Genomic DNA, 72089 nt, shown 5'->3' with positions numbered 1-72089 from the left:
AGACTCCCTCAGAAAGTGATGGACTCTCTTTCATTGGAGATTTTTAAGCAGAGGTTGGATGGCCATCTGTCATAGATGCTTTAGTTGAGTTTGTTGTTGCTGCTGTTTTGGCATTACCATATGATACGATACAATAATCTTTATTGTCATTGTCCCATACAGAACAATGAAACTGAAAATCTACACCAGACTTTCAGAAACCAGCAAGCCTGCTATCCCAGCTATCCCAGCCTGGTTAGCCCCCTAAAATCTCTGATACCCCATAATTAAATACAATATACTCCCACAGAGACTACCTTACACTGTGTTTAAAACCAAAATCGCATTTGAATAGAAACTGTTTCTCAGGCTGCTAGTCTTTATAACCCTGTACCTTCTTCCAGCAGGCAGAAGCTGAAAGAGACCATTTCTGGGGTGCGCATATCCTGCACTATCTCTGCAGCTTTCTTATGGCACCTGGAAGCATAGATTTGATCCAAGGTAGGGAGAGAGGTTTGGGTCTCTCCCAACTCTAAAATTCTATGATACTATATAGCACAATAAGGTCCCCGAAATGTTATTAATAAAAGGATCTAAGTATTTCAATAAATAATTGTATCAACCAACTTTTAATGCTTCTTACTTCTTCAGGTGGAGGATAGAGAGATATGTGTGTGTATATGTAAAAACTAGCCTACTGGACAAAGCTAAAATTTTCATTTGTTGCTGTCCCCACTGTTTCCCCTTTGGCTCCACCCACCATTAGATTCCTGCATTCCCGGGAGGTTGGACTAGATGACCCTTCCAACTCTACAGTTCTATGATTCTATGTCGTCCCCAGATGCTTACCCAGAAGGCAATGCAGTTCTCCTGTTTAGCATGTTGGCCAAACTTGCCAAAATGATTGCTGAGTTGTTGTGTTGTTGTTGTTGTTTTTAAAAAAGCAATAATAAAAAGTGTTTTTTTCAAGTTAAAAAACAACCACAACCTGGGGGCAGGAGGACCGTAGGGCAGAGCCAACCCCCCCCCAAAAAAAGAATAATAGAATGGAGCTCATGGCATCTGCTCATCTGAAACAGCCTGTTGCTTGTGAGTAAAGAGTCAGATGTTAGGGTGGCTAATATGGTTTGATGTTACGGGCTGTTTCTGGAGACCCCTTTAAAACGTGTGCTTTTAATCTGTTACTCCATTAAAAGCCCCCCTGGCACAATGCCAGCCATGTGCTGCCTCTAAGACACAGAGTCCCTGTGTGGAGAATGTGCTTGTTAAAAGGGCGAAATGAAATTTCATAGCACTCCTACAACCCCCTACCCCACCCTGCACCACTAAAAAAATATTCTGAAATGCCTTCATTAGCTCTCTAATTATATCAGCTGTTTCTATAATATAAAAACGTGTGGTTCTTTCTCCAATTTTCTAATGAACGTATTTGGCATTGGCAAGAACACACCTGGGAGGGAATATTTCAGAAGGAGGAGAAGAAAGGCATCATGCAAGGACGAAATTGTCATCTTAGTCACCATCTGTCTACTCTGCTCTCCATCTTTAAGGCTCTCCTCCTTTAAACACATGGAACTCATGAGAACAGTGAGAAATTGCCATGCCTAGTCCTGGCCTGGTGCCAGAGATGGAGTCCTTAGGTTATGCTCCTAACAAACTTGTGGAGTGAGCAGGGTCCCCTGGAAACATAGCAGAAGGTCCCCTTGAGGGTCCTCTTTTGTGGAGATTTGCTGAGGAACCCTTGGAGCTATTGAGAAAGATGGTGGAGCCACTCCCCTAGTCCTCACAGATGTGGGCAGCAAAGGTCCAGCAAAAAAGCAATGACACAGCACAAATGTACAGACTCGGGGTAATTGTGCATTGTGAAGAATAATGAGAGGCTCAGGGTACATTTGGGGCCTGGTCCTGAGGCTTCCTATCCCTGTAGTAATGGACGAGGTTCTCTGAGGAAATTCATTTGGGTCTGCTACAAAGGTTGATAACAGCCACGTATTGCTTTGCACCCCAAGGTCCCAAAGAACGAAAATGTGACCCACTTCTTCACTTTTTCTTCTGCTCCAGGCAGCAATGGGGTCAATGTGTGAGCTTCCCCTTTCCTTTTGATAGGATGCTGGTTTAAATTTTCTAGTCATCAAGGTAATCATTAACACTGCCTTGGAAAATCAGGGCAGACTGGTGGTGTTTTGGAACCCCGGCTGCCGATCTGCAGGCAAAATGCTCAACTGAGTCTTTTTCCGGATCCTCTCCCTTAAGCTCCTTTTCCTCTTTGGAAGCAAAAAAAGAAAAGAAAACTTTTCAGCCAAGGAAGCTGTGCCAGTACAATGTGTAAATTTTCAAAACACTGAACATGTGGTTTGAGTTTCAAAGGCCAGAAAAAATCATCAGCGCCATAAACTACCCTTGCTTTGGGCCAGCTAAGAGAACGATCCCTTTGTGAGTATATGCATTCAGATTTACCTATGTTCCCTCCGCTAAGTAGTCCCATTCCAAGGGGCCAAATTTGCAGGGCAGAAATGTGTCTGACTGATGTTTCATTGCGCTGGGTGCCCTGTGCTGAAAGGGATCGGGTTGAGGATGAGACTTGGGAAATACTGGACCTTTTCCTGCCTCTGGTGAGTCAATACAAAACCTCTACAAATTATCTCTCTGCAAAATGTTTTTACCTTGCTGAATCACATACACACGCATAAAGCACTGCATATTTGGGAGAAGCCACAAATGTGGGCATATAGGGTTATAGCCAACTAAGGGTTAGTATTGCATTAGTTTTCCTGGTTATATTTTTTTTCCGAGTGAATTTTTATTGTTTTCCTTACATATTCTTTTCCAACAAATTGTAATAGCACCATACATTCCCTTTGACTCTGCTGAGTCGTGACCCCCCTCCCTCCCCACAACTGGTATATTTATCCTCTTTCCATCACACACATCATTCTCATATTAGTACTATTATACATTGGAGGTGTTATGACACTAGTCTTGACCTCTTTACAATTCTTCTTTAAATATTCAATAAATTTACTCCAGTTATTTTGGTATCTTTGATCTCCCTGGTCCCGGATCCTCCCTGACAGTTTGGCAAGTTCTGCATATTCTGTCAACTTCGCCTGCCACTCCTGAATAGTTGGTATATCTTGTACTTTCCATCTTTGGGCCAGAAGGGTCCTCGCGGCAGCTGTAGCATACATGAACAAATTTTGATCTTCTATTTTAATTTCTATTCCTATTAAGCCTAATAGACACGCTTCCGGACTTTTGGGGAAAGTATATCTAATTTTTTTTTGAGTTCATTATAAATTGATTCCCAAAATTTTTTTGCCTTATCGCAGGTCCACCACATATGGAAATAGTCGCCATCTGCCTTTTTACATTTCCAACATTTTCTATCTTTTTTCCTATACATTTTAGCTATTTTTACTGGCGTCAAATGCCATCTATACATCATTTTTAGCAAGTTTTCCTTTAAAGCCATGCATCCTGTAAATCTCAAACCCTCCTTCCATAATCTTTTCCACACATCCAATTCAATGTTATGCCCAATATCAATTGCCCATTTTATCATTGATTCCTTTACTTCTTTGTCTTTTGTATACCATTCTAGCAATAAGCTATACATTCTTGATAAAATTTTATCTTTACAGTCTATTAACTCAATTTGGAATTTCGATTTTTTGTCTTCGAACCCATTTCTCTTTTTATCTTCCTTTAATAAGTCACTGATCTGGTGGTATTGCAGCCACCCTGTTAACATCTTTTCAATTTGGTCATATGGTTTGAGCTTTATCCCTTGGTCTGTTTTCCTAGTAATATCCTCATATGTTACTCTTTCCCCTTCCATGTTTACTTTTTTTGTTGTCAGCATCTCAATTGGTGATATAATAAGGCACATTCTGCACTAGCTACAATCTCTAGACCATCTTCAAGGGAAGCCCCACAGACACTGCATTATAGTAGCCCATGCTGAAGGTCACCAGAGCATGGACAACTGTGGCCAGGTTGTCATGGTCCAGGAACAGCCCAATTTGGTGAATCTGCCTAAGCTAGGCATAAGCGCTCCAAGCCACAAGCCATTTGAGTGGCAAGCTGGAATCTAGGAGTACTCCCAGACTATGAACCTTCTCCTTCAGAGGGAGTGCAACTCCTCCCAGAACATGTCATACACTTAATTCCCAGACAGGGGAACCACTTCCCCACAGCACTGGATGAACCTCAGAGTTACCTTCCAAATCCATGATTCTATAATCAGGATTCAGCCTCAGTTTATCAGCCCCCATCCAACCCAGCGCTTTCATAGCCTCTTCTCCTGATTCCAGTGGAATGGCAAGATAAAGCTTTGTGTCTTCAGCATACTGATGACACAGTTTTCCAAATCCCCAGATGATAGCTCCCACTGGTTTCACAGAGTTGTTGAGTAGTATAGGAGACAGAACAGACCCATTTCTAACAAGGGTGGGGAGAAGAATCAAGGACAAGTGCAAACTTTCATGTGGGGTTTAACCAGATTTGCAGCTACATAGAGTGTTTGTTGGTGGGAGTTTGGGTGGGTTGCTTTTCTTAATAGGCTGTGACCTGGAATCCATTTCCAGTTAAGTGTTAATGAGTAAAGGTTTCGCAAGCAATTAAATTAGCGTAAAGCACCATCCCTGAGAGGTACAAGGGTTTGTGTGAGTTTACAATAATAATAATAATATTTTTTTAAAAAAAATACCCATGATCACAGGCCCTGATGCCAAAACCCTCCCCATACTGGCTTCTCCTCAGATTCTGGACTCCCAAATTACCTAACCTTGGTTTGGAAGTGGAGCCAACGTCCAAGGGTTTCTCCATTGTCCTTCCTATGGAGCATAGAGCATCTTACTGTGTCTTTATGTCTTGATCAAGGGGCTGAAGTAACTCTCCTATGAAGCAAGATTACAGTGTTTGGGGCTCTTTACTTTAGGATGGAAATATGAATGAGGGATGTGTAGAGATGCACATAATGTTGCATGATGTGAAGAAAGTGGGCAGAAAGAAGTTTTTATCACAAAGCCAGATGGTGGGAGAAAAAAGGAAAAGCATCTTCACATTGTGCATAGATGAACAATGGAATTCGCTAGAACAAGATTTAGTGGCATCCAATGCTAGTCTGACTCAGAGTAAGTCCATTGAAGTTAATGAACACGACCGACTTGGACTCATTTATTCCAGTAGGTCTACTCTCCTGAGTAGGACTGAGTTGGGTACAAACTATGGTCACCAACTTAGTTTAGACAAATTAACGGACAATAAGGCTATCATGGAAGATATATGCATTACCTCTAGTATCACAGGTAACATGCCTTTGAATACCAGTCACTGAGTAACATTAGTGGGAGGGTTTTTTTGTCCCCATCTTCTACTTCTGGGCTTCTCAATGGTATTTGACGAGCCATTGTAGAAAAAAGGAGGCTGGACTAAATGAACCTTTGTTCTAACTCCTCCCTTTATCCCCCCATTATTGGTGGGCACCTACACATGGATGAAACACAGCGAAAAACCAATATTTTTGCGATTGCATGTGCAATTTTTCCAGATTGTGCTTATCTGGGTTCCTTCCCCCCCCCCATGCACTTTTTGCTTTACTGATGCACATATAGACCCAGAGAATTGCAGAGCTGGAAGAGAACCCAAGCATCATCTTGCCCAACCCCTTGCAATGCAGGAATCACAGCTAAATAACTAGCCACCCAATCTTGGTTTAAAAACGCCCAATGAGAGAGTCCAATACCTTCCAGGGTAGTCCGTTCTGCTGTTAAACAACTCTTACATAATGTTGATATATGCATGATCTAGCCAGTGTACTCAATTGGAGAAGGTTGGACCTAGAATGCCATGTACATGTCTGATGGCAGAATCCAGGGGGCAATGTGGATTCGCTGTTTCAGGACCACGGATAGCTCCAGCTGAGCAACTTGATCCAGCAAAGTTTGGGAGCAAGCAGACTGAGGCCACATTCACACTATTTTAAACAGCCACAATGTCTCCCAAAGAATTATGGGACCTGTAGTTGTGAAGAGTGCTGAAAGTTGTTAAGAGACCCCCCTATTCCCTTTGCCAGAGTTGTTTCACAGTCAATCTCTGTTCACAGGGAACTCTTGAGATTTGTAGCTCTGGGAGCGGAATGGGAGCTTCTTAACTCTCAGTACCCTGAACAAATTATGGACAGCTCCCAGAATTCTTTGTGGGAAGCCATGATTGTGTAAAAGTGGCATGACATCTATTTAAATGTATGGTGTGAATGTAAGCCTGAGCCTTTGTAACCCTCTGCCCTGGACTAGCTCTCACAAGCTCTACACCCTTATGGCTAACAGCAGATTCCTAAAGAGCCAATGCTCTTGACTGAAGACAGACCACCTCCATTCCATAGCCTGCCAGCTGTTGTGCTGCTGGACCAATGGTGTCTTGAGCAAGGCATTTGGATCCTCACTCTTAGGGGAAGGTGCTCATGAGCATCTGAGCTCTGCATGTACCAGTACAAGAGGTTCTTCTGGAGCTCATTTCCATCAGCCTTAGCCTCAGTGGTCTGGTCTCTAACATGGCACTCAGAGCCCTGCACCTGGTCTGGCTCCTTGGGATTGTGAGAAAAATACATTAACTCATAGCGCACTATTATCCATGCTGGCTGGGCTGATGGAGGCCAACAACATCTGGAGAGCTACTGGTTCTCCATCCTTGGTACAGAGGAACACAATAGTCATTTCTTCTTTTTTCAGATTACTTGGACATAAATACTGCTGAAACCATCAATTCAGGGGTCACCTCCCAATAATATCTGTGCATGACCTAGGTGTGAAGCATTCTGCAGAAGTAGGGTGTTTTGAAACTCATGTAGGTTCTTCCAATGTAGCTCAGTGCTGATGACGTTTGTGGGATTGTGGAGAGAGAGAGATTGAGAAAGAGAGGGAGAACCCCTGATGATTCAGAAACGTTAGCATCCTTCTGGGGGCTGCTCAATGATTTATAGTCCCTTTTATACACTGTTTTCATTAACTGGCAGTCCCATTTGGTACGTCTTTAAAAGCCCTGAAGTTGTAAGGGGGGGGGAGAATGCTTAACACTCTCAGCCAATCCAAACACCACGTTGCATGGTCAAAGGCGTAAAACACATTATTATATTTCACGATTCAACGTTATTAGGTATTGACCGAGTGATGCTTACATTTGTTCCTCAATGCCAAAAGCACGGGGAAGTTTTGAACGAAGGCTTCCAGGTGCCCTCTAAGAAATGGGTCAAGAGAATCCATAAATTCCCAGAACTGGCATGGTCATGCTGGAGAATCATAGAACAGCTGGCTTGAAAGCATCAGCAGATGATGAAGGTTCTCCTAGGGTGGTCACTTAGGCATCACAAGAAAAGGAGAAATACATCACACATCAAAAATAAAAGGTAAAAAGGAGGTTGCTAATCTCACAAGCAGGATCTGAACAGTCTCTTCTCCTGTGATTTCTAGCATCTGGTATCCAGAGTAGTCATCTTTGTTGTTGTTGTTTAGTCGTTTAGTCGTGTCCGACTCTTCGTGACCCCATGGACCAGAGCACGCCAGGCACTCCTGTCTTCCACTGCCTCCCGCAGTTTGGTCAGACTCATGTTTGTAGCTTCGAGAACACTGTCCAACCATCTTGTCCTCTGTCATCCCCTTCTCCTTGTGCCCTCAATCTTTCCCAGCATCAGGGTCTTTTCCAGGGAGTCTTCTCTTCTCATGAGGTGGCCAAAGTATTGGAGCCTCAGCTTCAGGATCTGTCCTTCCAGTGAGCACTCAGGGCTGATTTCCTTAAGAATGGATACGTTTGATCTTCTTGCAGTCCATGGGACTCTCAGGAGTCTCCTCCAGCACCATAATTCAAAACTAGCTAGTAGCCAATGCAAGCCTTCTCCTCCATTAATTTGTCTAATGCTCTTTTGAAGTCATCCAAGTTGGTGGCCATCACTGCCGCCTGTGGGAGCGAATCCCAGACTTTTACTATGTCCTTTCTTTTCTCTGCCCTGAATCTTCCATCAATCAGGTTCATTGGATGTCCATGAATTCGGTGTTATGAGACAGGGAGAAAAACTTCCCTCTATCCACTTTCTTCCTGCCTGCTTAATTTCATAAACTTCCATCATATCACCTCTTGCTTTCCTTTTCTCTAAACTGAAAAGACCCATCCAGACGTTGCAACCTTTCTTCATAAGGGAGTCACACTACCCTCAGGTTAATTATGGTTGCCTTTAGTTGAGCCTTTTCCAACTCTACAATATCCTCTTGGAGGTGAGTCAACCAGAACAGTATTCCAAATGCAGTTGCACCATGGATTTGAATGGGGGGGGGAATGGAATGAAAAATGAAAGCAGGTGCTGCTTGTCGGGACATAGAAAGGGATTAGAATAAAAAGAAGCAAATAAATCACATGAAAACAAGTGAACTGAGGAAGAGGGAAGGTGAAATGACCCTGTACAGAGCTTTTCGGGGAAATTGCAAATGAAGAATCCAAGGAAAACCAGAGGAAAAGGAGGAGGCAAACCAGTGAAATGAAAATAATTTGATTAAATATTGGTTTTGAATTATTAGGAAACAGAAGGTGTTTGGGAAAGATGCCAACCATTGCCCATTCACCTCAACGCCCTCTGCTTGCAGAAGAACGACCACTTTGAAAACAAATGTTTTGCTTCAACACCAGTGTGATTAGAAAGTCCTGGGGAAATAATTCCCAGCGATGAAAATTTAGGCTTGACGATCAAAATGGAAGTCCCCCCCCAGCTGCTCTCCCCCACTTGAGCTCAGGTCATTTCCCTAGTTAAAGTAAAGGGACCCCTGACCGTTAGGTCAAGTCGCGGACGACTCTGGGGTTGCGGCGCTCATCTCGCTTTACTGGCCGAGGGAGCCGGCGTTTGTCCACAGACAGTTTTTCCAGTTCATGTGGCCAGCATGACTAAGCCACTTCTGCTGAAAGAGGCAGAAGCACTATTTACCTTCCCGCTGGAGTGGTACCTATTTATCTACTTGCACTTTGGCGTGCTTTCGAACTGCTAGGTTGTCAGGAGCTGGGACCGAGCAACGGGAACTCACCCCCTCGCAGGGATTCAAACTGCCGACCTTCTGATCAGCAAGCCCAAGAGGCTCAGTGGTTTAGACCACAGCGCCACCTGCGTCCCACCTTCCCTAGTTAGCTCGGTTTAATTATTTATTTTAATGCAGCAGTCACTATTTCTTAAGTGGTAAATGATAGCATTTGGGGGGCACATGACCCTGGACTTTAGGAAGTCTCTGATCTAGTTTGAGATGCTTTGTTAATAGCATAATCCAACTCCAGCATGTGAAAACCTCACTGGGATCACCCTCAGCTGAAATCAGGCACACAGCACCAATCCGCACCTCTGCCATTTACACATCACCCAAAATTAGGAAATGCATCAGCCGGAATTTGCAAAATAACAACAACATCTACAACTACAACCGCAACATAATAGGGTCTGCATAAATTTTCCATGTCCATATTTTATACGTATAGATGCAAATTTAACAATGACTATGATTTAAACAGAAGTACCTCTCTCCACACTAAGAAAGACTGACCAGTTGGCTCAGTTTCCTGTCCAGTTGCTGCTAATTGTTGATGGGCAACTTCAAGGGCCTTCCTGCACTCCCTTCCTATGGATCTTTAGCTTTAAACAAGACATAGGGAGGATAGCCCTTCAGACAGAGGATTTTCCTCTGCAAAGTAAATCCACCAGAGGGGGTGAATTCTACTGATTTTGCACTTGAAGCCAAATTTATCAAATTCGCAGTTTCTGAAACAGCGTGAGAACCGAAACATTGCTGTCCTTCGAGATTTGCACTTACCTGAATTTTGCGGTGCAATTCTCCCACCAAACAATGTTTACAAAAATCCATATCTTAGGGTTTGGAAGTGTGCATAAAAATTATCATATCTGTGAAAATAATGTACCAAAAAAATGAATTATTGTACGGGAAAATGGACATCCAATGAAATTTGATTATTTACTTTTTGAATGGTTGATTACGAGGAATTCAAGGTGCCGTACATACCGTACTTTTCAGTGTATAACACGCCCTCTATTTTGGGGGGGCTCAAAATTAAGAAAATGGGAGGGGAGCTTTTCAGAGAGAAGATTGTACAGAGTTGTTGAGCTTTTTTTAGGAGGAAATGCAAAAAATGCAAAAAAATGCAAAGCCGCTCGCACGCATCGACAAAGCAACCTATCCTCTGTCCCACTGCCGAAAAAAGCAGGAAATTGCCCAACCAGTTGCCAAAGCAACAGCCAATCAACAACAGCTCTTGCAGCAGCCACCAATAACAACCTCCAACTCGAGGCAGCGACCAATCCCACGGCCCCAAAATGCACTACCCATGTATAAGACGGCCCCTAATTTTGAACATGCTTTTTGAATAAAAAAAATAGTCTTATACACGGAAAAGTATGGTAATTCTCCTCCTCCCTGTTTTATCCTCACAACAACCCTGTGAGGTTGGTTAAGGGTAAGAGTTTCAGTGACTGCCCCAAGGCCATCCAGTAAGTTTCACGGATTTGAACCCTGGTATCCCCACATCCTTGTCCGACACTATAACCACTACCAAGGGTGCATCGTTAAACTGGGTGCCTTGCTCCCATAGGAGCTAGTGACGGCCATGTTGGAAAAACGCCCAGGAAGGCCGCCACCTTCCCAGGACACCGAGGCATCTCTCCGGTAGTCACCCTCTGGCTGTAAATCTTCCTCAGTCCAGAGAAACCGGTAATTGTGGTTCGAGGACCCGACCCCCGCAATGTGAAATGAATACACAAGGACACGAAAGGCCAACTATCGCCCAGTCTCAAATCTGCCATTCTTGGGCAAGGTGATTGAGCGGGTGGTTGCTGAACAACTCCAAGCACGCCTGGAGGAAACGGACCATTTGGATCCCTTCCCATCGGGATTCAGGCCTCATCATGGGACTGAAACTGCCTTGGTTGCGCTGGTTGATGATCTCCGGCGGGCTAGGGACAAAGGTGAGAGCTGTTTTCTAGTTCTGCTGGATCTCTCAGCGGCCTTTGACACCATCGACCATAACATCCTTCTGGACCGTCTAGAGGGGCTGGGAGCTGGGGGCACTGTCATACAGTGGTTCCGCTCCTTCCTCCTGGGCCGTGTCCAGAAAGTGGTGGTGGGGGATGAGTGTTCAGACCCCTGGGCTCTCACTTGTGGGGTGCCTCAGGGTTCTGTCCTCTCCCCCATGCTTTTTAATATCTATATGAAGCCGCTGGGAGAGATCATCAGGGGGTTTGGACTGGGTGTTCATCAGTATGCAGATGACACCCAGCTCTACCTCTCCTTTAAATCAGAACCAGTGAAGGCGGTGAAGGTCCTGTGTGAGTGCCTGGAGGCGGTTGGAGGATGGATGGCGGTTAACAGATTGAGGTTGAATCCTGACAAGACAGAAGTACTGTTTTTGGGGGACAGGGAGCGGGTTGGTGTGGGGGATTCCCTGGTCTTGAATGGGGTAACTGTGCCCCTGAAGGACCAGGTGCGCAGCCTGGGAGTCATTTTGGACTCACAGCTGTCCATGGAGGCGCAGGTTAACTCTGTGTCCAGGGCAGCTGTCTACCAGCTCCACGTGGTACGCAGGCTAAGACCCTACCTGCCCGCGAACTGTCTCGCCAGAGTGGTGCATGCTCTAGTTATCTCACGCTTGGACTACTGCAACGCGCTCTACGTGGGGCTACCTTTGAAGGTGACCCGGAAACTGCAATTAATCCAGAATGCGGCAGCTAGACTGGTGACTGGGAGTGGCCGCCGGGACCACATAACACCGGTTCTGAGAGATCTGCATTGGCTCCCAGTACATTTCCGAGCACGATTCAAAGTGTTGGTGCTGACCTTTAAAGCCCTAAATGGCCTCGGTCCTGTATACCTGAAGGAGCGTCTCCACCCCCATCGTTCAGCCTGGACACTGAGATCCAGCGCCGAGGGCCTTCTGGCGGTTCCCTCATTGCGAGAAGTGAGGCTACAGGGAACCAGACAGAGGGCCTTCTCGGTAGTGGCGCCTGCCCTGTGGAACGCCCTCCCATCAGATGTCAAAGAGATAAATAATTACCTGTCATTCAGAAGACATCTTAAGGCAGCCCTGTTCAGGGAAGTTTTTAATATGTAACGCTGTACTGTTTTTAACACTGATTGGGAGTGGCTGGGGAAACTCAGCCAGATGGGCGGGGTATAAATAATAAATTATTATTATTATATTATTATAAGGTTAATGGGCAAGAAAAGGCCACAACTTTATTGATTACAGCAGTGAGAAAGGTATTGGCTTAGGCATTGGAAGTCTAAAACAAGGGGGGTTTATTCACCAGTAGGTGGAGCCTGTTGATGCTCATCCAACTATAGGCTCTCCCCTGATGTCACCGAGGGTCGTGCCATGGCCTCCCACCAAGCAGGCATCGGACAGAATACACAACCGCCAGATTCCTTTAATGGAATACCCAAAATATTGAAGGCATAGGCGATGGCCACACCTAGCTCTTCGACACCACAACACATTTTTTCCAATGCCTAACCTACCCACCAATACCAAGTAAGTTGTGATGATTGCTACTAGGTAGGCGAAAAAACCACAAAGCCTAGTGCCAAATGGAAAAATTCCTACCAGGCCCCCCAGACAACCAGGGCGACCAACCTAAGGTCCATAGCAAGGCCAAAGGAAAATTTAAGACCCTGAGCTAAAAGGGAGTGGAGGGTGGGTGACTCGCGACGGGACGAAGGAGAATGAGGCCGAGGAGGGGCTGGCGCCGCAGCATATAGGCTGCTAAACACGCCCCCTCGGAGGCACCTGGTTGGGTGCCTGCCGATGGGGGTGGGCGCCAGCCAGGTGAGTGGGGGAGGCGGAGCTCGGGCTCCCGCCCACAACCACTCCCCTCTCTTTCAGGGAGGAGAGTCTTAAGCGACCCCTCCCTCCTGAGAGGAGCACACTCATCTTCTGGCATCCCATTGTAGAAGAAAGAGACAATCAGTAGCTCTAAACTACTTTATTCAACAGTCTATATAGAGAGACTCCATCAGCGTGTCTGCTCTCTCTGAGCAGAAGAACACACTTCACACAGAAGTGAAAGTAACTTTTCACAGTACCGAGACTGTGCTGAGACTTCCTGTCTCACGCTCTCAGACACTCACATGACATAAACAACCATTGTGCTGCTCGCTGAGCAGCTGGTGAGATAAAAATCCTAACATCACTCCCCCATTTTTAGGTAACCTTAGCTGTGAAAGCAAGTGCAGCATCAAGAGACATAAACAAACAGTTGTTATACACATAGTAAACCCCTGTTGCCCACCTAGCAGTTCGAAAGCACACTTAAGTGCAAGTAGATAAATAGGTACCGCTTTATAGCGGGAAGGTAAACGGCGTTTCCTTGTGCTGTGCTGGTGCTGGCACGCCAGAGCAGCTTTGTCATGCTGGCCACGTGACCCGGAAGTGTCTCCGGACAGCGCTGGCCCCCCGCCTCTTAAGTGAGATGGGTGCACAACCCTAGAGTCGGACACGACTGGCCCATACGGGCAGGGGTACCTTTACCTTTAAACCCCTGTTGTACCAGTTCCACCTTTGGAACTACCTGCAACTGGACTGACCAGTTCAAACCTCTGGTTACCTGTCTTCCATGGGACTAGAGCTTCTGCTTTATCTTGGTCTGAGGAAACAGTGTTGACTCTTGCAACCTTCCATCTGGATGACTTTCAAAGAGGATTAGACCATTCGTGGAGGATAAGGCTAGCAGTGGCTATAAGCCACAGTGTCTGTATTCCACCTCCACTGTCAGAGGTAAGGTGCTTCTGAATAATAGGTGTTGGAAACTGTAGGAGGGGAAAGTGTTGCTGCCCTCAAGTCTTAAGTCTTCCTATGGGCATTTCATTGGCCACTGTGAGAACAGAATGCTATGCTAGCTGGAGCTAGCGGGATTTTTTCTTATGTACTTCCATATTTAATAAACAATGCTCTTTATGAATTTTGTATAATCATTTTTGAAAATAGATGTCTTTTTTAAAAAAGTGATATGGTATAAAGGGTGGTGGAGAACTGCCTTTTCAGATACTAAAATATAAACATGCCACTTGTGCAAGCTCCTTGTCTGAGCCTGAGCAGCTCTTTGGATCCCGGCCATTTTTTAAAGCGGTTCGTAAGCCTATAAAATGAATTCATTTACAGTGTTTTGCGCAAAAGCTTTGCATCGATGATTACCTACCGTGTACTGTGCCTTTAAGATCCTAATGGGCCCACTAAAAAGCAGGGGAGGGGAGGGGGAGAAATATCACAGCCACGACAATCCACTTGCAACTAGCAAGCTAGCAGGTTCTCATCTGACACCAGTAGGGAATCGAAGATATTTTATTATTTGAAAACACCATATAGGGGAAAAGCTCGCTTTGAATCTGTCATTACTCCTTGAACCACGCCTCCCCTGGGAGTTAATTATTTTCTTAAAATGCAACTTGTTCTGTTGGTTTAAAACATTCCAATGGTGTTCTCACTCTTTAAATCTTCTGTAAAGCTCTGGGTTTAAATCACTTGCAGATAAGAGTAATTCTATTAGAAATTTGGGGGGGGGGAGAAATATACCCATTTTTAAAAAGAGGGCAGAGGGGGAGAGGGCAGAGCAATGAAAAAGAAAAGGGGGGCATTGAAGGACATGGCTAGAGGGGTGTCAGGTGACCTCTCCCCTTTGGGACTGGGCATCCACTTGTGAATGGGAGAGAATGCAATGGAAATATCTGAATGCAACATTCAGCAGCCTGCAGCGAACTATCTCACTGGTGAAGGGAGGTTGTTGGTTTTTTTTGAGGGTACACCTCAAGCCTTTCTCATTGACTGTCAGAGCTCTCCCCACGCCACACCCCTCACTGGCCCTGGTTCGTACCCCAAATGTTTTTGCCTTGTTGGTTTGTGTCCTTGTACTCCGGCTGCTTTTACACCATCCATTTAAACCAGGGGTGTCCAACTTCCAAGAGACAGCGATCTACTCCCACTATAAATAAACTGGCAGTGATCTACCCATTGGATTGACCAGAGTTGTTGAGCTTTTTGGGGGAGGATGAGCCAAAGTTGGGGGGAGGGTGACCAGGGTCAACCGGGGACACCCCGCGATTGACCGGTAGGTCGTGATCGACCTGTTGGACACCCCTGATTTGAACCACGGAGCATCCCTCAAAGAACCTGAGAATTGTAGTTTACCCCTCACAGAGCTACACTTTCCATCACTCTTAACAAACTACAGTTCCCAGGATTCTTTGGGGGGGAGTCATGCACTTTATCGTGGGTGCCATCTTGAATAAATTATTGGGGAGGGCGGGCTCAGGTAAGCCCTGCCCTGCATAATTGATCACATGATGGCGTGCACCCACATCATTTGAATGGTCTATACCCATCAACTTTGGAGGGGGCTAGCTCCCTCACATATTTTATTGGAGGGGCGGGCGAAGGGACCTCGGACCCTGGGAATTGGCTCCTATACCATTTATGCCCACAGCTTCTGATAATGGTTGTCTGAACAGTGTATGCATGGAAACCAGCCTGCTATACAAATGTAAAATATGCATTCATTTTTTCGTCCACTTTTGCCTCTGGCTCTGTCCCACCGTTGATGTTGGGTCATCAGAGGGTTGCCGAGAAGGGAATGTGGCCCTCAGGATGGGAGGGGGAGGTTCCCCAGTGCTGGATAATACGGTGGTACCTCAGGTTACAGATGCTTCAGGTTACAGACGCTTCAGGTTACAGACTCCGCTAACCCAGAAATAGTACCTTGGGTTAAAAACTTTGCTTCAGGATGAGAACAGAAATCATGTGGTGGAGGCACGGCAGCAGTGGGAGTCCCCATTAGCTAAAGTGGTACTTCAGGTTAAGAACAGTTTCAGGTTAAGAATGGACCTCCAGAACAAATTAAGTTCTTAACCCGAGGTACCACTGTATGTTTCTATTGGCACAGCAGATGACTGATAGAAGACAAAGCTCTTCCCAGCATTTTCAGTGTTGGCAATAGACAAGACTTTGGGGCAGAAGTCCAGGGCCCTGCTCAGGAGAATGAACAGGGTGGCCCTCAAATGCAGCAGAGCTGGCTTGCCACATTTTGTCAAGGAATAGACCAGGGGCCAGAGCTTACCTTTGACGGATGGGTGAAGCTGCCATCTTGTCAGTCAACAGTCATTGCGACATCAGGTGATGACTTCAAAGGGGATCATCCTTAGGGGCGATCAGCTGGTGGACACTGAAAGTGAGCCCCTTTTAAGCCCCGTGCAGTACGGACTTGAATTGTGCCTATCAATTGGGATTGCAGAGGGGAAACGTGTGTTTGTGGTTATGGATTGATTGCAAACCATGCCTACAATCAGTCTTAAAAGGGTCTTGCTCCAGCCACCCATCTGCTGTCCAGAGTTGAGACTGGGTTCTGCTGAAGGAGCACCCTCAATGCCAATCAAATGACCGGTACTAACAGTGCACCTTGATAAGAGTTTTCACCCAGTGCCAATCAGCTGATGGTGCTGAGAGCATGTCCCAGTGGCTGCACTAAGGTGCTTCTGATGGGGAGTGCCTTAGTCCTGCTGATCCCAGCCATATCTTTACCTGTCCCACATCACATATGACTTCAGGTGAAAGGCAGGTATCTTTGGAGGCCTAACTGGGACCCCTGCAGGCCTAACAGGGACTTCTGTTGGACCTAACTCAGTCAGGAGGCCAGAGGTTCCTCGCCACTGGAATAGAAATTGCCATTTAAAGGGCATCCCCCTTATGTCAGACCATTAAGCTCTGAGGGTTGTATCCTATGCTCATCCTACTCTAAGTACCCCACTGGAGTTAATGGAGATGACTAACTTAGGCCCATTCATTTCAGTGGGCCTAATCTGAATAGAATATGTTGAATATAGCTTGACATCCAATAACCTTGTTTTTGTCCCCTAGTAAGTTTTATTTGGGACACGGGTGGCGCTGTGGTCTAAACCACTGAGCCTCTTGGGCTTGCCTATCAGAAGGTCAGCGGTTCGAATCCCTGCGACGGGGTGAGCTCCCGTTGCTTGGTCCCAGCTCCTGCCAACCTAGCAGTCCGAAAGCACGTCAAAGTGCAAGTAGATAAATAGGTACCGCTGCGGTGGGAAGGTAAATGGCATTTCCATGCGCTGCTCTGGTTTCACCAGAAGCAGCTTAGTCATGCTGGCCACATGACCTGGAAAAACTGTCTCTGGACAAAACGCCAGCTCCCTTGTCCTGTAAAGTGAGATGAGCGCTGCAACCCCAGAGTCGTCTGCGACTGGACTTAACTGTCAGGGGTCCTTTACCTTTAAGATTTATTAGTGCAAATATGGCTTTGAGTGTATGAAGGAAGGCACTCTACACATGCCCAGAGGCACCTGCTTCACATGTCCCTGGCATCTGAAAGAGGTTCCTTGGTGCTGAGCCACAGGGGCTGCAATTCTAAATATGCTTACTAGAGAGTAATATCCATTGAACACACTAACTTAATGTGCAGAAGATTGCACTGCTAGCTTCCCTCTCTCACATCAGATGTGCTGGAAGGTGAATGGGAGGGAGAACTCTCAATTTCCCAAAAGCATTTTGCTGCATTTCAAAGCATGCAATTCACCGGATGTGACTGCTCTCTGCTGTTCATGTGCTCTGCCAATAGGAGGCCCTGTTTCTACAGCTTCAGCTCAGCAAAAGAGCTGCGCATTTTAAAAACCGGCTTGGCCATATATTGATTTGCAATTCATCTTCCATGTGCTGCTTTTATTTTATTTTTTAAGCCAGGACCTTGGGATAAGACCCTCTCCTTTCTGTGTGCCAGGAGTGATACTGATGGAATGCTTAATAATATTGTCTAATTCTGGTGAAATATAGGGGGGATAGATATGTGATATATATTATATCTCAACACACACACACACACACACACACACACACACACACACACACTAGTCCATTAAGACAAACAAAGCTCTGCTTTCCCCCAACCTCAGTCTGCCCTCAGCCATCCCCCACCTGTCTGTCCTCCTTCTTGTAGTCTTACCAACACTCCACTGGGTGGATCATCTCTCTTTAATTCTTGCTCATTCAACAGGGTCTCTCCTACTCTCACTGCTCTTTTGACCACATTCTGTTCCATTCTGGTTAGCCACAGGTCCCCCACACCTTCACAGAAATGGATGGCATTTTACTACACCCTTCAATGCCTTGGTGGCTGTTTCAGCTCTCCTGTTGGAAGCCGTGTGCCTCAGAATGTCAGATGCTGGGAATCACAAGTGTGGAGGGTGCTGTTGTTGTTGGGCTTCCCACAGGTTGGCCACTGTGAGAACAGGATGCTGGGCTAGATGGCCACTGGAGGCAGTACGTTTCGGGATATGCTTTAGAGTAGGGTTTCCCAAACTTGGGTCTCCAGCTGTTTTTGGACTACAAATCCCATCAACCCCCAGTTTGGCTAGCTAAGAGTGATGGGAGCTGTAGTCCAAAAATGGTGGAGACTTAATTTTAGAAAACCGTGTTTTAGAAGATTGCTGTTGCACTCAAGCATGTTTGGCTTCCAAGGGCTGATCACTGTGAGGACAGGATCTGGGCTAGATGGGCCACTGGCCTGATCCTGCAGGGCTTTCCCTACATCCTTTTGCCCAAGTCCTCACTTACTGCTGGACTCTGTGCCCAATACATTTGCTTATTTGGGGGTTTTCCACCTTCCAACTGCTTTAGCTCTGAACCGAGAAAGCCCTCGAGTATGAGAAGGTGAAATAAAGTGGCATTCTTTGCTGCCTTCCTTTGCTGAGCTGGAACGCTTCAAACATCCCTATTTACACGAGGTGATCTAATAGCCATTGCACTTGGGCCATATTTACTTTGCAAGCCCAAAGGCTGCATTTATTTTTGAAGCTACCTTTCCACCCAAGCGCACTTGAGTACCAGCATTTGACTGGGACAAGACCAATCTCGTTTTTTATTTATTTGTTTGTTTAACTTTTTGGACCGCGTTTTAGGGAGAGTTCCAAAAAAATAAAGTCATGCTGCCTGTTTTTGTAAAGCATATTTTTATGTTATGCCTCCACTTTTGCCTGGTTTTTGGCAGTGGAAATCAGACTCAAGGAAGGGGGGGACCCATATTAATCAACATGCAAAGACTGTACTAATGTTTGCGTTTTCAAAACGGTCATTAGGAAAATATTCAACCACTTTCTGGGCAGAATTGGTGTACTCAGAAGTGCAATCCTTTAGTTACATACACAGAAACTGCAGGTAAAGCCCCAGGATGCCCATTCAGAGGCAGAAAATCTGGAGATGGGCTTTGCATGTTGAATAGCCCATGTTCAGCTTCTAGCATCTCCTGCCTCAAACCCCTGGAGGTGCCATGATAGACATTGGTAAAATTATGTGCAGCTTGGAGACAATAGATAGAGAAAACATTTTCTCCCTCTCGTAACTCACAGATGTCCAATGAAGCTGAATGTTGGAAGACTCAGGACAATGAAATATAGTAATAATAATAATAATTATTATTATTATTTTTAATACCCATCCATCTGGCTGGGTTTCCCCAGTCACTCTGGTCAGCTCCCAACAGAATATTAAAAACATCAAACATTAAAAACTTCCCTAAACAAGGTTGCCTTCAGATAGTTGTTTATTTCCTTGACATCTGGTGGGAGGCCTTACACAGGGCGGGTGCCACTACTGAGAAGGCCCTCTGCCTGGTTCTCTGTAACATCACTTCTCGCCGGGAGGGAAACACCAGAAGGCCCTCAGAGCTGGACCTCAGTGTCCGGGCTGAATGAAAGGGGAGGAGACACTCCTTCAAGTATACTGGGCTGAGGCCGTTTAGGGCTTTAAAGGTCAGCACCAACACTTTGAATTGTGCTCAGAAACATATTGGGAGCCAATGTAGGTCTTTCAGGACCGGTGTTATATGGTCTCGGCGGCCACTCCAGTCACCAGTCTAAGACATAGTTAAACTGTGGAACTCACTCCTGCAGGAGGCAGCGATTGCCACCAGTTTAGATGGCTTTAAAAGAGATTAGACAAATTCATGGAGGGCAAGGTTAGCCATGGCTGCTACTGAAGTGTTCACCTGTGTCCTGCTTCCCTGCTTCACACAGGCACCTGGTTAGCTGCTGTGAGAACTGGATGTTCAGCTAAAGATAGACCTTTGGTTTGATCAAATTGGTATCTTCTTACATCCCCCTCCTGAAATCTGGTGGAATGGAAGGTGTTCCACTAAGTTTCCAAATAGCTCAGAAGCTTGGTTGTCCCTTCAATGACAGGGAGGCGTTTTGTAATTCTGATCAACTAATTCTAGCTTTGTCCCCACCCTCCTCCCTGCTGAGTTCTACAAGCACAACACAGAGGCTATGGAGGGCGGAGACCTCTAGGTCTGGTTATAAAGAAGAAGGCAGGCAGGCAGGTGGGGTTGGGGTTGGTTGGGAGCAGATGGATGCTGGTGGAGCACTGCTCTACTGGCCCTAATGGAACAGCATCCACTGGATACATCTCCATGTACTTGGTGGTCATGGCGCTACTAGGTCTGTGGTTGAGTTCTCCTGACAGTAATCTCTCGCCATGTGTTATGCAATTCCATCCCATTTTATCAGAAAAGTCATGAACCCTCTGCCAGTTCATGCCGTATGTGTGCATGCATTTAATTAATTTACCTACCGTATTTATTTTGGCATTTGCATCCCACCTTCATAAGCGAAATCACGCTCAAAGAGTTCAGGTCACAGGGAAGCGTTAAACCTGGTTCCTTCTGGTTTTAAGCTCAGTTTTGTAGCCATGACAATAAATCCCCTCTCAAAATAGTCGTAATACACATCAGGATTAGAACCCACCATATCTGGATTGCACGACAGGTTTCTCAACCACCGTGCTACTATTGCAGTGAGGGAGGTTGCTGTTGAGCAATTGTATTTTGAAAGTGTCTGTGGATGAAGTGGTGCAGATATTAGATGGAAGGGAAAAAATCCTTCAGTATGCTGCCACTGCAACAGAAAATGCAAGAAAGGGGTGCATCTGTATACCATTTTTCAGCTTTGCCATCACCGGGTTTCTGATGCTGATTCCATCCATATGTCAGCGGCTTGTTTTGTCATAGCTGTGCAAGGCTTCCCGTCCAGTTCTTACTGTAATTAAGTTTGGTACCCGTTAAATCCTGATGGATGCCCCAGCGTGCCTCTCGTCAAAGGCCAAGAGAGCGTGCAGGCTGCGTTTCTCAAACACATGGTCCCGGTTAACAGTTTTTCATTGACTATGAATCTATTAAAAAAAAATACATATGGGACCAAGGTATATGGCTTAATCCTGTCTCCGCGCCTCCTTCTTCAGTCTAATTGGGGTGCAAAACATTTTAATAGACACCGTGGAGTCTGTTTAACTACACCCTGTCAGAACAATGCCCTATTCACATCCCAAACAGAACACTAGTGATCGGGCTAATATCTTGAAACTCAAAAACAAGTTTTAATTGGAACAGATGCTGCAAAGACCAGCGCACGAGTGATCAAAACCAGGACTGGCCCATTGATTCATTTTTAATAGCAGCTTTCGTTTTTTATTAGAGGGGGGATGCAGAATTCGGTAACATGATGCAAACAGTCAGGAACAATACTCTGAGAAAAAGCACCTGATTTAAAACCAGGTTCTCTGTCAAATACTGTTTCGGGCAGGATTATAATGTTCCCCATTGTCCTTGCCCCACCAAGCTGCTTGTTATGTTTCATTGATGTTTATGCCCCGTATTCTCCAGGTAACTTTTACTTTGCGTTTTTGATGAGCTCTGAGTTGCCTTGATATCCTGTTTGCTTGTCTGTTCTGGAGCCGAGGTCAGACATCTTCTTGATACAACCCAGCTTGTGCATAGCTGTCAACTTTTCCCTTTTCTTGCGAGGAATCCTATTTGGAATAAGGGAATTTCCCTTAAAAAAAAGGGAAACGTTGACAGCTATGAGCCTGTGGGGTCTGAAGACTCAGTTGGGATTGGGAGGGGGGGCGGAGAAATTGTGTTTTGTTTGCATTTTGATGAGAAAGTACTCCATTAACACTGGCTAAGCCAATACTCCAACCAAAACACTTTTATTTCTTAGAAATTTGCCCTTCTCCAAATTTTGCAGAGAGCTACTCCAGCTACAAAAATGCATGTATCAAGGGAAATAGCATACAAAATCACCCCACTGCTATTCCCAGAGACAGATGCAGACAGAAGCTGCAGATCTATTCAAGGTCCATTCCAGCCTTTTTCATTCTGCCTATGCCTCTCTATGTCTGCTTTCCTTGATCCTCATTAGGGTTTGCCTGGGCACATCTGGCACACCCCCTGCACAAACCTATGGGAAAGACCCCAAAAGTGGCGACTCTCACAGGATAGCAAGGGGATATTTGGGATCTAGCTCTTTCCAAGCCTTTAATGCAACACAGAAGAGTTGTTAGAGGCCAAACCAAACATGGTCATTTTGACAAGGTACAGCTCCCCATATATCAGCTATGTAAACAGAAGTGACGTTAATGTTAGGCCTCCAGCCACTCACACTTACTTACGGCCAGGCAATGTCATGGGTAGTTGAAGCCTTGGCAATGCATTCAATGATTTGGTTATTCGACAGTGTCCTCGTTCGATTTTTCTTCTTGTAAGTGACAGGTGTAAGCATGTAACACTATGCCGGTTCTGTTGGAATTTTATCAATGTTATCTTACAATAAAATTAAAAAACATATGACGGGGGGATTAGACAAATTTATGGAGGATACGGCTATCAATGGCTACAAGCCATGATGGCTCTGCTTTGCTTCTATGGTCAGAGGCAATAATGCTTCTGAAAGCCAGTTGCTGGAAAATGGAGGAGAGGGAAGGGCTTTTTCTTCTTTTGTCCTGCTTGTGGGTTTCTCATAGGCATCTGGTCGGCTACTGTGAGAACCATTGGCCTGATCCAGCAGGCTCTTTTATGCATTGGATTTCTATTTTACTTGCACTTATTTATATTTTAAAAATGGCCTGCTAAATTCTTGCTCTAATCTTGCCCCTATTTTGTGGCATTTTGGTTCGTTCTAAATAAAGGCTGGCTCTTTTGCCTAGTGCACCATCCAAAATAAATCTCCAGGGTTTTTTTTCCAGTATAAAGACTCTGTACTTCTGCTCTCTGCCTAACCGAGAATCTGTTTTAATGTCATTTGTAATATTGATTATTGTTTCTTGAGAAAATGTCCCTAGAGTGAAGTTATGTGATGATGGCATAGCATCATTTTGATGGGGCTAACTGTGGGGAAAGGGGGGGAGAATACTGCCTCACACCCCCACACCCCCACATTGGCTGTAGCCACACTGTGCAGTATACACACTAAACTGGGGTAAAATCCCATTGAACTTAGTGGGGTTGCATCTGAGGGGTTTGCACTGCAATCCAATTCCTGAATTTTTGCCTGTGGGGTGAAATGAATCCCCGCACACACATCTTTTCATTGCAGTTTGAGGTAGGCAACCCAGCTGAAGATTGTCACCCCAATAGATGCTTCTACTCTTCCCTTTGATGTGGTTAAATAATGGGTTTTCCATTCTGCCATTTCTATGCTTTCCTTGTCAAATTATTTCATTCTAGCTTTTTGTGTAAGCTAGATGCTGTGTCCTCTGATTACAAGATAGGGTAACCCAACACCTGCGGGACAGCAAATTAAGTTATCTGATAATCACAAGCAACACAACAGCTGACTTTTCTTTTAACATTCCCTTTATGTGATCAAGAGAACACTTCCATAGCATAGCAGTTAAGGCTCTTGCAGGGGTGAGATGGGTGAATGACGCTAATCTATCTCAAAATATTTTAATTATGGCGTTTGGTACACCGCATATGGGATGCATTGAAAAATGCATTAGCAGGGAAATCTATTTAAATGCAAGTATTACTGTAAAATATAACATGGTATTAGTCTGCTTGACTCTAATAGCCTGAAGTTCATACTTGATAGTAGCAATTTGCAGTTGCCTCATTGTGCTGAAACTCATCCTTGATGAAGACCCAGGTATGATTGATACTTTTATAATGTTTTGCAGAGACTCTAGACCAGGGGTCAACAATTTTTTCCAGCAGGGGGCCAGTCCACTGTCCCTCAGACCTTGTGGGGGGCAGGACTATATATTTTGGGGGGTGAATAAACGAATTCTTATGCCCCACAAACAGTGGCGTAGCGTGGGGGTGCAGGGGGGGCCGGCTGCACCGGGCACAACATCTGGGGGTTAGGGTTAGGGGGCGCAAATCCACGGGTTAGGGGGCGCAAATTACTTGCCTTGCCCCGGGTGCTGACAACCCACGCTACGCCACTGCCCACAAATAACCCACAGATGCATTTTAAATAAAAGCACACATTCTACTCATGTAAAAACAGGCTGATTCCTGGACAATCCACAGGCCAGATTTAAAAGTTGATTGGGCCAGATCTGGCCCCCGGGCCTTAGTATGCCTACCCATGCTCTAGGCCAAGCCCATATAGCAAAGTTGGGCAACCCTTTTCAGTCTGTAGATTGCAGCCAGTGGCACGGCAAGGTCAGGTGGTACCTGGTGAAGAAAATTTCTTCTCACACACCCCCCCACACACATTGAAATCTAGTTGGACTCCCAAGAGAAGGATGGACCAAAGTTGTTGAGCTTTTTTTACGGGAGCCTTGGCCAACCCTCCAGGGTTTGGGTCCTGGATTGAGAGACCTTATACTTCTCTCCTTCCCTCCACCCTCTGCATGTTTGCTCACCTGCCTCCTTCCCGTCCTCTTCCTGCCTGCCTGCATGCCTCCTCCAGCAGCCTGGGAGTGCAGGGCTGTCAAGACAAAGTGGCAAAAATCGGTGCGACTACCCCCCTCACCCTGACGGCTTGGGCTAGGCGGGATTAATGGGCAGGCGGTGCACCAAATGTCACCCCCTCGGTGATGACACCTGGGGTGGCCCGCCCCCACCGCCCCCACCTTGCTCTGCCCCTGATTGCATCCTATTGTGGACAACACTTGCCAGGAGCAAAAATGGGCAAGGCAAGATATGTGACTCTTACCTTTGTACAGTACAGGTAGGTGGCAAAATGTGAATCAGCATTTAAAATAACTTGGGTGTGGTTTGGACCTCAATTTGGCACCTTAGAAAAGATAAAGATTGGGTGCAAAGCACTTCAGAGGCTCTCTGATTTGACTTTGTGTCCAAATCCTAACCCTGATTCTGTAAAAATGAAGATTTGTACTTCCCCTGTGGGGGTATTTTAAATATGGCTTTAACTTTCTTTTTATTGACAGAATTGGATGAAATTGACAGGCACATTAGCATTTCTTCAGTGGAGAAATTATGGACAAATTAGAAGCAGTGATCTTTTTTGTACTGAATGCATATATACACACACATACATACACACACATATATACATATACACACACATATTTGTGAGAGATTTTAAATGGCAGCTAGACCTAACTGCTGCACATGAAGAAAGTTTAATGGAGGTTTTTGATGCATGGAGGTTTGCCAAGGAGGCGGCGTCCTGCTCAAGATTGCCTGCATTGCTCCTTATTCCCTTTATGGTACCAGGTATGCCTTCCTGCAAGCAGCTGTGAATTTGGGGTTCACTGCAGCCTTCAATGCACTTACGGGAAGCCCCAGGAGGGGCCCCAGAAATGGTTGTTTGCAGAGAAATATCTCCAAATAACTTGGACATTAAAGAGCAAATATTGCTATTATTGTCATTATGGTCATTTCCTATTGCCTTTCCAAAGCACTTAAAAGTATTTGAATAACAATGTCTCCATCCCTGTGGCAGATGCAGTGAGGAAGGGAAGGCTGGTGGTTTTGGGAGGAGGAAGAAACCATATCAAAAGAGCCGCTGGGGGTGCCAAAATCACTTGGCAAGCTCATTAGAGGGGGAACAAAATATAACATTACATTTCGAAATGGGAATCTCCATGTGGGCAAAGTCGGATGAAGGCCTCCGAACACAGAAGGCGCAGGAGCTTTTTCATTTATGCAAAGCGCCACCATTGCGGAGCGTGAGGCTTTCCCGGTTGTTTACCCAAATGAGCCCACCAATCTAGCAAAGTGTGTTTGCTTTCAGAGGCCAGTTTGGCCTCCCTGCATTTATACCACGCCTGGTATACTCTTTGTGCTGCCCCAGAGCTTGGTGGGTGATGTTGCCAGCCTTAATGGCCGCTCTGTAGCATTGTGCAATGGGGGCACCATCTATTTGCTTTGTTTGCTCAATCTCCTCCCCACCCTTTCCCGGCAGGTGTTTCAGCCCTTACTCTGGAATCACAATGACAGCTTTAATTACTAACATTTCTTGGCCAGCAATTCCACCTCTGTTGGCGCTTGGAGCAGCAGGGATCGTTGCAACTGAAAAAGCTTGAGTGGTTCGCCCTACTGAGAGACGACTGTCGTCAGATGATCCGCTGTGAACAGCCAATCCCTTCTGGTGTTTCAGTGCTCTGCCCAGAACAGTCACCTCACTTGGCCTAAGGATGACTTCAGAATCTGTAGTTGCATCAAAGATCTGGATAGTACTTGCCTCCTTTAAAAACAATAAAAGGGGGCAGGGAATGCCTCTTGAAATATCATTGACTCAGCACAAGGGTTTCCATTGCAGTGGCGGTTTTTTTCATTGATGTTGGGCCTGTGGCCGCCATTTTGAATCAAGATGGCAGACTGGAAAACCACTTTGGCATGACTTTGCCCATTTTTTGGCACAGGTTTGGCTACCTCTCAAGAAAGTGTTACCAAACTTAGCACAAATGTTCAGGGGGCAGGGTCTATGTCAGTGTTGGTGTGATGGGTCCAAAACACAGAAATTACACTATCCTTTTTTAAAAAAACAACAACACTTTTTTGTGTCTACAAATTCCCAGGCACTCCCCACTAGAAAATACTAAATTAAAATCGTTTGGAACAGACCCAGGGTGTGTGTGTGTGTGTGTGTGTGAGAGAGAGAGAGAGAGAGAGAGAGAGAGAGCGCCACACACAGAGGGACACTAAGAATTTAATAATATAAAGCAGACTACGGCTGAATAAAATTACTTGAGACAGTCTAAATAAAACAGACTTCACTGAACAAAAAGCAAGCGCTTCAGACCAGAGCTATTGCAAAGGGGGGATTTACTGACTCTAAGAAGGAGTAACTGAGCAACACTTCGATACCCAGATTCAAAAATTCAAACAGCAATATTAAATCAAAAGATAGTAATTGGGAAGACAGAGTAGGGAACGGAATGGAATGGTATGCTGACTCAAGAATGAAACAGCAAGATTGATTTATTATTATTTTTAAGGGGCTGAATGACAAAGAACTGTGTGGATTTGGAAGGGAAGGGGGAGTAAAGTGACTGGACGGGACTTGGAAAGCCACAGAAATGCCTCCTACTGTTTCACCAGAACTTTTAAAATGACATTATTGCTTCTCGGAGAACTTGTGAAAGAGCATATGAAACCAAGGCTATTTATTCACAGCAGCAGCAACACCACACACACACAAACACACACACACACCCCGCACACCAAAGCACTGATATTAGAGATCCCTGGTAAAACCAGTCACATGGATTACAAATTGGACTTACCAATCACAATGGAGCTCTACCCATCCCTGCTCTCTCCCCCCACCCCAATCACCAGTGCTTGCTTTACCAATTACCCCACCCTGGCAGGCATTTAGCCTTTGAATTGCCAAGGGGCCACAAATTATATTATTATTATTATTATTATTATTATTATTATTATTCATTCAATTTATAGGTAAAGGTAAAGGTAACCCTGCCCGTGCGGGCCAGTCTTGCCAGACTCTAGGGTTGTGCGCCCATCTCACTCAAGAGGCCATGGGCCAGCGCTGTCCGGAGACACTTCCGGGTCACGTGGCCAGCATGACAAGATGCATCTGGCGAGCCAGCGCAGCACACGGAACGCCGTTTACCTTCCCGCTGGCAAGCGGTCCCTATTTATCTACTTGCACCCGAGGGTGCTTTCGAACTGCTAGGTTGGCAGGCGCTGGGACCGAGCGACGGGAGCGCACCCCGCCATGGGGATTCGAACCGCCGACCTTTCGATCGGCAAGTCCTAGGCGCTGAGGCTTTAACCCACAGCGCCACCCAATTCAATTTATACACCGCCCTATACCCAGAGGTCTCACAAAGCACTTTGGGTAGTCCCGCTTCAATCCAGGGCACCTTGTAGGGATCTCACCTCTTCTCAGATGGGTCCACCATCCCTTCAAAGCACCTTGCTTCATCTTGAGATTTGGGGTGCATCTGAACCCATGGCACAACCCAGTAGCGAGTGTATGCTGGCCCCAGCTGATCCCCACCCAATTGTTCAGGTTTGGCTGCAGATCTCTGTTTGTTCAATAAACAAAGCGGGGACCCTAGTTCACCCCATCTCCCATGTCTCTCCTTCTAATTTTGGGTTGTGGTTGCCACCTGCTGCCCTTGTGCCTTCAAGGAAGACATTCTCTCTATCTTCTTTTCCTTGATTTCTTCTACCACGCTTTAGTCCCAGAAATCTTCTGCATTTCCTTTTGCTTGTTGCCTGCTTGCTCTTCAATCTCAGTTCCCCTTTGCTCTTTGGGAATGCCTGGGTATCTCAGAGAGGGGAATAGGCCAAGGAGACTGTCGGTGGCTTTCAAGCCATGCTTCCAGATCCAAGAGTTCTAGGCTATTGTCTTAACACTTCCCTAATTCATGCTTCACATCTCCAGGCTCCTTGGATGCTGCTTAGAGATATCAGGTTCCTGTTTATATAACACAGCCTTATCCTGTATGCTCCAGGCAAGCCAAAAATCCGAGCAAGGAAGAATCCTGACGGTTTTGTCTTTCATTTGGCTGATGGGCTTTAAATATTTAGAAAAGCAAAAGTAAACATCTTCAAAAGGCTCCATGCACTCACTCCTGATGTTCAAAACGGTTGAGATTTATAAACTCGGCAGCGGTGGGGTGGGAAAGGTCCCACTTTCTTGAGGACATTGGGCTGATACGGCAGAATTTCCACCCCAGAATATGTGTCTGTGGATCCTCCTCTTGCCTGGATTTGCTGGTGAAGCTCCCTGGAGTGGTTTTTCTTTCATTAGTAAACTTTTCTTAACCTCTCCAGCTGTTAATGAGCTGCCTTGCAAAATAAGTGGAGGGTGCCAGCTTGGCAGAGACTGTGCAGCAATGTTTGCTTAGGATGGCTTAGGAGGACCAAGAAGCCTTGCCCAGGGCAGACTTTTGACCTATTCACTGGCAGTAACCCAGCCACTGCATGTAAGTCATCCAAGACAAGGTAGCCAGATTAATCGTGATGCGAAGTAGGCTGCAGAAGGCTCCCAATAACAGCCCTTCCACCATGTTTCTTGTTAAGCTATATTTTGAGCTTTCTGGAGATGCAAAACTACGTCAGGGTTTTGAGGGAAGCAAAAGGTCTCCATGTCTTCTGCATATCCCTAGGAACCCACCCATCAAAAATATTGATGCCAACTTGGAGAGGCTTCTGTAGATTGTTAGGGGAGTGAATATATATTTTAGTGGTGCTGGATTTTCTTATTGGGTCGTTCATCAGAGTCCTACTCCTGCCCCCCATTCCGTGATCCATGAGGAAGCTCCCTTGTGGCTCGTCAGAATGTTCATCCATTTCAGTATTTCCTACTCTGACTGGCAGCAACTCTCCATGGTCTCAGGCTGAGTTCTTTTTCATCACCTGAGGGCTATAGCCAATGTTATATGCAGGACCATAGTTTCATCGCTCCTGCTCTAAATCTTCATAGCCGTCGTTTAAACCTTCGGAACAAGCATGGTGTAGTGGTTAGAACAGGCTCCCTCAATCTCGGCCCTCCAGATGTTTTTGGCCTACAACTACCATGATCCCTATCTAGCAGGACCAGTGGTCAGGGATGATGGGAATTGTAGTCTCAAAACATCTGGAGGGCCGAGGTTGAGGAAGTCTGGGTTAGCACCTGGGAGACCAGGGTTCAAATCACCACTTACTCATGGAACTTGCTCTGTGACCTTGGGCCAGCCACTGCCTCTCAGACTAGCCTACCACACAGGGTTGTTGTGAGAATGAAGGAGCAGCAGAACCATATATGCCACCTTGAGCTTTTTGGAGAAATGAGCCTTGTTGGAATAGTACACCCCATCATCCCCTCATTCTTCTTAACAAGGCACCTCCAGTCTTTCTCACTTTCCCTACCCTCTTTCTTCTCTGCCATTGTCTCTTTCCTTCCTTCTTTTTCTTGGTTAGGAAAAAAAATGGGGGGAGTACAGAGGAGGGAGGTTGTGCTTGCCATATCTGCAGTGGGAGGGGAAACACACAGACCCTCCAAAGAAGCTATAAAAATCAATATATCTTAATGGAATATAAAAGGGGGTGAATAAGGTAAGCTCTTTTCTTTTTCATTTCTAACTCCCCAAAATGAAAAAAAAAGATGGAGGGGAATAAGAGAGAGAGACAGAGAATATAGAGAACAAATTATAAACTGCACAAACAGGATGACGGGGGGTGGGGCGCGAGCAAAATCTCCGGCATTGTCCTTTTAAGGGAAACTTAAATTACTGAATTTGGTAACTTGGAAATCCCTCGGGGATGTTAAGACATGGCCTTCTACTTTTTAAACCCATTACATCTATCTGGTATCTCTGGAGGGAGCCCAGTTTTAATAGTATCATCTGAAATGTAATGAACCCTTTGGTCATGATGAACAACCAGGAAGGTACAGGCCCCCAAGGAGTTCAGATTTAATTCCAAACAATCTGAAAAGAGGCACTTACATCCGCATATATTATTTCCTACTCTGGGAAAATAGTTGGGGCTTTTCTCTTTTTTTTTAAGAGGCATATGTCTTGGAAACTGAATACCTAATGTATATACATACACGCCTGGCTGGGAAAGGAAAATCCACATATTTAACATGCTGGATGCAAACACTGAGCTATTTAGAGAATCTGCGGCTCAGCCACCTCTCCCTGCTCAGCTGTATCTGCTGCTATGATTGTAAGGTGCTTGGAGCATAGATCTTACCTGTGGTGTTTTATGATGTTCCAACAGAAACAAAGAGAGAAACAACATCCCCTTTTCTTGGAGTAGTTGACAAGTGGCATGTGCAACAAAATGTTGCAGGGGATCCTCACTTTCTAGCAATGGCACTCTCGCTCAGGGTTCTGGCCAGTCATCCAGCCAGGCCCTCCTTGAGAGCACTCCATTTGATTTGATTTCATTTATTTATTCCATAAGAGTTATACTCTATAGCACTTGATTTTTTTAAAACAACAACAACCTGAATGTGACTTACCGAAAGATTAAACAATAAAATGATAAGCAAAATGATCAACAGCAATCTATTGATATATACATGATTGCAAATTATTGCCCACTCTTCGCCATAAGGTACTGAGACAGGCTAGAAGAATTTAAAATACTGTATTTTTCGCTCTATAGGACGCACCCGGCCCATAGGATGCACCTAGAGGGGGAGAACAAGAAAAAAAAATCTCCCCCTCTCTGCTTAGCACCCCTTCAACAAAGTGGCAGGAGAAATGGAGCCCCTTCCATTTCTCCTCCCGCATCACTGAAGGGGCACTACGCAGCTCTCCCTCTCTGCTGAAGCCAGGAGAGTCTTGCTCTCCTGACTTCAGCAAAAGGAACCCAAAGCCTCCAGAGTGCAGTGGGAACTCACGCTGTGCTCCGAAGGCTTCAGGCAGCTATCCCTGAAGCCTGGAGAGCCAGAGGAGTCGGTGCGCACCGACCCCTCTCGCTCTCCAGGCTTCAGCAAAAGCAACACAAAGCCTCCAGAGCGCAGAGGGAGCACTCCCTCTGCACTTCGGAGGCTTCACATTGCTATCGCTGAAGCTAAGGAGCCTGCATTCGCTCCAGAGGATGCACACACATTTCCCTTTAATTTTTGGAGGGGGGGTGCATCCTACAGAGCGAAAAATATGGAACATTATCGAAACAGTCTAAAAGAATCCACCATCATAATAATGGTGTGGGTCCCGAGAACACATATCTCAGGTGTCGAAGGTAACGATGCACCTTTGAGGGAAGGAAATGCTATAATTTAGGGGCTGTCACAGAGAATACCCTTTCCTGGGCCATGACCACCCCCAAACATCTGAGGGGGGTGGAACTACTAAGGCCCATCTAGTCCAGTGTCAAAGACCCTGGTGTTGGGAAATATTGAGGGCACAAGGAGAAGAGGACGACAGAGGACAAGATGGTTGGACAGTGTTCTCGAAGCTACCAGCATGAGTTTGACGAAACTGCAGGAGGCAGTGGAAGACAGGAGTGCCTGGCGTGCTCTGGTCCATGGGGTCACAAAGAGTCGGACACGACTAAACGACTAAACAACAAGTCCAGCGTCCTGTTCTCACAGTGACCAACCAGGGGCCCCATGGGAAACTCTCAAGCACAACCTGAGTGAAACACAAATTCTCCCTGCTTATGATTCCCAGAAACACGCAACAGTAGGGTTGCCATATTTAAAAAAGTAAAATTCCCCAACACCCACAAAGTTGTTTTGTCATTGTGTTGCCCAGCGCCGGATTTAGGTTTGATGAGGCCCTAAGCTACTGGAGGTAATGGGGCCCTTTATATGTCCAGCTGTCCTTTGTCAACAACAAATTGTCGCTGTTTTTTGTGCTGAATATATGCTATATGGTAATTTATGAACCTAATAGGTATCTAAAGCCATTTGCACATGTTGTCATGCAACCAGTCCATGCAGAATTTAGGCACCCTATATATAGAAATGAGCAAACCAGTGATATTAGGGAGCAGGCTAGCAGGAGGGGCCCATTACTTACATCATAGGAGCCTACACAACACAAAACACTGTTGCTGTATGTAGGCTTTATTTTATTTGTTTTTTATCTAATATTATGGAAATGTACATCCAGTTTTTTTTCCTTTAAATTTTTTTGGGACCCCCAAGAGAGACGTATTATTCTATTACAGTCAAACCTCTGTTTCCGAACATCTCTGTTATCGTATGTTTCTGCTTCCGAACACCAAAAACCCAGAAGTAAACGCTCCAGTTTTCTAACGTTTTTCGGAAACCGAGCATCTGACACAGCTTCCACTTGAGTGCAGGAAGCTCTTACAACTGTAGCTGTCAAGTGTCCCTTATTTGAAGGGACAGTCCCTTATTCCAGCGCCATGTCCCGCTGCTGTCCCTTATTGATGGATGTCCCTTAAATGTCCCTTAAATGATGTCCCTTAAATTTCAAAGGAAGCAGCTCCTCTCCCTCCCTCCCTGCCGGCCAGGGAGGAGGGAGGCTCCAACTGTGTTGCTTGGCTGTGTTGCTCACCCAATAAGAAGTCTAAGAACGACTGGGGGGTGGAGCTTGCATGCCTTGTGTGTGGCTAGTTAATGCAAGCTGAGGAGGTTTTTGAATGCTGGATGCCATTTTGTTGCACGTGCTGCTGCAAACTTTGCAGTGCAAAACCAGGCCGGGGAGCCATCTTAAGTTGAGGCTGCATAGGCCTTGTGGTGCATGTGATTCAGATTCTATACAGTTGAACCTCTGGTTACAAAGTTGTTTGGACAGTGTTCTCGAAGCTACCAGCATGAGTTTGACCAGACTGCAGGAGGACAGGAAGACTGGAGTGCCTGGAACAGGTGAGGCTGCAGGTCCCTTATTTTGGCTGCTGGTCCCTTATTTTCAAATCTGTAAGTTGACAGCTATGCTTACAACCAATCAGAAGCCGTGCCTCTGTTGTCGAACGTTTCAGAAATCAAATGGTCTTCCGGAACGGATTACATTCGACAACCGAGGTTTTACTGTATTATTATTATTATTATTATTATTATTATTATTATTATTATTCCCTGCCCATCTGACTGGGTTGCCCCAACCACTCTGGGCAGCTTCCAACATTTATAAAAACATAATTAAACATTTTAAAAGCTTCTCTATACAGGGCTGCCTTCAGATGTCTTTTAAATGCTGTATAATTATTTTTCTCCTTGGCTGGGGGGGTTCGCATAACTCCATACCCTCCAACATTTATCCAATGAAAATAGAGATGTCCTAAGGAAAAGCAGGACATTTCAGGATCAAATCAGAAACAGGGACAACTTCTGTAAATCCAGGATTGTCCCTGGAAAATAGGGACACTTGGAGGGGCTGAGCCTCCACTGCACATTTTTCTGCAGCTGCTAAAAAGCATTTTTGTTTAGACAAGCCTACCCAGATGTTGAGAAAGAGGATGCAAGTTTTAATCTGTTTTTAGCCTATTATGATTTTTTACTTTTTGAACGTCTCAAATTATTGTTACCAATTTATGGAACCCATAGCCTTCCAGATGCTGCTTGACTACAACTCCCATAATCCCTCAGCATTGATTATGCTGGCTGGGGCTGATGGGAATTAGAGTTCAGCAACTTGTAAAGGGTAAAAGGTAAAGGACCCCTGGACAGTTAAGTCCAGTCAAAGGTGACTATGGAGGTGCGGCGCTCATCTTGCTTTCAGGCCGAGGGAGCTGGCGTTTGTCCACAGACAGCTTTCTAGGTCATGTGGCCAGCATGACTAAAGTGCTACTGGTGCAACGGAACACCGTGGCAGAAACCAGAGCACACGGAAACGCTGTTTACCTTCCTGCCACAGTGGTACCTGTGGCATGCTTTCAAACTGCCAGGTTGGCAGGAGCTGGGACAGAGCACTGGCGGAGGAACAGGGAGCGGGGGAGCACACCACCCCTGGCACCATCGGGGAAGGGGGTACAATCGCTGCTGGTCTCCCCCCCGACACATGTCGCACCCCCCCCCCACCGTGCAGGGCACCACGTCCCCACAGGCGGTGCACCATGCCCCCACGCACCATGAGCCCACAAGCGGCATGCCATGCCCCTGGGATGCACGCCAGCACCGCCCCCAGCTGATCTCCGCCCCTGATGCTGGAGCATGCAGCTTCTCCACTGGGACAGAGCAATGGGAGCTCACCCTGTCACTGGGATTCGAACTGCCACCTTTCCGATCGGCAAGTCCAAGAGGCTCAGTGGTTTAGACCACAGCGCCACCAGCAACTGGAGGGCTATAGACTCCCCATCACCAATTTTGTGAATTGCTGCTTTTTAAGAACGGTGCTATTTCATGGGTTCTTTTTATCAGAGAGCTGGTGTGTTGTGTCATAGCTAGAGTTTCAATCTAGGACCTGAAGACTCAGGTTCAAATCCCCACTCAGCCAACTGGGTGATCTTTAGCCAGTCACTGCTTCTTCACCCAGCCTAGCTCACAGGGCTGTTGTGAGGATAAAGTCGAGAGAGGAAAATCCATGCATGCCACCTTGAGCTCCTTGGGGGATAGGTAGGACACAAATGTAATAAATGAAATAAATAATTTGGCTTCTGCTGTACACTGCCCTGTGGCTTATGCCAACGGCAACATAGAAATAACCAAATTAAATTAAAATGAATAAATCAACCATTATCCTTCCTGAAAGCCAGTTCCACAGGACCACCAATCTCATTCCAGTTCTTGAAAAATCCACCTTTTCTTTTCCCCTTCTACGTGGCTTTTAAAATGTCCTGGCTTTTTTTAACTTGAAAACTCACTGGAGTTTGGTGCCGGGGAAGCCTAATGGGTCTTGTTCAGCAGTGGAATCAAATGGAGGAGAAAGTGGTTTGTGTGTGTTGAAAGAAAGAGAGAGGTCAATAAACACAGAAAGCTATGTAGAGTACCTGAAGTGGAAACTGTGTGTTCAGCCATTTTCAAATAAAGCAGGCAAAGAATGCCCTATAAATAGCTTATTAAACTATTTATGATTTGTGCCTCCTCACGGGGGGGGGGGGGAGATCAGCATCTGTGGGAAGCCATTCACAGGTGTTTGGGCTGAAATTCCAGCAATCTTGCCCTCGCTATAAAATAAAAACCCTACCCCGTTCTTCACAGTTTTCCAGAATCCTGCTTCTTGAGCCAAGTTCTTTGTCACCATCTGTCGTGGGAAGGCTGAAGCCCTCTAGAGAGGTTGTTTGACTGCCATTTGGTCTGTGAGAATGAGCATGAAGCTTTTCTGTATTTTTGGAGTAGGTGGACATCCTAAAAGATGTAAGAAGGGCGCCCCTGGATCAGGCCAGTGACCCACCTAGTCCAGCATCCTGTTCTCACAGGGTCCAGTGAGATGCCTCTGGGAAATCTCCATGTAGGGCTTAGGCATAAGAGCACTCGCCCCTCCTGTAGTTTCCCAAAAGTGCCATTCAGAGACATTCTGCCTAAGAGAGCGCCAGTAGAAAATAGTCATCATGGAGAGGAACTGCTGGGAGTTCTCTTTTTCTTTTTCTTGAAATCATTTTTATTTCATTTTACAAATATAAAGTTCTAACAATGCAATCACACACACCAACAGTTAAAAGATTCCCTCGAATCTCTGGAATTCCCACCTTCCCCTCCATGGGTCCTTTGGTTAAACTTTTTCTACTGCGTCTTTTTCAATAATCCACATTTTATATACTGTATTTTTCCATGTATAACATGCCCCCATGTCTAAGGCTATGTCGGGGGACTCAAAATTAAGAAAATGGGGGGAGATTGCCCCCATGTATAAGACTACCCCCCCTTTTTAACATTATTTTTTAGTAAAAAAAACCCCTAGTCTTATACATGGAAAAGTATGGTAATTCCAATATCTCCATGGTGCTTGCTACATTACAAGTGTTAATGCAATCCTGCTAGTGTTTTCATCTGCTTACAGTGGTCTCCAAGATATAATTTTCCCCCATTCTTTGTTGAAGTTTTGGTCTTCTTGGTTTCTGAACTTTCCGGTCAATTTTGCCATTTCGGCATAGTCTATCAGTTTAATTTGCCATTCTTCTCTGGTAGGGACTTTATTTTCTTTCCATCTCTGGGCTAACAGCATCCGTGCGGCTGTTGTTGCGTGCATAAAAAGTATTTTCTGCTGCCTTGGAATATTGGCACCTGGGAGTTTTCTCCTCCTTTGTTCTCCCTGCTTTGCACATTGCCCAATGTGCTGTCATGTGACTATTCTGGTTCATGTAAAACACTTCTCTGAGGGCAAAAAACCCTTATGGATATATTATTCATCTTGGCCCCACACTTCCATCTCCAACCACACCCATATAATTCACAACACAAAAAAGCCAATCATTACATCAATACAATAACACCTCAATATCAGATCTTTTCAAAACATAAGTGGTCTCCAAGGTTAAGCTTACTCAGAGTAGACCCACTGAAATTAATGGAACTGGCTAACTTTTATCTGTTCATTTCAGTGGGCCTACTCAGAATAAAAGTTATAGCCCAGTACGACAAATAAATCATTTTTTATAATATAAACATCACAACATTTTAAATCATTGTAAAATAAACTGCAAATCATTAAAAGCATTCCCATCAACCATAGCAAGCATTACCAATACAATCACATATTAACATTAATAAAACCAACAGCCACTGCACAACGGCACCATGCAAAGTTGTATAAAAATAGCAAAGTATATAAGATTTATCGAGGCTAAGAGTTAAAGAGGGCACAATTCCTAGCAGCTTGATCGTATATTATAAAATGCATCTCAATTAATAAATCTATGTTATAAAGTAAAGGGGTTAAGGGTTCTAAGTCCTACCCTGAGTAGACCCACTGAAATTAATGAAGCTACATTAGTCATATCCTTTAAGTTCAGTTGGTCCACTAGGGAGTAGGACTAACTTTGGATGCAATCCTAAAACTTGAATCACAGAATCATACAATTGTCAAGTTGGAAGGAGCCCTGCGGATCATCTAATCCAATCCACTGCAATGCAGGAATATGCAGGTGTCCCATCCAGGGATCGAACCTGCAACCTTGGCATTATCAGCAACACGCTCTAACCAACTGAGCTATCCAGGCTAAGTGTACCCATTGCACAGAGTTGCTGTTTAGTTCTGCCTGAAGCAGGGATCACCCTCTAGCTGCTGCTAGACTCCAACTCCCATCAGCCCCAGACAGCATGGCCAATGGTCAGGAATGATGGGAGCTGGAATCCCACAACATCTGGAGGGCCACAGATTCCCCATTCCTGGCTCAGAGCAAAATATTGTAGCGAGGAGAGGTTTCCTAGGGAGAAACATCTGAAAAGCTAATAGATTCCCCACCCCCCAGTAAGGCTAATAAACATTTCTTGAGGGGGGGGAGCTATAACATTCCTGGAGGCAACAAGAGCTCCAGTGCCCATTATTGCCATACTAAGGTTCTTTCTTTCTTTTTTTCCTTGCGACACAAAACCCCCTTTGCACCTACAAGTCCTCCGCTCACGTTTCGAAGTGCCTCTTTATCTTGAATCTTTCAGCTCGGATCTGCTTCTGATTCATAACCACCTTTAATTAGGTGCTGGCACCTTTGCCATGCTGGCTGCAAGGGAGAGTAATTAAATTTAATGGAAGCCACCCTCGCTTTGAAGCTGGCCATAACTTAAGGCTATCGGGAGAAGCAATTAAAATGCAACTGCTGCAGGTCTCTCTACCCATTAACCGCACACACAGGTGACTACACACACACACACACACACACACACAGAGAGAGAGAGAGAGAGAGAGAGATGTATATTTCAGTCAAACTCAATAACTTTCTATAATGCACTCAAATTATATATGTTGTTAATTGTTACTGAAACTTCTCTCCCACTGTTCTTTTAAAAAAGCAAAAAGGCAAGGGGCCTTAAAACATAACACCACCTCAAAATAACAACACTATCCAGAATCACCACAGCTCAAATGGCAGGCAGCTAGATCCCATGGATGCTTACTCAGAAGGAGGTCCCCCTTTGTTCCCTGTAACATTGAACTCGGTGGCACTGCGTAGGACTGTGTTGTGTGAGGTTCAGAGTCAGAGACAGTTACTTGCATCACAAGTACGTCCAAACCGAAACCTGGAGAGGCTCCATTGATGCAGGCATCAATCCCCTGGCATCACTAGATAGGCTTGGCAAAGGATCCTTTCTGAGTCCTCTGCCAATCCAGTGTCGATAATAGTGACCTTGGTAGACAAGCTTGTCTGATTTGGTACAAAGCAATCCCAATCACCCACCAACTCCATATTTTCTGTTCGTCTTGGACCACATTCCCCACTAACCTATGATCCTGATTTTATAGATGGTTAGGAACAGCCTACTGGGACACGGGTGGTGCTGTGGGTTAAACCACAGAGCCTAGGACTTGCCGATCAGAAGGTCGGCGGTTCGAATCCCCGCAACAGGGTGAGCTCCCGTTGTTCGGTCCCTGCTCCTGCCAACCAAGCAGTTGGAAAACACGTCAAAGTGCAAGTAGATAAATAGGTACCGCTCTGGTGGGAAGGTAAATGGCGTTTCCATGCGCTGCTCTGCTTCGCCAGAAGCGGCTTAGTCATGCTGGCCACATGACCCAGAAGCTGTACGCCGGCTCCCTCGGCCAATAAAGCAAGATGAGCGCTGCAACCCCAGAGTCATCCGCGACTGGACCTAATGGTCAGGGGTCTCTTTACCTTTACCTTACTAGGAACAGCCTCTATTGAGATATCATCTATTGTCAAATAATCCTTCCACTATGCAGGTATTCCAGGTTAAAAAAAGAGAGAGTTGGAATTAGTAACCTGAAAACATCCATCAGGATGGCTAGATCAGCTTCGCCTTGTATAGTTTGGCTAAAGCAACAGCCTTGCCTACCAGAGTGGCGGTTGTATATGACATCACTATTCTAGAACCTCCATTCTTGAACATTCTGTTTGGCCTCCAATCCCACCCTGCCTCACCAGACCAGCTTCTCCATGCCAGCTGCGTAGAGAACCGTCCAAAGAATGTCTGATCCCAAGCTTCTAGACATCCCAGCTGTGATCTTTGACAATGGGTCTGGATTATGCAAGGCTGGCATTGCTGGGGACAGTGCCCCAAGGGTGGTCATCACAGCAATTGTTGGCCGCTCCAAAGCCAAAGCCACAATGCTTGGTGCTGGCCAGAAGGAATTTTACATTGGAGAAGAAGCTCAGTGCAAAAGGGGCGTCTTGTCACTGAATTACCCCATTGACCATGGCATCGTGACATCTTGGGACGACATGGAGAGGATATGGAGGCATGTCTACGAGTGTGAACTGAGGATCAAATCCAGCGACAGACCAGTGCTCTTGACCGAAGCCCCGCTGAATCCTCTCCAGAACCGGGAGAGAATGACGGAGATCATGTTTGAAAATTTCAAGGTGCCTGCTATGTACGTTGCTGTCCAGGCTACTTTGGCACTCTATGCATCAGCACGGACCACAGGGATAGTCATAGACAGTGGGGATGGTGTCACTCACACAGTCCCCATCTACGAAGGCTACTGCTTGCCACATGCTGTCTCCAGGTTGGACGTCGCTGGGCGGGACATCACTGAGTACTTCATGAGGCTCCTTCTGGAGAGCGGGCTTTCCTTTGTCAGCACAGCAGAAAGGGAAATCGTGAAAGACATCAAGGAGAAGCTCTGCTACGTGGCTTTAGATCCCATCCAAGAAATGAAAGCTAAGCCAGAATACCTTCTCAGAGAGTATAAACTACCAGATGGCAATATCATCAGGATCGGAAGCCAACTCTTCCGAGCCCCTGAAGCCCTTTTCGCGCCAGCTAACATTGGTGTCGATGCTCCCGGAGTCCACAAAATGGCTTTCAACAGCATCATGAAATGCGACATTGATGTCCGCAGAGATCTATATGGGAACATTCTCCTCTCGGGTGGCTCCACCTTGTTTTATGGCTTGGATGAGCGTATCCTGAAGGAAATGCAGCTTCAAGTGCCGATCGGGATATCGGTAAGGATCATTGCCCCGCCAGAGAGGAAGTACTGCGTGTGGATCGGGGCCTCCATCTTGACTTGCTTGACATCTTTCAGACAAATGTGGGTCACCCTCAACGATTACAAAGACTTTGGCCCAGGCGTCGTTCACCGGAAATGTTTTTAAGACTGACGGCCTTCACCTGTGATCTTGCTAGAACAAAAGGAGCTCAAGAAAGGCCACAAACAGGTGCACTTCCCAAATATTTTCGTTTTTTAGAAAGAGATTCAGCTGTTGTCTCTTTGGATTTATTGGCTGGCCAAAATTTAAAAGAAAATAAAAAGAGAAACACACATTTGGATCATAGTCGCTTTTCATTGTTATCATTCTGTGTGTTCTGTGGTCTAATGCAGGGGTCAGCAAACTTTTCCAGCAGGGGGCCAGTCCACTGCCCCTCAGACCTTGTGTGAGACCGGACTATATTTTGTTATTGGGGGGGGGGGTGATGCAAGAGTACCATGAGCCCCAGCGGCTAATTACCTGTGTCTTGCGAGCAGCAGGGGCTAGCGGCGGTGGCGGCATCAGAGGGATGATGAGTGGTGTGTGAGAGGCCTCCAGGGAGGGGCTGCTTAAAATGGTGGCCACTCAAGTGCTGCTGCTGCTGGCACCAACAAAGCCCAACCCTCTTCCGCCTCTAGGCAGGGCAGGGAGAAGCCAGGAGGAAGAAGGAGGAGGCGGTGTTGTGTAAGGTAGAGGGAAAGAACGTGCATGCTGGCAATCCACATGGCAATTCCTGAACCATCCGCAAGCTGGATCCAGAAAGCAATTGGGCCAGATCTAGCCCACGGGCCTTAGTTTGCTGACCCATGGTCTATTGGCTAAGATATGACTGAAAATAAGGGAGGGTGGCAGGCACTGGAAGGGGACCAAATTCAAAGAAATGTTTGTGGTCTATTTGTAAGAATCTGCCTTCTATCAAGTGAGACCATTGGTGCATCTTGCTCAGTATCTTCTACAAAGCCTGGCAGTGGCTTTCTAGGGTGTAGATGAGGAACATTCCCAGCCCAACCTGCCAAAGGTTTTAATGTGTAAAGCAGATTAGTACGTAAGGCTAGTTGCAGCTTACAGGAATCAGCAGGTTCATGAGAGGTGAAACCCGTTACTAAGTGCAAGCTAAGATGTTGATCCCACAAGTAATACCCACCCTACTGCATCTTCTTTTTGAAGCACGGAGTGGGCACAGCTCTTTGTGTGGCAAGTTGACTGGAGTTCCCGGACTGGGCAAGCAAACAGGCAGTCCTCTTTGTGTTTGAATAGGTGGCTTTGGCGCATGGTGGCATCTTTGTGTCCATGACAAGGGAGACAGAGTCTCAGACAGCTCAGTATCAGACTCACTTTCAACTATCTCTCCTAACCATCTCCTGAATGCTAAGAGGAGATGCTGATGGTGGCTCATGGGCAAGAGGCAACAGATTGGGTATATCAGGAGGGAAGGAATGGGACATTCCTCTGTTATCCCACTTTGGCCTTCGCTGGGGTCCAGATCTCCACTCCCTAACCTGCTTGGTCCTTCTCCTTGGTATCAGGCACCTCCTGTGGCTCTAATTTGACAGCCTTCAACTCACTGGGACCTTCCCCTGGGCCTTCCAGCACTAACTCTGTATGTGCCTCCCACACCTCATCTGGATCTAACCACCCACTCTACAACACTTCCACAGACACGTGGCATCAAGAGGACATCACACACACTGGTCTGAGCTCCCTTTGAAGATGGGTGAGATAAACCAGTAATGGGAAATTACACATTCCAGTAATCCATGGACAACAATTGCAGGGTGCTCTTTTAGATTTATCCCTGCTCTCCTGATATTCTCTTACTCCAGCTGGCATCGCCTGAAAATCTGCTACTTCCCTTGTTCTCCATTACCCACCCCTAAGATGCACATTGTTTCTTCTTCTTTACCTGTCCTCAACCTCCCACTTAATCATGGGAAAGAGCAGTGCCCCCCAATATATCAGATGTTTTAGAACACAACTCCCATCACCCCTGTGCAACTCTCATCAGTCATGCCCACTGGCCATACTTGCTGCAGTGATGGGTATTGTAGTCCAACACATCTGGAAGGTGCTGTGTCATAGGAAGGCTGGGCCAGATGTTCTAACCCTCTTCCTCTTTCATTCTTTTCCATGGCAAGCCCTGGGGCTGGGTTGGGGCTGGAGGATGGAAGTTCATCCAGGGCCCCATGATGCTGCAGCACTGCCCACTTCCTTGCCTCTCCTAGTTCTCACCTCTGGCCTCATGAGTCTGAGAGTCAGGTTGTTCCCGATAAGCATTTATTTGGACTCTGTAGAAACTTGCAGCACATCATCGTCCTACCTGCACACAGAAAGCCTTATCTGTTTGGGGAAAGTGGGGGGTTTGTGCTCTTTCAGCTTCTTCCATTTCCAGCTGCTGGATTTCTGGCTGATGAATTTGTGCTTCATCAGACATGACACAGTATGGTGTGGATGCATCTTAATTATACACAAGTAAAAGTGCTCTTTTGATGCCATTCCCCTTCCTTGGGTTATAGTCTAGGCACTCAGGAGACCAAACTTGCCTCCTTGCACATGGAGAAAGTCCTCATTATTGTAATATGCATTAAAAATGTTTCCAAACTCATGAAGAGACTGATTAAACACCAAATGAATCAATCTAACTACATGCCTGAAAATTAAAGAAAGATTTTTTAAAGCATCATCATCAAATTGATAGCTAAACTAATAAGAGCAATTACGCAACTGTGCACATAGAGGTTTTATCAATCTTCTGGTTTCCTAGAGACCACTAGACAATAACAGTGAGCAAACAATCACTAGCTGCCTTGCCCATTGTTATGTAAACCAGTTGTCACTGATCTTAGTGGAGGGCTTTGCACCTTTTAGTGCTGACGCACTGTTTCAAGAATGAAGTTTGTTTCTCCCTCTTGAGATGCCAAGAACATGTGCCGTTGAACCTTCGACGCCATAAAGTGTTTGTGGTGCCATCTTCTCGGAAGCTAGTTTGAAATGGTCCACGAGAATGAGAAAAGTAAGTCCCGAGTCTTCAACAGCCAAGCTGTGATTATTGACAATGGATCTGGACTGTGCAAGGCTGGGGTCTCGGGAGAAGTTGGCCCGCGGCATGTCATCGCTTCCGTCCTTGGGTGCCCCAAAAGCAAATTATCGCTCTCCAAAACCAGGCAAAAGGAATGCTATGTAGGCGATGAGGCCCAAGACAGGCGAGAAGTGTTGTCGTTGAGATATCCTATCGAGAGCGGCATCATTACTTCATGGGATGACATGGAGAAGATCTGGAAGCACATCTATGACAAAGGGTTGGGAATCAAAGCGTTTGAGAGGCCTTTGCTAATGACAGAATCACCTCTAAATCCCAAGGAAGATCGAGCCAAACTCACTCAGCTGATGTTTGAACACTTCAAGGTGCCTGCCTTTTACCTCTCTGTCCAGGCCATACTATCTCTCTATGCTTCAGCCCGCTATACTGGTATAGTGATGGACAGCGGTTTTGGGGTCACCCACGCAGTGCCAGTTTATGAGGGATATTGTTTGCCCCACGCCGTCACCAGGTTGGATATTGGTGGCAGAGACATCACTGAGTACTTGAGGGAATTACTTCTGGAAAACAGGCAATACTTCAGAAATTTCCCCGAAGGGAACAACATTGTGGAAGACATCAAAGTGAAGTTGTGCTTCGTAGCCCTGGATGCCCACCATGAGCAGAACAAGAGGTCTGAGGACTACCCAAAGGAGTATGAACTTCCTGATGGCAACAGGATCAAAATTGGCGACGCTCTCTTCCTAGCTCCAGAGATCCTTTTCACACCCAGCAACATTAAGAGAAGTGGGCAAGGCCTCCACAAAATGATTGCCAAGAGCATCAAAAAATGTGACCCCACTATCCGCAGCATGCTCTATAGCAACGTGTTGCTCTCAGGAGGTTCCTCGCTCTTTCCAGGGTTAGACGAGAGGGTCTTTAAAGGGCTCGAAGCTCAAGTCCCTCAAGGGGTTCCCATAAAGGTCATAGCACCCCCAGATCGGTGGTTCTCAACATGGATCGGGGCCTCCATCATTACATCCCTGAGCAGCTTCAAGCAAATGTGGGTCACTGCTTCTGACTACAGAGAGTTTGGACCAAATGTTGTCCAGAGAAGGTGCTATTAAGGAGGACTTGGGATTTTGCATCACATACTATACCTGTAAACAACCATCAACAGCTACAGCTACTTTAAAACAATGCATTCACCTCTTTCAGAGGATGGAATAAAAATGCCTTTGCAGGTTCTAACAAGTCACATGAGGTTTGTGTCGATCATTTCCTTGCCCAGTTGCCTTAAATATGGCTTGATTCTTCGTGGTCCTACCAGGGATGGGGTAGAAATTCATTCAGTCCACATTCTGCTGTGGACCTACCTAATTTGCTCACCTTGAATCCAATACGCAAACTATAATGCAGCTCTCCTTTGAAATCCTCATTTCTTGGACCGTTGTGTTGCATTCTCGAACTCAAAAAAGGTATGCAAAAAGAATATTAGGAAAATGTGATACAGAAAAATGTATATATTACTGAAACAGCATGTGAAGATGCATTGTGTTAAAGGACATTGCTTCCAAAAGATGATTATTATTTATTAAATGTATTAGTCTTTCTTTTTCTTTTTGCCATGGCAACTCAAAGCAACTTACAATATTTTAAGCAAAAAATAAACTCAAACATACATTAAAAATGGTGTTAAAAATCTAAATGAAAGTACTTTTTAAAAAAAATAGATTAAAACATCCCACCCACCCAAGAAAGTCATAGATAATTTGCCTGGTGCCTAAAGCGTTGTAATGATGGCAACCAGGTAAGCCTCTCTGGGGCGAGCATTCCACAAACAGGGAGCCACCACTGAAAAGGCCCGTTTTCGTGTTGCCACCCTCCACACCTCTTGCACATTTATTAGGAGAAAAGCATGCAGAAATGAGCATTTGGGGTGAACTTGTTCTTCATTTTTTAAAAAGCAAAGTGTTGTAGGAATATGTCAAACTGAACAAAAGAATGGGGAAATGAAAAACTGATAGAATCTCCCACCCCTAAGACCTTGAGTGGTCTGGGAATCTGACCTTGGAATGTAGTGATCATTCTTCCCTACTGCTCCCAGGAAAAAGTTTGGGTTCCTCTGCCCTTTGAATATCTCAAAAAGGCAGCCATATTAATGTTTGGGAAAGGAGAACTGACTTGTGCGTGTGGCCCTGAACTGCAGCACAATGGTGGAGAACCTGTGAACCCTCCAGATGTTGTTGCCCTCCATCTCCCAGCAGCCCTAGCTAGCATAGCACATGGTCATGAGCTATGGGATTTGGAGTCCAACCACATCTGGAGGACTGCAGGTTCTCCATCCCCGATGTGCCATTATATCTGAACGAGACCAGTGTAGTTGGGTTGTATCCAATGTTAGTCGTACTCCAATTTAACTGATAGGTTTTTATAGACATGGACAACTTAGGTTCATTAATTACAATGGACTCATTCTTAGCTTTGTATCTTGCTTCAAAAGACAAGAGTCATGATATCATTATAATGAGACTTAACTGGCGTACTAGGTGTGGAGAACTTAAGACTAAGGGCCAAACACAGCCCTCTAGGCCCCTCAGACCTCTTGTCTTCAGAACTCTCACTAGGCCACACACCCTTCTCCCCAGGCCACACCCCTTCATTGGTCCTGTTTCACACCCTGTGTGTTTTGAATGGCTGGAAAATGTCGTTGAGGTCTGATAATGTATTGTCTGGACAGAGGCATGTGTGACTGTGTGTAGAAACTAGCCTGTACAAAGGTAAAATTGGATTTGTGGCTCTCCCAATTTTGACTCTGGCCCCACCCACCTCTTGCATGTGATCACCTCCCAAAGGTTGCACAGAAGTCCTGGGGCTCAAAAATGTTCGCTACTCCTAATACCATAAGTTTATCTGACCATAATATACATATCCTCTGGGAAAACATTGAACCAGTTGCCCTTCATTTACAAATGAAATAAATGTTAGCTACATCTAACAAGGAGTCTGAATCATCACACTGATTTTATGGGTTTGTTTTGACCTTTAAAGTTGGTAGTAGCCAACTAAGTTCTAATCAGAGTAAATGTCTTGAAATTGATGAACCCATATCATGGCTTTTGATTTCAATGGGTCTACCCTGAGTGGGATGAGCACTGGACACAACCCAAAAGGACATTTTCTTTATAATGCCTTTGCTTTGTAGGGCGAAATATAACTCTTCCACTGATGTGCCATTTCACTGCCCCTTTTTGACATCACGATGCATTTCTGATGTCACCTTAATGACCACCTCCATGTGGGCTGAACAGTAAAGGCAAGAATGCAAACAACTGTGTTGTGTTAGTGAGAGCTTTCCAAGCTGGTGTGGGAATTTCACAAGGGGTAAGACAATGGTTCAGCCTCCATTCTTAACTGGGCATTTGTGAACAGAAAATCCTTCCTGATATTCCAGGCTGTCTGGGAGGCAGAGACACCATGGTTCCCCATGTCCATGGTGCTCTGAACCTTCCTTCTTGAGACGGGAATTGAAAAACAGCTGTTCATCAACTCTGAACACCCATTTCTGATGCTCTTTGTCATCCAAAACCATCTTACAGTTTCTTGGAGGAGAATCTGTTTCCCGAAGCATATGCAACATGTTTGTATATTTAAAAAGCCACTAAAGGAACAGGAAAGGGGGGAAAGTTCCCTTTTTGTGACACTTAGAGATCTAGAATATTGATGGCCCAGTGTTCCATCCACAAAGAAAGACAGTAAAGTGGTTGAAAATCCTGCTCCTTCATCTTTGGGCATGTCTCACCACGCAAAGGCAGATCTTCCAGCCGTCATTATTGACAATGGGTCTGGGCTATGTAAGGCAGGGCTCTCTGGAGAGCAGGCACCAAGAACGGTTGTTGCTACAGTAGTCGGCTACCCCAAGTCGCAAGCGATCATGTTTGGTCCTGTCCAGAGGGAGTCTTATGTTGGCAAAGAAGCCCAAGCCAAGAGAGGTATCTTGTCTTTTAAATACCCTGTGGAACATGGAATAGTAACATCCTGGGATGACATGGAGAAGATCTGGAGGTACATCTACAGACGCGGGCTCAGAATAAGAGCCCACGAGAGACCCGTGCTGGTGACAGAGGCCCCCCTGAACCCAGTGCCAAACAGAGAAAAAATGACAGAAATCATGTTTGAGAACTTCCATGTACCTGCCATGTTTGTGGGCCTGCAAGCTTTGATGGCCCTCTATGCCTCCGCTCGCACAACAGGTTTAGTCTTAGATAGTGGAGATGGCGTCACTCTGACTGTCCCCGTCTACAAAGGCCATTGTCTGCTTCATGCCATTTCCAGGATGAATTTTGCCGGCCGGGATATCACCAGGTACCTGACGACGCTTCTCTTAGAGAGTGGCCACAGCTTCTTGAGCTCTGCCGAGAAGGAAATAGTGAAGGACATCAAGGAGAACCTATGCTACGTAGCTTTAGATCCTGACTATCAAAAAGGCAAAACCTTGGTTCATAAATATATCCTCCCAGATGGAAACCCTGTTCAAATTGGAGACCAGCTCTTCAGAGCTCCAGAGTCCCTCTTTAAGCCAGCAGATGCAGGACTTTCAGCACCAGGAATTCACCAAATGATCTTGGACAGCATTTCCAACTGCGATGGGAGCATCCACCAGAGCATCTGGAGGAACGTGATCATGGCGGGTGGGTCCACACTCTTCTCTGGCCTAAGGGAACGGCTTCTGAAGGAGCTTCGAGCACTTGCACCCAAAGGCATGCCGGTGAAGGTGGAAGCACCCGCAGACAGGATGCACTCTGTTTGGATTGGAGCGTCAGTGCTTACCAGCTTGGCTTCTTTTAGAGACATGTGGGTGACCCAGCAGGAGTACAAGGAGGTTGGCCCGACTGTATTGCAGAAGAAATGCTTCTGAGATGAATTAATGGCCAACTAGAAAAGGAGGGGGAAAACGACACACACACACACAACCAACAACCAAAAAGAAAAATAGTCAATCGGAACAGCTGGGGAGTGGCTAGTAAAACTTTTCACAAAGGATCAATGTGTTGCAGTTTTATATAGCATGGTAAGAAAAGGTCCCTTGTGTGTTTGCTTAAAGAAAGACCCCTTGTTTGGTATATTTTTGACGACCCTGTTAAGTTGTTTTATATAAGCTGGGGAGGAGGGGAGTGTATTTAAAATGGCTAGAATGGCAAAATTGTTTGTTTGCCAGACTTTTAAACCCCAGAGAGTCAACCACCTTAGATTCTACAGTATGCCCACAGGGCCTTGGTTCTTTGCCATTCGCCATAAATATCCAGAGAATATAAAATGAACCAATAATGCAGAATGGGGTTACGCTGAGCTTTGCCCCAAACATAAAGAGAGAGCGATTTGAATAGTATTGGAGAGCATTGCAGTGCCTGGTGTGAGCGACCCCCCCTGCCGCCGCCCAAGCCTGTCGATTCAGAGCAGTGATGAAGAAACCTTTACAGCCTGAGGGCCATATCCCCTCATTGGCAAGCTTCTGGAGGCCGCATCCTTGTGGTGGGTGGGGCCAGAGGCAAAAAGTAGGTAGAGCTCTTCTTTTCTTTGTACAGGGAAATCCAGAGGTTTCTGTGTACATCCCTAGCACATATACATACACCCAGTGCTGGGTTATCAAATAGGCAGAGTAGGCACCACCCTATGGGCCCCATACCCTTTGGGGGCCCCACACATCTTAGGGGCCACGTGACAACGGATCCAAATAATATTGATTTCGTCTTGAAAGAAATTGATGTGGGTGCCTGCTCTGCCTATTTGGTAACCCGGCACTGGTATGAAGCAGGGTCAGGATGTGATGTGGTCTGGAAAAGGAATTGTGGCTGGATAAGGGACATGGCCTGGGGATGGACCTGAGGGGCCAGATTGAGAGGTTTGGAGGGCCACATTCATTTCCCCGCCCGTCAAAGTTCCCCATCCCTGCTGAAAGTGAAGTTTCAGAATGAAGAGATGAAGCATTTGGAAAGTGAAGGTTCAGTGACACGCTTCGAGGGCTAAGGTGAGCTTAGGGGCTGCTGCCTCGCCAAGCTGATCGGTGCACCTTTGCCAGGGCTGTTATGAAATCCGATTCGGCGGCCGGCGGCCTTTTGTTCTCCTTCGGCGTGTTACGTTTTAGCAGCCCCGCTGGAAACGTGTAAACAAATGAGGTACAACTGTAGCCAGTTTAAATATTTTACAGCTCACTGACTTCCATATGAGAGGGGATTTACAGGAGCGTACGGGGCTCGACTCCTGCGCTGGTAATCGAACGCAGAGGCAAATCCAAAACACACCACCTTGGAAATTTGACACAACAGAGGAGCTCGACACTGGAGTTGAGGGAAGCCTTGGTTTTGGCTGCAAAATTTCGGATGTAACGTACTCTCTGCACTCACACCTTGCTTAGGGGTTTCCCATAAGCATCTGGTTGGCCACTGCAAGAACAGGATTCTGGCCAGGATTGGCCATTGGCCTGATCCCCTATTTTAATGTAGATCCCCTTCATTCTGTGGTGGCTGGTCCATTAGTGCCAACGGGGCATTTCTCCACCAGTCTGCTCTCCTTGCTTACAACCAGCCTGGTGGGGAGGTTCATCAGCTTCCTCCTGCTTAGTCTCAGTGTTGCTCCTTGTAGAACTCAGAAGGGTTCAGAATGGACAAGACAAAATCAGATTCAATTGTCTCTGCCTGACATTGGTTCTGGTGCCACATACTGTGGACCTCACCACTTTCTGCCCTGCTAGACCCAATGGGCACCAGCCATCACTTCCACCATTTCTTTCTTTAATTTACCCCCTCCCTCCCCCAAAAGGTTCCTCAATATGAACACTATTTAGGACCTTGACGGCTGCAGTCGTTGGAGGACAGTGATTGATCTCCAAGGCATTTTGTAGTTTTTATCCTGTGAGACCTGTGAGTATGGGGTGGTATTATAATAATAATAATAATAATAATACAGTGGTACCTCAGGATTTGAACGGGATCCATTCCAGAGCCCTGTTTGCATGCTGAACAGAACGTAAGACGTGTCTGCGCATGCGCGGGTCGCATTTTGCCACTTCCACACACACACGTGATATCATTTTGACTGTCTGCGCATGCGCGAGCGGCAAAACCCGGAAGTAACATGCTCCGTTACTTCCAGGTCACCATGGAGCGCAACCCCAAAATATTTATCCTGAAGCGTATTTATCCCGAGGTATGACTGTATGTAAGGGACGCGGGTGGCACTGTGGGTTAAACCACAGAGCCTAGGGCTTGCCGATCAAAAGGTCGGTGGTTCGAATCCCCACGATAGGGTGAGCTCCCATTGCTCGGTCCCAGCTCCTGCCCACCTAGCAATTTGAAAGCACGTCAAAGTGCAAGTAGATAAAATAGGTACCGCTCCGGCGGGAAGGTAAACGGCGTTTCCGTGTGCTGCTCTGGTTCGCCAGAAGTGGCTTAGTCATGCTGGCCACATGACCTGGAAGCTGTACGCCAGCTCCCTCGGCCAATAAAGCAAGATGAGCACCGCAAACCCAGAGTTGGCCACAACTGGACCTAATGGTCAGGGGTCCCTAATGACTGTAACAACAACAACAACTGTTCATATCTGTGGCTGGGTGTCCCCAGGTCCTAACCCTACACCACATTGGCTCTCATTCCTGCCAATGGACCTTTGCCTTCCTTCGGGAATGAAAGAATAACAAAATTTCCTCAAAGGGAAAGATGTGTGAAGGGTTGTTGTTTTTCAAGAAATTACGATGATTGAATATGAATATTTTACACACCCAAGTTCAAAACATTGTTTTTCTTGGATGCCTCTGCCGCCTTTCATTACAGAGCAACCTGACGTTGCATAACTGAGACGTATCCCCTTTCACATCTGCGGGAAAAGGAAGGCTAATGAGTCCCGGGAAAGCTAACTCGCTGCATGTGTGGTGGCAGGGGCGGGGGGCAGAGAGGAGAGAGGACGGCGCTCAAAAATGTTTCCAAATTAAATATATATGTATCTAATAGTTACATGTAACCACTTAATAAAACCTTGGTAGCAGAGAGGCGCTGTGGGTTAAACCACAGAGCCTAGGACTTGCCGTTCAGAAGGTTGGCAGTTCGAATCCCTGTGATGGGGTGAGCTCCCGTTGCTCGGTCCCTGCTCCTGCCAACCTAGCAGTTCGAAAGCACGTCAAAGTGCAAGTAGATAAATAGGTACCACTCCAGCAGGAAGGTAAATGGCATTTCCGTGCGCTGCTCTGGTTCGCCAGAAGTGGTTTAGTCATGCTAGCCACATGACCCGGAAGCTGTACGCTGGCTCCCTCGGCCAATAAAGCAAGATGAGTGCCGCAACCCTAGAGTTGGTCACGACTGGACCTAATGGTCGGGGGTCCCTTTACATTTACCTAGCAGAGAGTGGACCAAAATGAATGTGTAGCGCCGCTCAATGCACAGACCCCGGTAAGATCATAAGAAGAGCCAGGAGCCCATCTGATCCAGCGTCCTGTTCTCACAATGACCAACCAGATGCCTGAGGGACGTCTGCAAGCAGCACCCAAACACAAGAGCAAGGGCTTCCCAGAAACTGGTATTCAGAAGCATTCCTGCCTCTGGCTATGGAAGCAGAGCATCATGGTCCCAGCATACATCTCTTTACACTTGATTACTTTGATATGCATTTCCCATTTTATTGCCATTCAACCAGTATTTGCTATTTCTACATAAGAAGAATAATTTGCATCTCTCCACCACCAATCCTTGGGGATGATTTTGAGTCTTGCAGCACCATAGTATTTTTAGTAGCATGTCATGAAGGGACACAGCGCACTGTTAGAGCATCTGCATGCATGTGGAATGCCTCCGGTTCAATCCCTGGTGTCTCCAGGTAGCGCTGGGAAACTCTCCAGTCTGGAACTGCAGAGACTGACTGCCAGTCAGTATAGACAAGGGATGAGAGACTTGTGTGGCCCTCCAGGTGTTTTTGGACTCCCATCAGCCCCAGCCAGCTTGGCCAATGCTCAGGGGAGATAGGAGTTGCAGTCTAACAGCATTCCAAGCATCACAGGTTTCTGATTCCTGGTGCAGAACATTGGTATAGACCTATGACCCACCTCTGGCTCCCAGTCTGCAACACCCGTTTTCACATATTCAGTTTTGATTTGTACTTCGCAGCACTAATAAGGCATTTTATTAATCCTAAAACGGCCATTCGCATGGCAATATGCATAGGGTTAGCATAGCAATACTTCTAAGTGAAAACAGGTGGTTTTTAAACTTGTTCTTAACCTGAAGGCTGGGAAGCTGTTGAAAACCAGAGGTTTTTATAGAAAGGCTCACTCACAATGTTAGCAAGGGACCTGGGCTTGTTTGTTCTTCCAGATCCCATTCCAGTGAAGGGAGATGCTAGAAAAAGGCTCTTGCCACTTGTGGAAATTGAGAAAGCGTCTCCTCAGAAGAATGTGTTTTGGCCCAGCCCATACCCTCCGACATTTCTCTGATGAAAATAGGGACTTCCCAAGGAAAAGTGAGACATTCTGGGATCAAATCAGAAACAGTGATGGCTTCTGTAAATCCAGGGCTGTCCCTGGAAAATAGAGACCCTTGGAGGGCCTGCCAGCCACTAGATATAGTGCCCCTTTCATTTGGTGAGCCTTAGCTGGGATCCAACATGGCGGCAAAAGCTTTGTTGTGACCCACCTGGGATGGCCTCACAACCCACCTGCGGGTAGACAGTACTGAGCTAGTCTGACTTGACATGAGGCAGTTTTCTGAGTTCCTGACGCATCAGCCAAGGATGCCTCTCCAAAGCTGACAATATGAAGCAGGTGGTTGTCTTCTATTACCTTCAGTCCTGGACATATTTTGAACAGATTTGGTTTGAATCTGATAATGCAATCAGTTTGATCTGGGGTTGTTCAAGTCTTAACCCAAACAAGCCTTATGTTATTGCAAACGTTTTGACCTCAGTTTTTGATGTCACAGGAAAGCAATGCGTTGTCAAAATGTGTGTGTGTGTGTGTGTGTGTGTGTTTGTTCGTGCGCATGCACACATTAAATTTCCCCAGCCCCCCAGCCCCAGTAGCTCCAAATGGCACACACCATGAACATTGGAGACTAACCCTCTTTATGTTTTAACAGTCAAGTGGGAATTCTCCTGCTCTCAGCCTGTTCCAGCTGGCATTGTGCTTCATCGAAGCTCTAATATCACTGTTGCCTGTAACATTTCCAACACTTTCAGGGACGGATTACGCAAAACTAAAACAGATCTTTCTGCTGTAGGGATTGCACAGCTGCTGATATTACAAATATCGCGGAGTGGGAAAGTCCCTTCTCGGCAAGAATTCATCCCATGCATGGTTCCCTTGACTGCCTGCCGTTAAATATATCTCTATATTGGGAAAGCTCTTGATAGGGGAGCTCCCAAAAGCAGCAGATAGTGATTGAGCATGTCCAGCAGTTATGGAACACATGGCTGATGGATTTATGGCGATGGGAAGACCCAGGGAGGTACCAGGGAGTATTCTATAAGGGGGCAAGTATCTAGCCAGCCAACCATGAACAGGAGCACTCCACACCGCAACATGCACTAGTACAGTACTACTACTAGCAGTAGCAATAGCAGTAATGAAATGATCCAACTGGATAGCTCAGTTGGCTAGAGCGTAGTGCTGATAATGCCAAGGTTGTGGGTTCAATCCCCGTATGGGACAGCTGCATATTCCTGCATTGCAGGGGGGTTGGACTTGATGATCCTCAAGGTCCCTTCCAATTCTACGATTCTATGAAATAAGTAATAGTAGGTGTGGTAGTAGCAGGCTGGGATGTGCACTTGCACACTGATCATGCCTCTTGCCTCCCTGGATGGAGGATACAAAGGAGCGTGTGAGTACTGTATTTTTCCATGTATAAGACTAGCTTTTTTAACCAAAAAATTAGGTTTAAAATTGGGGCTGGTCTTATACACAGGCAGTGGTGAGGGGTGTTTTTTTAATTTGGAGTCCCAAAAAATAGGGGGCATCTTCTACATGGGTGCGTCTTATACACGGAAAAATACGGTATATGGAGAAACTGATTTACAGTGCAAAGGTAAGGTTGGCATTTGTTGCTCTGCCCACTTTGCTTCTGGTCCCACCCACCAGTGGCAAGTGGCCCCCAGCAGGTTTCTCAAAAGGGAATGTGGCTCTCAGGCTGCAAGGAGTTACCTTTCCTTGGCTTTATTGTTGTTGTTTAGTCGTTTAGTCGTGTCCAACTCTTCGTGACTCCATGGACCAGAGCACGCCAGGCACTCCTGTCTTCCACTGCCTCCCGCAGTTTGGTCAAACTCATGCTGGTACTTCGACAACACTGTCCAACTATCTCGTCCTCTGTCGTCCCCTTCTCCTTGTGCCCTCAATCTTTCCTAACATCAGGGTCTTTTCCAGGGAGTCTTTTCTTCTCATGAGATGACCAAAGTATTGGAGCCTCAGCTTCAGGATCTGTCCTTCCAGTGAGCACTCAGGGCTGATTTCCTTAAGAATGGAGAGGTTTGATCTTCTTGCAGTCCATGGGACTCTCAAGAGTCTCCTCCAGCACCATAATTCAAAAGCATCAATTCTTTGGCGATCAGCCTTCTTTATGGTTGAGCTTTCACTTCCATACATCACTACTGGGAAAACCATAGCTTTAACTATACGGACCTTTGTTTGGCTTAATGCCAAAATAGATTTCCAAATTGGGGTTTTTTTGGGGGGGCACACACCAATTTGGAAGGGAAAGAATCCCTGTCCCTGCCCTGTTATTCCCGTTGGTGTCTGGCATCAAGTACGAGAAATCCCTGTGACTGATTGTGTACCAGAAAGCTTTGCTGGCTGCCCACAAATACTACACAAAGTGGGTTTTAAAAAACCCAACAACAACAGAGGCTCCCTTTTTTTTATTCCACAAACGGTAGGTTGTTCAGCTACTGATCTCCCCCCAACCCCCTTTACAACTAGGTAGAGCTTTTGTTCCTCTGCAAGCCTTCTTTACACCATGCCAGTAAAGATGTAGCAGATGATATACTTTCCGAGTGACACCTTGGACCTCCTGGAAAATAAAAACCTGCTTTAGACCTTCTGGGACAAATTGGTGGATTAATAACCTTTTTCCTCTGGAAAAAAAATGTTGACTTTTCATGGCTTCGCATTCTGGGTGGTTGCCTTGAAAAGGTGTAGGTGGGGGAAAGGAGGCTAATAATAATTTTATTAAAAAACACATTCCTATGTGCCAATGCCATCTCAGATGAGATTACAACTGTGGCTGAGCCAGTACATTACCCTCCGATATTGTAAAGATCCGTTTCCGACTCGAGACGAGAGCCGCTTGCATTTAAGTCACTTAAAAACAGCCGCATGGCTGATCTCACTCAATTACTTTTTAGAAACTTCCCAGTTCACTCTATTTAACTTTATACTATGGGGAAATGGACTCTTTGTCCTGCTTCCTCTGACAATATAAAAGGATGAAGTTGATGCAAAATGGCAACTGCAGCACAGTCAAGGGGATTTTTCCTCCCTTGTGCATTTGCAAATGGGGATCGTGTGGGGCTATGAAAATAAAAGTGGGGTTGGGGGGAAATAACCAAGAAATGAATTCAGGTGGTTTGTGAGCATCAGCCATACAACTCAATCATCATGGAAGTCAGATTCCTCTGCTAGTATTTAAAATGGTAAAGGGACCCCTGACCATTAGGTCCAGTCGTGACCGACTCTAGGGTTGCGGCGCTCATCTTGCCTTATTGGCCGAGGGAGCCGGCGTACAGCTTCCAGGTCATGTGGCCAGCATGACTAAGCCACTTCTGGCAAACCAGAGCAGCGCACGGAAACACTGTTTACCTTCCTGCCGGAGCGGTACCTATTTATCTACTTGCACTTTGATGTGCTTTCGAACTGCTAGGTTGGCAGGAGCAGGGACCAAGCAACGGGAGCTCACCCCATCACAGGGATTCGAACTGCCAACCTTCTGATCAGCAAGTCCTAGGCTCTGTGGGTTAACCCACAGCATCACCTGCGTCCTGCTAGCATTTAGGGATGGGAAAATCTGTCAATTTCTGCTTCTCATTCTTCCAATCGTCTTTCTTCCATTTATATTTCACCTTTCATCCTACGGAGCTCTAAATGGCCAGGGTTGGTAGCCAATGGCCAGGGGTGATGGGAGTTGTAGTCCAACAACCTCTGGAGGCACCACAGGTTCCCCACATGTGAACTACAATTTGTTTTACTAGCTCTTTCTCTCTTACTGTGTTTCCAAACATTAGGACAGTTCACCTGGTGCTTCAGCAATGGGACCAAACACTCTAAGGGTGGTCTCCTGTTTGCTGGGGATCTCTCTGTACATTGGAATGAGATGCCCATCAGGGGCTTGGAGAAGATGTAGTTGAAGATTAGGAGGGTGAGAATAGTAATTGGCATTTGAGACAAGATTGGGAGGGGAAGAAGCAAAACCCCTAGTGGAGCAGGGTCTCATTTGGGGGTGAACGTGGACTAGAAGATGTGCCACCTTGGTAGTAGGAGGCTGTCCTGAATGTCTTCACTCATACTCTGCTCCTGGTCAATCAAGTAAACATCACAAACTCCTCCAGAGCTCCACACCCTCCAACATTTCTCTGATGAGAATAGGAACATCCTAAGGAAAAGTGGGTCATTCCAGGATCAAATCAGAAACCTGGATGGCTTCTGTAAATCCAGGACTGTTCCCTGGAAAATAAGGACATTTGGAGGATCTGGGTTCTCTAGTGCAAAATTATTTAATCCTAATTGAGCTGCACCAGGAATGTTTCACTGCTTAGAGAAGTAGAGTGTAAAAGTCTGTAATTTATGTACTGGCAGTTTTCTTTTTCTTTTTTTAAAAAATTTTTTATTGGTTTTCCAAATTTTAAACAAACATAAAAGAAAACATTACATTATTAAAAAGACAAACAAACAAACAAACATGTATCCTAACTGTTAAAATCCCAATTTAGTTATCATTGTTAGGTGACTTCCTCAGATCCCCCCAAACTGAGTTTCCATAAATCTCATTGAAGCAGTTTTTCAATATCCACTTTCAAACAAATTTAACTTATTCACATTACCATCTTAATATCTCTTCATATGTACTGGCAGTTTTTGAGGTGAGGTGCTCATTCAGCTCCCTTTCTTGACTCCCCAGCATGTACTTCATGCCAAAAGTACATGGCCATGGCTCGGTGGTTAGAACATCTGCTTTGCATGCAAAAAAATCATTGGGTCAACCCCTGGCATCTCAAGGTAAGGGTTAGCGGGAGCTCCTATCTGAAAATTCTAGAGAGCCAGTGCAGGATAGAGGAGACAAAACTGAGCTAGATGGACCAATTGTCTTTACCAGTGCTTTGCCAGCACCTGCCCCTTTAAGTGAGTCCTGATTTGCACCAGCAAGGGATTATAAGAGGCTACACCTGTGGGAGAAGGATGACCGGGCACTTTCATTTGTCTGCCTGATGGGCAAGATGGAGCTCAGCTGCTGCATCTCTGGGAGAATGAAGGGTGTGGAGGCAGACACAGAGTTTAGAAAAAGCCTCAAGGCCTTGTTAAGAAAGAGCAGAAGCTCAGTAGAGAGAGGTAAGAGGCAGACTATAATAGCTGAATGAGCCTCAGGTCTTCTGCGGGATGGGGCTAAGGAAGGAATATAAGCACCCTATGTTTATCCAGTTTCCCTGATAAGTGTCCATGTGAGACTTAAGAGTTCTAGACTTAAGCCTGCCTAGGCCAAAGGCATTGAGGCAAGGCATTCCTGCCCTCTTTTTGAAGAGCTCCCCATACCCCACTATCCCTGAAATGACTCAGAGAATCAGCAGGGGTAGACTTCAGCAATTTTCCATAATAAGGTGTCCTGTGTGAGGCAGAAGATTGGCATTCCCAAATGAATCTTCTCAATTACGGAGCTTCTCAATTTTGTGCCTCCATGGCTCAATGTTCTGTGCAAGGGAACCACGCACACTGCCCTAAATCTGGTGCTAGAATTGGATTGCCTCTAGGATCTGGGGATTTACTCCCGAGGAGACTGGAGTGGACAAGGGAGCCTTGGAAGTTCTGGAAGGAGGCATTACTCTGAAGTAGCCACTCTGGAGAGGAAGTTGCCGAAAGACCTCCAGGATGTGGGCAGAAGCAAGTTCATGGAGCAGCTTTCCTGAAACTGAGTGATCCTTACAACAGACCTAGAAGTAAGTTGGTACTTTCTTTTAAACACAGACACACCCTTCAGTTAGGTGTGGCCCGTGTAAGATACATAGCATGCCTTCTTTTTGATGTGACGCTGGGGTACAGCTCACAAGCAAATCTGCGCATTGAACCATCTTGTTAAATGGTGCTGGAGTTGTGAAACCTCTGGCCATGATTGGCTGAGCTGGTGCGGCAATGAGGTAAAATGTGTGGGCATTCTGACTGTCCAGGGAACAAAGCTTTCAGAATGTTTACAGTGTAGCTTCTGTTAGGGAAGAGGATAGTTAGTCTAGTAGAGATTAAGAGTTGCATTTTGGAGGTCTGGTTTAGGTTGGGGAAAGACCCTGGGAACCAGGAAAGCAGAAAAGCAATGTATTCATGGGTATGAAATGTTGATGGAGGGAGGAAACAGTTGGGTAAGGTGATGATTATATTCAAGCTGTTCTTGTGAGCATCTATGGCGCATTGTGCTGGGAACAGGATACTGAGACTCTGTGAATCTTTGTTCTGATGCAACAGGGCAGTTTAAAAATATTTCCCCTTAGCTATCAGAAAATTGAAAGGCTACATGTTTGTTTATAACTTGGGATCAGTTGAAATCATGAGTTAATGTGCTATGGCTATGGTATAAAGCAGAGATGGTGAACAGAATATTGTCAGAGATGAATCCAGAATTTGACCAATCCTGTCTGGGCCACTTTTGACTGATGGGCCGGGCTGGCCACCTTCCGAACACCTAATATCGTGTGATTCACATGTCAAGCTCTGGTTGAAAAGGACACTCTTCTTTTGCTGCTTGAAGTCAGTGGTTTTTGAGTTTGTAATCCTCCATGGTGATAAGAAAAGGGCATCAAATTCAGAAAGCACTGGATTCAAGTCACTGCTGAAAATGAAGATTCTGGAGCCTGCTCAGAGTACTGAATTCTTCCTTTTGAATTTGATACCGTGGCATTACCTGCCCAGCACCTGATGGCAGGTGTGCATGGCATTGCCAAAGCAATCTCATGGGTCAATCTGGGAGTCCTGCCAAGCATACAAGTCTACTGTACTGAAGCTCAGCAGTTCTGGGTGTGGACAGTGTCTGTTTATAAGACCACCTTGGAGTCTCATGTAAGCTCTTTGGGTTTTTATCCTGAAAGAAAGCTATCATATAAATAAAATGGGTTCTAGCCAACTAAGAGATGACGTAACCTGGGGAGAAAACAGCAAAGACCTGATGAAGAGAGCACAGCAGAGGTTATATTTTCTCTGGAAAAACAACCTCTCAAAGGACCTGTTGATGGCATTTTACCATTGTACTGTGGAGAGTGTATTAACTTATGGTCTCTGAGTGTGGTTTGGGAGCTGCACGGTAAGGGAAAAAACAATGCTGTCCAGGGTTGTAAAGACTGCGGAGAGAATAATTGGGTGCACTCTTCCTACCTTGGATCACATCTATGCTTCCAGGTGCCATAAGAAAGCTGCAGAGATAGCACAGGATAGTGCGCACCCCGGAAATGATCTCTTTCAGCTTCTGCCTTCTGGAAGAAGGTACAGGATTATAAAGACTACGACTAGCCGCCTGAGAAACATTTTCTATCCAAATGTGATTTTGGTTTTAAATGCAGTGTAAGGTAGTCTCTATGTGAGTATATTGTATTCAATTATGGGGTATCAGAGTTTTTAGGGGGCTATCCAGTTTGGATAGCTGTGATAGCAGGCTTGTTGGGTTTTGAATGTCATATGTAGATTGTTCCATTTCGTTGTTCTGTATGGGACAATGACAATAAAGATTATTGTATTGTATTGTATTGTATTGTATTGTATTGTATTGTATTGTATTGTATTGTATTGTATTGTATTGTATTGTATTGTAAGTTATACCTGAAGTAGACTTCTCCCTCCTGAGTTAGTAATATCCATTAACTTCAGTGGACCTGTTCTGGGTAGGTCTAACATTAAGTCCAACCCAGTGATAAAGAGACAAAATAAAGGATACTGGTGGTTGGGGATAATTCTCAAGTAGCAAGAGGTGGGAAAGACCTCTGCATGAGATCCTGGGGTACTGCTACCAGTCAGAGTTGACAATACAAGGTGACAATGGACAAGTAGACTCACCTGGCATAATGAGGCAGCTTCCAGTGCTCCTCTGAGTTCACTTGGTGGCATTAATGAGCGCTCTCTCTCTCTCTTTCTAAGCCTCAGCTGCACAGTCTACATTATGGGGGTAATAACACTGACCTATCTTGCCGAGTTAGGGGCAAGGATTACTGATACATGTCAAGAGCTTTCAGCCTTTGAGAGTGCTATCTGAAATGCCCTGCAGGTTTCCACAGCCTCCTTCAATCAACTCGGTAGCTAGAGTCATTGAAGAAGATACAGCTTGATGGGAATCAGGCATGGCTGGGGGGGTGGGGGCAGGGAGGTATTAAAAGGATCCCCCTCCTCCGCCTGGGTTTTCTGGAGCAGGGCAGCCCTCCCTGAGGTCTCCCGATAGCCAAACATGATTGATTGCATCTTCTTTAAGGTCACGTCTAAGAGTCTTTGGCCTCAGGGTGTTCCTGGTTTCTGCCCTTTCCTGGCTGGCTGGCCAGCCAGCCTGAGCCTCCAGACGTAGATTGCTTCTCTTCCTATTGGAAAAGTGATTTGTTGTCAAAGAAAGAGGAGCATTGACCTGGGCTGATTAAACAGGAGAGGGGGTTGGTGGGAAAAGAAAAAAGCTGAAGGTTTTGTCGGTAGGTAGGCAACCTGTACGGGTGAGGAGAGAGGTGTATGGCTTGACTGGTCGATTGATGGAATTGCGCACCTTCTGGTGAGCAAGCCTCTGGCATATCTGCACCCACATTTCATTCTTTCACCCTTTGCTTCCAGGTCTGTTGAGCACAGGCTTCCTTTGCCCCCTGTCCTCAGCCTGAGATGCCTTGGTGGTTCTTCATGTAGACAGGTGTAAGGGTTGACAAAGGGGATTAGAGTAATGGCTGCTCATTCACAAAAGTGCTGAAGGAGAGGGTCGCAGGGCCAGTGGGAGACCAATGTTTTTCAGGAAAAATGCCCTAGGTTCTGTCTCCCCTGGTGCAGCTGAGATAGCCTCCTATTTGAAGACCTTCGGCCAGTCAGTTTAGGCCAGTGGTGGGGAAGCTTCTGCAGCTCGGGGGCCTCATTCTGTCATGGTGGAATAGTGGAAATAAAGCCTAGCTATCACATGGCTAGGGATGTGGGTGGCGCTGTGGGTTAAACCACAGAGCCTAGGACTTTCCGATCAGAAGGTCGGCGGTTCGAATCCCCGCGACAGGGTGAGCTCCTGTTGCTCGGTCCCTGCTCCTGTCAACCTAGCAGTTCAAAAGCACATCAAAGTGCAAGTAGATAAACAAGTACCACTCCAGCAGGAAGGTAAAGGGCATTTCCGTGTGCTGCTCTGGTTCGCCAGAAGCGGCTTAGTCATGCTGGCCACATGACAAGCATACGCTGTACACTGGCTCCCTTGGCCAATAAAGTGAGATGAGCGCCACAACCCCAGAGTCGGTCACGACTGGACTTAATGATCAGGGGTCCCTTTACCTTTTATCACATGGCTAATAGCCACCGATAGCCACCTAATTGGGTGGCTCTGAAACAGAATTGGCACAATTCATGGAGGGTGAAGCTATCCCAACATCTTTTGTGGCTGAATTCCATATTTAAACTATGTGCTGTGTGAAGAAGTCCTTCCTTTTGTCTGTCCTGAATCTTCTAGCATTTAGCTTAATTGCATGACCCTGGGTTCTAATAATATGAGATGTGGAGGAAAATCCACCACATCATGGATACTTTATACATGTACACACACACACAGCTCATCTCTTTTCTGAACTCAAAGCCCTAAATGTTTTGCCCTTTCCTCATAGGGGAATTCAAAAGACAACACACCTAAGAAATAAGCGGATTTTTTTTCTTAAATAAGATGGTTGTAGCAAGAGCAGTATTGGCCAAGCTTTGGAGACAGACATGCTGCATAATCCCATGTAAAACCTATGTTTTATGGATCTGACTAGCCAAAAAGGATTCATAGGTTTGCAGCCTCTCCCCTTCACGTTGAATCCAATGTGACGTGCTTTCAAAGAGATGTTCATAGGAGAATGCGATCCGGGGCCCTTCACACATTGGCTTTTGCAGAAAACCCTCCTGAGATGATTGATGTCTGACGTTAGAAGATGCGAGCGACTAATACATAATTGCAGGTATGTTACCAGCCATCAAGGAAATGGATCTGGCTGCGACTTCTTGTCAAGTGTACAATTGGTGGCAGACCCTGGTTTCTTACTGTGTAACATGTGATTAAGATAATTATGAAAGAAAAGGGGTTCATTACATTATGAGACTAAGCCATCTCTTTAGTGTGCTTGCTCGGAAAGAAAGCTCATTTTCCAGGGCAGGGGTGGGGAACCTCAGGCGTGGGGGTCAAATATGACCCTCCAAGCCCCTCCCTCTGGCCCCTGGAACTCTCCCCACCCAACCACACACCCCAACTAGCCCAGCTCCACCCTCTCCTTCAATGGTTTGGCAGGGCTCGAATGAGTCCTTGAACTCTGACAAAGGCTGTGAGCACACCATCCTTTTAAAGCACCCACCTTCCTGTGAAAGAATCCTTGAAATGGTAGTTTAACCCACATAGAGCTATAATTCCCTGTACTTAGCCAAACTACGGTTCCCAGGATTATTGGGGAGACGTGTGCACTTTCAGTGTATGGTGTGCACCCAGTCAATGCCTCTTGTTTCCCTGGATGGAAATGAGGAGTATGTGTTTGTGTAGAAACTAGCCTATTGTACAGAGGTATAATAATAATAATAATAATAATAATAATAATAATAATAATGGCCTCTCCAGCCACTCTGGGCGGCTTCCAACAAAGATGAATAATACATTAAAATGTCACACATTAAAAACTTCCCTGAACAGGGCTGCCTTCAGATGTCTTCTAAATGTTAGGTAGTTTATGTCTTCGACATCTGATGGGAGGGCCTTCCGCACAGTGGGTGCCACTACCAAGAAGGCCCTCTGCATGGTTCCCTGTAGCTTTGCTTCTCGCAATGAGGGAACCACCAGAAGGCCCTCGGCACTGGACCTCAGCGTCCGGGCAGAACGATGGGGGTGGAGACGCTCCTTCAGGTATACTGGGCCGAGGCATCCATTGCTCCACCCACTTTCGCCCTGGCCCCTCCAGCCACTGGCATGTGGCCCTGAAGGATGCACAGAAAGGAATGTGTCTTTGGGGCTGTAATTGGTTCTTCATCCTGTGCTAGGAAATAAACACCACTGGACGTAGTGGGACCTGCTTCGGAGTAAACACAGAGTTGTGCTGCTTGTCCCATTGAGTCCAATGAGATTTAATCTTGAGAAACTATACATAGGATGGCAGGAAGAAAGCCTGGCTCAGTTGCATGTTTGAGAGCAGGTTCCACTGAATTCAATAGGTCATGTTCCCAAGAAAATATATGTAAGATTTCAATGACTTCTGTCCAGGTATAACACATTATATCCATGAAAAAAGTAGATATGCATGTCTTGATTTAAAAACAAATTTTATTCAACATTGAACTTTGGTGTATACAAAGGCAAACATGATATTTGTGGGCTTTGCATTATTTAATGAACTGTAATCAAAATGAGCATGGCTGGATCATGTGTCAAGCTTAGCGCATGGGATTTACTGTGTGTTACCATTTATAATTTGAAAATAGTGAAAGAAAATAATGGGGTGGAGAGCGAAAATAAGTGACGATAGTTCAGCTGAAATAAACTGGATCATTTTTAAAGGGGGGAGGATTTCATAAAGACGTCTTATGCTTAAAAGATCAACTGCTTTGTCAAACTAAGCCAATAGAAGACTGTAGAGTGGGTTAAACAGGAATACAAGAAACTGCCTTACATGACCACATGGGCGTAGCCAAGATCCACAAAAATTGTCAAAAAGCATTGAAAGTACAGTATTGTCTACTTTGACTGCCAGTGGCTCTCCAGGCTTTCAAACCCGAGTCTCTCCTAGCTTGACCTGGAGGTTTAGGATGAGGTTATGGGGAGACTGGACCCAGGACCTTTTGCATGCAAAGCAGATGCTTTGGGGAATGGAAGTTTCTGTCCATTTCCATGCTCTCTATTTGAACTTCTTCCAATCTTAAATCCAGTTCTTCACATCTCCACAGTAGATTTTTCTTAAAAAGAAAAATCCTCTTGAAAACTCATCCACAATTTAAGTGTGAAGCTCTTTTTAAAAATTAATTTTTGCTTGGAGTTTTTACCAGTCTACACGTTTGGGCAAGCTGTCTTTTTTTAACAGAATGCGTTTTTGTATTTTCACAAATCAATGCTTCTACATGCACCCTTTACCCTGGCATGTGGATTTCTGTGGACATAGTTGGAAAACTGCATCACGAAATTCGGATCAGGGTGAGTTTCAAAGGATGGTTGTGTTTTGGTTCTCACTTTGTTTCAGAAAGTGCCAGTGTGACGGACTCAAATTTAGAAGTGGACTGAATCAAACTTCTCCCCACGTCGGATTCTTCCTCTGGAGCTAAGGAAAGTTTTCCAAAACCAGCCCTTTCCATTTTAGACAATCCAACCCTTTAACCTGTCCATCCTTAGCTATTTTCTCTCTCTGATATTTTCACATTATAAATGAAACAGTACTACTGATATTCACAATATCCATGGGGGAAGATGATCTTCCTTTTCAAAATATTTCCCATCCAAGGAGGTTTCCCCCCTCTCTTATTTTCTGAGAAATCTCAAAAGTACTTCTCCATTCGCATGTTTCTAGTCTTCCCTCCCCCACCCACCCGCCCTGTCTACAGCACTCTCCTCCAGTGAATCAGAGCTTACTGCAAAATCACCTCACACCCCATAAGTTCTTCCTCCACCTCTCTTGAATTATGCCTCTAACCAGCTTGCGTTTGAGAGTTTCATTGTGTCTTAAATGAATAAAATATGTTGCCAGCCCATCAGAGACTTGTGCTCCGCTCACCTTGGAACCAAGGGGAGTTAATCAGAAGCTGTACCCCCCCTTCCCTCACCCCCCAATTCCACACTTCTGTTTTTCAGAAAGAAAGGGAAAGTGGGGGGGGGAGGGAGGAACTTTCATGTTTATCATTCATTTTGGATCATCCCTATTTTCTGGTACATAATGAGGGGGGGCATTGCTTTTTAGATGTGCAAAATAGAATATCCTTTGCATGCACTTACGGTGCAAAAGGGATGTCTTTTTTTAAAAAAGGTAGAAACACATTGGAAAGCCACGGTCCTAACTATTAGGGGTGTTGAAAGCTGAAAACATTTGGGTCTTTGTTTCTTTAGGGGAAAGATACAATCCTATAGATGCCTGTTTGATTTCAATGGGGTGAGCTCCTTTTTCAACCTAAGGGCCACATTGCCTTCCAGAAAACCTTTGGGGAGCCAAATGCCCAAAGCAGACAGTGCAAGGAATGTCAGTTTCACCATCATCCAGTCTTTATTTGGTTTCACAAAACCCACATACCACTTGAGAGTAAGAAAAAAAGACCTCGGCGTGATTTACAAAAATAAGAAAACAGTAAGCAATTAAAAACAGCTATTTAAAAAACCTTAAGAAATAATTAAATTCAAAAGTAGGCTAGAAACAGATTTAAACAGGGGTCTCTCCCAGCCTTACCCGGAGATGCTTGCTGGGATTGAACCCGCGGCCATCTGCATGCAAAGCAGATGCTTTGCCACTGAGCCACGCTACACCCTTTGCCCTTCAGCCTGTTGCCCTCTGCCTAATGCCACTGCTGTTCAGACAGTGGGCCAAGTCAAGCCCTGCTCCCTCCCTCTTAGTTTGAGTGGTATTTAACATTCTTGTATTTGGTTTTCGGCTGCTGCTAAGAACTGTTCCATTTGCCGCTTCTCATTTGTGGGCTTTACTGCGCTTTTCATTTGAAGTTTGTGATGTTTAATTTGGATAGGGTACTTTTATTGTTTTGGTGATGGTTTGTAAGTTGCCTTGGGGGCGTTTACAATGAAAGGTGGGATAAATAAAACATGGTGTGTGTGTGTGTGTGTGTGTGTGTGTGTGTGTGTGTGTTTGAAGCAAGTAAACCGAGGTACAAATTCATTTCAGAACAGGGGGAAAATCCATTTGTTCCCAAACGAAAAAAGGAACCAGAACGGTTCTGAGCCCCACTGATGATTCATATCTGCCAGAAGTGTGATGTTGCACCAGTGGAGGTTGGTCCATTAGGGAAACTGAGGCACTGCCCCACCCAATTCAGTCTGCCCTCAGCCAACTCCTACCTGCCTGCCTTCCTATTTGCAACCAGTCCAGGGGGTGGCACTGTCCATCAGCTTCCCGCTCCTTAGTCTCGGTGTTGCCCTTGCAGAACTCAACAGCGAGCAGGAAGAGGATGGGAACAAAGCCAGAAGTTATCTTTGCTTCTCGTTGGCAAGTCATAATGGGTACCACCAGTCTCCACTTCCCTATGCCACCAATGGTAGCTAGGACTGTATTGATTTTGACAGTCACCTTCGCCCTAAGGCCTAGGACATCATGTTGTTCTGGGGCTCTTCTGGAGCCCCAAGACCTTCTGCTATCTGCAGATGAAATGGTGGCCTCAACAGATGGGTGACCTTTGTGTGTGGCATCTACCATGTGCTTTCCTCCAAATTTCATGGAGCAGTGAAATGCCCAGGGCATCTGGGATGGAGAAACTTGACTGCTCAGCTCAGCACTTTTCCATGCAGCACATCGTTGAACTACAGAACTCGCTCCCACAGGAGGCTGTGATGCTGGACACCAACTTAGATGACTTTAAAAGAGGGCCAGTCATATCCAGGGAGGAGAGGGCTGTCAATGACAACTAGCCATGATGACTGTGCTCTGCCTCTGCAGTTGGAGGCAGCAATGTTTCTGAATGCCAGTTTCTGGAAGCCACAGCAGGGAAGAGGATTGGGACCCTGCTTGGGGGTTTCCCACAGGCTTCTGGTTGGAACAGGTTACTGGACTAAATGGGCCATTGGCCTGATCCAGCAGGCTCTCATTACGTTCTTATGCTCAGTGTTGCTGCCAGCGTATCAAGTAATAGGTTGGTTTGGTTTGGTTTGGTTTTAAAGCCGGAAACTAAAATGAACACAAGTAGCACAACAGATGTAATTTTACCTACTGGATGATGATGCAAATTGTTGCTGTTGTGTTTTTTTAAAAAATTATATTTTATTAGTTTTCCATACATTTATACCACATTAACAATTTACATTAAACTTTTCGGTTTTTTGACTTCCTTCGGCTTCTCTGCCAATCATTCAAATTCTAATTTTTTTAAATACACATTTCCAAATTTTAGTATTGCCTTTATACCTACCCCCTCTTATATTTTGCTTTTTTACAATATTTCTTATTCTGTTACAGAGCTTCTTTAAATGCCACTAACATTATTCCGTTATCACTTATACATTCCCAGTATTCTGCTAATTTTCTCCAATCCTCGATGAATTTTTGATCTCGTTGATATCTAATCTTCCCAGTCAGTTTATCAAGTTCTGCATAGTCCATCAGCTTCGTTCTCCATTCCTCCAACATTGGTATTTGTTCTTGTTTCCATTTCTGGGCCAGTAGTATTCTTGCCGCTGTCACTGCATATTGGAAAATTTTGTAGTCCTTTCTATTTATTTCATTACCAACAATTCCTAAGAGAAAAGCCTCTGGTTTCTTAACAAATGTATATTTCAACATTTTTTTCAGCTCATTATATATCAACTCCCAGAAGCTTTTCACTTTCTTGCATTCCCATCACCAATTGTTGCTTTCAGTAAGAAACTGTTCTTAACCTGAAGCACCACTTTAGCTAATGGGGCCTCCTGCTGCCGCTGTGCCGTCGGAGCATGATTTCTGTTCTCATCCTGAAGCAAAGTTCTTAACCTGAAGCACTATTTCTGGGTTAGCAGTCTGTAACCTGAAGTGTATGTAACCTGAAGCGTATGTAACCCGAGGTACCACTGTATTTGTTTATACTTCGCCTTTTTCCCTGGTAGAGATTCAAGGTGATTTACAGATGGAATAAGTGCAGCTAAAATTAAGTGCTCAAGAACACAAATGAATGGAGTAACCAAGCAAATGAGCACAGTGCTGACAGCCCAAGGTCTCCTCTGAAGTAAGACTTGTTGAGTACAATGGACAGTGTTTGCTGGTTTCACCCATACACTTAGAATCATAGAACTGCTGAGTCAGAAGGGGTCCCAAGGGTCATCTAATCGAAGCCACTGCAATGTGGGCATCACAACACACGGTTCCCCATCCAATTTGAAACCATACCAGATCCTGCTTAGCTTTGCAAATGTGCTAGCAGTTTTAGTTTATACATACCTCCTCTTCTCATTGACTTCAGTGGAGCTAGCTCTCAGTTAAGGGGGTATAGGACTGGGGGCTTAGGTGCAGAGAACTCATATCACATAAATAGGATAAAGGTAAAGGTAAAGGGACCCCTGACCATTAGGTCCAGTCGTGGCCAACTCTGGGGTTGTGGCGCTCATCTTGCTTTATTGGCCGAGGGAGCTGGCATACAGCTTCCGGGTCATGACTAAGCCACTTCTGGAAAACCAGAGCAGTGCACGGAAACACTGTTTGCCTTCCCGCTGGAGTGGTACCTATTTATCTACTTGCACTTTGACATGCTTTCGAACTGCTAGGTTGGCAGGAGCAGGGACCGAGCAACGGGAGCTCACCCCATCGCGGGGATTCGAACCGCCGACCTTCTGATCGGCAAGTCCTAGGCTCTGTGGTTTAACCCACAACGCCACCTGCGTCCCTATAAATAGGATAGGTGTGCGTAAAATAAAGGGGTACTAATATAGACAAACTTGCAGAGTTGTTGTTGTGTAAGAACGTAAATGCATGATGCTCTTTGAAGAACACACAATAGCATTACAAGGATGCTTGTTGTGAGTTCTAAGTGTGGCTCTAAGTGTGTTTGGGGGAGGGTCTTGTAGAGAAGAATATAATAAATAATAATAATAATAATAATAATAAATAAATAATAATATAGCACCTGTTTTGCATGTAGAAGGTCCCAGGTTCAATCCCTAGCACCTCCAGGTGTAGACTCCCTGCCTGAACCCCTGGAGAGCTGCTGCCAGCCAGTGTAGACTCTACTGAGTTAGATGGACCAGTGGTCTGACATAGGCCAAAGCAGCTGCCTATGTTCCTATCTTCTGCAGTGCGCGCACACACCCTCCTGGCAAAGCGGCAGAGCAGCCTAGCGAAACTTTTTCTCTCCACACGCCCTTTTTTTGATTGTATAGTTCATGTCCCTTCCTCCTCCCCCTTCGGCCAGGCTGTTCCAGTAAGCTCCTGGCACGGAACAACCTGAATTGAAAATAAAAGGAAGCGGAGGGGGAGACCCAAAGCACCCTTTTTCCTTGGCCAGGAGCGGTGCCTTAATTTAATTTTTTTTAATTTATTTTTTTGGTCCCTTGTTGCAGCTAAAGAAGTTTTCCACCCACCCCTTTAATACTTGGGCATTGCCCTCAAAGGAATCGTTGGATCCTGCCTTCGCTTCTTCTTCCCTCCTCCCTCCTCCACGTCTCTTCTGGGGAGTTCTTGGGTCACCATCCTACCCACCCCACCGCCAGTGAACGAGGTCCTGAACCCAATTAATGGCTAATAATTATACAGGCGCAAAGGCGGCAGGGGCGAGCGAGAACAGGCAGCAGGAGAAAAGGAGGGAGGTGCGGATGGTGGGAGCAAGTTGGGGAGAAAGGCCCCGATTCCGCGCCAGGTTGGCTGGTTGGTCGACGGCTCGCCAAACTGCCTCGGGGAGGAGGGAGGCGCGGGATCTTTGGAAAGGAGTCAAGCGCGAATTCCGTCGCTGCTCGTTGGCGGGAGGTGTTAATCCGAATTAAAAAGAGGGCCGTCGCCTCCTTGTTTTAAAAACTTGCCTCTCTGGGAGTAATTGCTCCCTTGGGACTCCTTGAACATATATATTTTCTCTCTGCGTTTGGTTTCTCTTTTCCCTTTAAAGCTGCAACCCCATTTTAAAGAAAATAAAATACCGGTAAATACCTAAGCGTGCATTGAAGGCAATGCAGATTTACTTATGAGTAAGCCCCAGAGTCGTCCGCCACTGGACCTAATGCTCAAGGGTCCCTTTACCTTTACCTTTAAGCCCCTCTAAGATCAGAGCTCTAAGGCTGCCATCTAGATCCTGTACCCGCTTTCTGGGTCGTAAACCCCAACATACCTCAGTTCACTGCCGAGTAGAGGCAGACTGGGAAGATTTCTGTGTAAGGTTGGAGTAAAGTGGAACTTTCTCTTGGATCACCAACCCAAAAGTTTACCGCCCCCCACCTTTTAAGAATGTCTTCATCTCTTCTTATTTTATTTTAAACCATTCTCTGCAGCCGTTTGCTGGAAAAAGCAGAGCGTCGTTACAGGTTTCCGGCTGCTGGCCGGCAGCAGGTCTACTCGGAGGCAAGCCTCACCGCTGCGGCATTTATTTTTCAAATCCGGCTAGGCAGCCGGGGGCTCTTTTGGAGACGCAAAACGCGCTTTGGCTTAAACGATCTGTATTCTTCTAATAGATATTATTGTTTGCTGCAATAAATGCCGGTTTTAAACCAGCTGGGGGAAGCAGCGACTCTCCGATAGAGCCCATCTTTCCATTGCTCCTTTCTGGTCCCTTAAAACTTTAATTAAAAATAAAATTAAAATCCTGGTGCATTTTCCAAATCCCATAAGAAATTATTGTTTCTCCCCGCCCCCATAAACCCCTCTTTTTTCGGGTGATGCATTTGGCTAATTACGTTTCTATCAACAGCAGGAAAAAAAGGAGGCGGTCGTGTTGGGCTCGTTTGAAGCTCTTTATAATATTTGCGCTCTCGTGACTGTTAATTACCATAAATTAGGCGATTGTCTGCATAATTGTCATTATTGGGAACCTAATCATGGGTCTGTAGCCGACCTCAGTCCTACTCAGAAGTAGGAGCTATGAAATGAATAGACACGGCTGGTCAATGATGTCAATGGGTCTACTCTGAGTAGGGCATCATGGCTGCATCCTAATAACTTGTGAACTAGTACCTGTGAATAAAATTCTCCTTTAAAAAAATCAACCCTTTGTCACGACGACGTATCTATGGCTTTAAAAATGCAGCAAAAGAAAAGAAAAGAAAAAACCGATTTAGGTTAATTTTTGTTCGCTTGTGGGTGGGA

General features: G+C 45.7%; 3 protein-coding genes across 3 annotated transcripts; all 3 read left to right on the top strand.

The window, feature by feature from the left end:
* The first annotated feature begins 39634 nt into the window (after positions 1 to 39634).
* On the top strand, positions 39635 to 41035 carry LOC128419673 (uncharacterized). Its single transcript, XM_053400650.1, has one exon. It carries the CDS (start codon positions 39722 to 39724, stop codon positions 40853 to 40855), a length of 1134 nt encoding a protein of 377 aa, XP_053256625.1. The 5' UTR covers positions 39635 to 39721; the 3' UTR covers positions 40856 to 41035.
* A 2515-nt stretch (positions 41036 to 43550) lies between these two features.
* LOC128419672 (actin-related protein T2-like) lies at positions 43551 to 45003 on the top strand. The gene has a single exon (XM_053400649.1). It carries the CDS (start codon positions 43718 to 43720, stop codon positions 44870 to 44872), a length of 1155 nt encoding a protein of 384 aa, XP_053256624.1. The 5' UTR covers positions 43551 to 43717; the 3' UTR covers positions 44873 to 45003.
* Positions 45004 to 47040: 2037 nt separating this feature from the next.
* LOC128419671 (uncharacterized) lies at positions 47041 to 48788 on the top strand. The gene has a single exon (XM_053400648.1). It carries the CDS (start codon positions 47539 to 47541, stop codon positions 48661 to 48663), a length of 1125 nt encoding a protein of 374 aa, XP_053256623.1. The 5' UTR covers positions 47041 to 47538; the 3' UTR covers positions 48664 to 48788.
* The last annotated feature ends 23301 nt before the right edge of the window (positions 48789 to 72089 follow it).

This window comes from Podarcis raffonei, chromosome 8, assembly GCF_027172205.1.
Source record: "Podarcis raffonei isolate rPodRaf1 chromosome 8, rPodRaf1.pri, whole genome shotgun sequence".
NCBI lineage: Eukaryota > Metazoa > Chordata > Lepidosauria > Squamata > Lacertidae > Podarcis > Podarcis raffonei.
The sequence above is the reverse complement of the archived record's forward strand: the minus strand, read 5'-3'. Positions and strand labels throughout refer to the sequence as shown.

Bases quoted from the DNA above. Each gene is read 5' to 3' on its own strand.
- LOC128419673 (XM_053400650.1), top strand. From the start codon at position 39,722: ATGTCTGATCCCAAGCTTCTAGACATCCCAGCTGTGATCTTTGACAAT.
- LOC128419672 (XM_053400649.1), top strand. From the start codon at position 43,718: ATGGTCCACGAGAATGAGAAAAGTAAGTCCCGAGTCTTCAACAGCCAA.
- LOC128419671 (XM_053400648.1), top strand. From the start codon at position 47,539: ATGTCTCACCACGCAAAGGCAGATCTTCCAGCCGTCATTATTGACAAT.